Source organism: Elgaria multicarinata, chromosome 10, assembly GCF_023053635.1.
Source record: "Elgaria multicarinata webbii isolate HBS135686 ecotype San Diego chromosome 10, rElgMul1.1.pri, whole genome shotgun sequence".
Taxonomy (NCBI): Eukaryota; Metazoa; Chordata; class Lepidosauria; order Squamata; family Anguidae; genus Elgaria; species Elgaria multicarinata.
This window is the reverse complement of record NC_086180.1, coordinates 51,376,800-51,448,888: the sequence shown is the minus strand read 5'-3', so window position 1 is coordinate 51,448,888 and position 72,089 is coordinate 51,376,800. Positions and strand designations below refer to the sequence as shown.

The window sequence follows — 72,089 nt, the reverse complement described above, 5'->3', positions numbered from 1 at the left end:
AATCAATAGGTAGCATTTCAACACTGTAATAAAAGAGAATACACTTCTGTTAGATGAGGTTTTTTTCTACTTGTACATATATCTAGCAAATCCATTTTTTGTAAACTTTTTAAAGACACCTCTAATGAACTTATAGATAGAATCTGTCTGTATAAATCATAAACGTTTTTGTAACAATTTTCAGAGAGTCAGGCTTGTTAGTTTGTTGCAGCAAGAGTCTTGTGGCATCTTCAAGATTAACAAATGTGTTATGGCATAAGCAGTTTTCTCCAACCTTCTGATGTTTTGGACTACAACTCCCATCAGCCCCAGCCAGCATGTCCAATGGTCAGGAATGATGGGACTTATAGCCTAAAACATCTGGAGGGCAGCAGATTGAGGAATGCTAGCATAGGCTTTCATGGAGTAGAGTCCTCTTATCAAATGCATGAAGTGTTATCTGCAGGTATGGCTGTGGAGTAAACAGTGAGGGAAATGCAGAAAGTACAGATAGTGACAATTGTGTTGTTGTGGTGGTGGTGGTTAACAACAGTGGCCATTCACAAAACAACTTTTGCCAATAATCCAAACATTTTGTATTTGTGCTAATTAACACCAGTAGTGCGATGAAAAGAAATTAACCAGTTTCAAAGCACAGGAGATAGGATTGACTGACTGAACCTCTTTATTAATTGTAATGCAATGGTTTCACACTATAATCTCTTTTGAAGTTCCTTTGCTCAAGAATGAGCCATTTTAAGGTTGGTTACAGAACATTCTGCAAGTCTGAATTGTTCCTCTGTGTTTTTTTAATATTGCCATTTCTGATGTCAGATTTTTTACTATTTATTGTTTTGTGCAGAGACTGACCTGCATTCCTGCACAGAAGGCAGTATGACATTGCTGGGAAATTATGGCATATATCACATTGGAAGATGAGCAGCTGAATGAGCCCCTGATATTGTGGATGATATGAATAAGGTCCTGTAATAGTGTTGCCAGGGTTGATACGGGAGCTGAGTTGACATCTGGGGTTTTTGCAGGATCGGGACCTGCTTCTGTATCTTTGTTATGTGACCTGCTGTTGCACACCTGCATTTTGGTAAACAAGTGAGTTTTATCGATCGTATAAGGGTGAAATCCTATGTCTAAATAATTCAAAGTAAGGTCCATTGAACTCTGGACTTCTGAGTAGGCAAGTATAGGATTGTGCTGTAAGTATTTGTAATCTGGGGCTGCAATCTGTAGACATTTATTCAGCTGTTATGATGCACAGGGCTAGTAACCCCAAAGAGAAGATAGAGATGTGTATTTGCATCTGTACTGTAAGGTGGGTGGAAAGATATATTCCAATCTCCAGTCTCTCAGGCAAACAGGGTTAATGCTGGATGTTTTGCATCTGGATGTAAACCACAATGCATAAATCTGTGTGCATGATTCCCAATCCAAAATGGAAATTACCTTTTGATTATAGGTCTCCTTTCCTGGATTAGGTGTTGATTTTGAAACCTAACCATCTAATCATGTCACTGTTAATGTGTAAAAAACCTTTAGAATTATCAATCCATTGTCCCCCACCAATATTAATGTAATGAATTTATTTCTACACACACACCCCTCTCCTTCCCCCCCCCCCCACCACCACTGTACTAAAACTTTATGCATTTTAGATTTTTTCTTTATGGCAGTAAAACTTGCTGTCCTAATCTTAGATGTATATTTTAATATCCATAAAATGAAGATAAAATGAAATAGTGTTCAACGTTTTGAACAGAGTGTTAATGTTAATCAGTCTTTATTGTTGTTTGTTTATTTCGGTCATAGACCAGCACAGCAGAAAACATCATCACAATAATATTTAAAAAACCAAACATATAATAAAATACATACATAAAATACAAAAAACATGGCAGTCTCAGCCTAAGTCTAAGGCACAATAAAATTCTTCAACATTAATTTCCGTCAGCTTATGGCAGCCGCACAAAAACTGGCCGCTAGTCTTTACTGTACAGCAAATATATTTTCTTACAATGTGTGTCTGTTACACAATATGCATGCCAATCATGCCAGCTGGTCTTAAGCATAGCTGTCAAATCTGCACTGTCTCATATTGTAATCCCAAAAGGTTGAGTATATAACGTTGCCTGTCATTTTATTGATGACAGCTGAGTCTTTGATGAAGTAATTGCATGAGCCAGAACAGGATGAATGGACCAGAACCTTCCAAAAACCTTAATGAAAGGTGTTTTTTAAGGTGGTTTTTTTTTTTACAGAGATTGTCATTGGAAATCAAAGCACAGAATATTGCAATGAAAAGGAAACTGTCATGCTGTCAGATCTATTATGGGTTTTTTTTTCTTATTCATTATAGGCTGCGTTTCTGCATTTTAAATATTTGGGCATTTAATTTCTAGCTATAATAGTCTGACCTAGAAAACTGATGCAGTTAAACTGAGTAGTTAGGCAGCAGTTAACTCCAGTGGAGGCTGGTGGCTCCGATGCCAGTGGGGCAGTAAGTTCGCTCTGGATTTCAGTCAGAATCAGTGAGAACTCTAAAGGACCTATTCAGTGTTGGATAACTCCTTTACAGTTCTAACTGATTCTGATGGAAATCCGGAGTGGAGTCACTGCTCCACTGACATTGAAGTCACCAGCCTCCAGTGGTTAATTGTCTACACTTAAAGAAAAGGAAAAAAACCTGTAGGTGGGGGGAATGCAAGTGTAAAAAAACATGAGGAGGGTTATACTGAAGATACGACATTCTGACCCATGTCAATCACCTTTGGTGTTTGCACTCAACCAGGAGAGAGTTTTACCTGTATCACATTCATCTTCCCCCTGCCCCACACTAATTTATATGGCCATTTGATCCAATATAGTTTGAATAGAATCATAGAATCATAGAATCATAGAATAGCAGAGTTGGAAGGGGCCTACAAGGCCATCGAGTCCAACCCCCTGCTCAATGCTGGAATCCACCCTAAAGCATCCCCGACAGATGCTTGTCCAGCTGCCTCTTGAAGGCCTCTAGTGTGGGAGAGCCCACAACCTCCCTAGGTAACTGATTCCATTGTCGCACTGCTCTAACAGACAGGAAGTTTTTCCTGATGTCCAGCTGGAATCTGGCTTCCTTTAACTTGAGCCCGTTATTCCGTGTCCTGCACTCTGAGAGGATCGAGAAGAGATCCTGGCCCTCCTCTGTGTGACAACCTTTTAAGTATTTGAAGAGTGCTATCATGTCTCTAAACATGCCCAGTTCTTTCAGTCTCTCTTCATAGGGCTTTGTTTCCAGACCCCTGATCATCCTGGTTGCCCTCCTCTGAACACGCTCCAGCTTGTCTGCGTCCTTCTTGAATTGTGGAGCCCAGAACTGGACACAATACTCTAGATGAGGCCTAACCAGGGCCGAATAGAGAGGAACCAGTACCTCACGTGATTTGGAAGCTATACTTCTATTAATGCAGCCCAAAATAGCATTTGCCTTTCTTGCAGCCATATCGCACTGTTGGCTCATATTCAGCTTGCGATTTACAACAATTCCAAGATCTTTCTCGTTTGTAGTGTTGCTGAGCCAAGTATCCCCCATCTTGTAACTGTGCCTTTGGTTTCTATTTCCCAAATGTAGAACTTGGCATTTATCCCTATTAAATTTCATCCTGTTGTTTTCAGCCCAGCACTCCAGCCTATCAAGATCACTTTGAAGTTTGTTTCTGTCTTCCAGGGTATTAGCTATCCCACCCAATTTTGTGTCATCTGCAAATTTCATCAGCGTTCCCTGCACCTCCTCGTCCAAATCGTTAATAAAAATGTTGAAGAGCACTGGGCCCAGGACTTATCCCTGCGGTACCCCACTCTTTGCGTCTCCCCAGTTTGAGAAGGTTCCATTGATAAGTACTCTTTGAGTCCGATTCTGTAGCCAACTGTGAATCCACCTAATAGTTGTTCCATCTAGCCCACTTTTAGCTAGTTTGTTAATCAGAATGTCATGTGGTACTTTGTCAAAAGCTTTGCTGAAGTCAAGATATATGACATCCACAGCGTTCCCACGGTCCACAAGGGAGGTTACCTTATCAAAAAAATGAGATCAAATTTGTCTGACAGGACTTGTTCTTGACAAATCCATGTTGGCTTCTAGTGATCACCGCATTGATTTCAAGGTGTTTACAGATTGACTTCTTTATAGACAGTCAATACTTTTTTAAACACCAATATCACTATGTTAGGCAATGGAATGGAGAAGACCCAGATATTTCAGCTACTCCTGGAAGTTTTGAGAGATAAAGCAGCTTTCAAAGACATGCAGACACAGAGAGAGAGAGAGATAAAGAGCTCCTTCAGATGAGCATTTTATTGCATGTTCATTACTGGGTACTCACGGATTTTCACAGGTCCTATCATGACGTCATCTGCCTCCTGACTGCCCCAACTAGCCTTCTTTCTGCAACAACAACGAAAACCCCAGTAAGCCCAACTTACTTTTAAAGATGGATCTTGCTGCTCTCTCCTGCTCTGTGCAGAAGAAACAGCATGATCAAAACAGCCCACTGAATGGGTCACATGCTTTCAAAAGAGGAAGTAATGAGGAACAAGTTACGAGCGGAGAAGTGACGGTAAGCAAACACGATTTTCCTTCCTAAAGAGACACCTGTGATACATGCACATGGTCAGAGTCACACTACCTCCTTGTCCCATCCCTCCTACTATTTGTGTATTTGATCTAACATCTGCATATGGGCCAACACATATATACTTCCCTTGGATAATAAGCATAGTGAGAGCACCAAAAACCACATGGAATTTAAAATAAGGACATTTATTTAAGGTTAACAACCACATCATAATCTGTATCACACCCTGTCATATCTTCCTCAAACAAAATCAACACTGCAACAGAGCTAGGAAGGGATAGAAGAAGAGTCCTGATTCGTTAGATCATTTGGGGTGGGTGGGTGCTGCAGGCTACATGTGCCTTTGCTTTGAGCTGTTCCTTATATATTAAAGTTAAAAGAATTTATGGGAAAGGATTGTGTATGCATTTATGTGAAATATTATTGTGCAGTAAATTTTCAGACATTTTCAATCTGAGGAAGGTACAGACTTCTAGATTATGAATGAGCACTGGCTAGAAAGAACCACCACTCTCTCTTTATCACACTGCATTACCCGCGGTGTTTTCATGCATATGATTTCTTCATAATGAACCAGCTTACCAGAATAAAGTACAGTGTTTATACTGATCCGCTTTTAAAATGAAAATGCAGCTGACGGGGGGAGGGTGTGCTATGGGCTACACCAAGGACATGAAAGACTCTTTAATACAAGGCTGGGGGATTTGTGGCTCTCCAAATGTTGCTGGACAACAGTTGACTGGGGCTGATGGAAGCTGTAGTCCAATAACATCCAGAGGGCCACAGCTTCCCCAGCCCTGGTTTAACAGAAGGAAGGATGTCTTACATTAGGTCAAAGTATCTTCCAGACTGAATTATCCATTGCTCTTGAAATGTCCATCATGTTGTTGTTGTTCCTGGCTCTTTGAATTCCTAATTTATATCCTATCTAGTCCAAAATAGTTACATCCAAACAAATGTTCTTAAAGACTGGACTAAGAGCTCCATCAGACTAGTGTTTTATTGTACACTCGTTGCTGGGTACTCATGGATTTTTGCAGGTCCCTTTCACAACGTTGTCTGCCTCATGTGCGCCTCCTGCCCTTTCTGGCCTTCCTCGCACAACAACAAAACCCTTAGAAGGTACAATATATTTTTAAACACAGAAGTTGCCTCTACCTCCTGCTGTGTGTAGGAGAAGCAGTGCAATTAGAACGGCCAACTGAATGGGCCTTGTGCACGTTACTTCCTCTTTCAAAAGAGGAAGTAACGAGCAACGAAAAGAGGGGCGGAGAAGTGATGGTAGGGAAGCGTGATTTCCCCCGTCTGATGGAGCTCAAAGTGTATAATCATATTCCAGCCAGACTTCTCACTTGTTTACTTCCCTATAGCCCGTGTCCCACCTTACATTCATGAAGGAGCTGTTTTGCCAATGAGCAATGGTTCTTTTTAGGATGTTCAGAGCAATGAACACGCCAATGGGTGAAGGAAAGACGTTTATTTAGCTAAAATTGGCTAATAAAGCAGGAAAAAACCAAGAAAATACATTAAAAGCATAAAGCATAAGTTCCTTCAGTCACTGGGAACCCCGTACTCTTATCAGATCAGCAAATCAGAAAAGAGCAGTGACAAACAGGCCCCAATGGCCCCGTAGCACCTGTCCAGCTCGCCCTATGGTGAGGTTCTGCCTTCGGAGGGTCCCAGGAAAGCACACACTACCCCTTTCATCCCTCCCATGCTGGACATAGCCCTATGACTTCATCCATCCTGCAGTGGAAAAGGGCTAGCCCTAATAGTGGGCAGGCTGCCAGCCCAGAAGATAACGCTGTTATCAGCCATTCTAAGCAACAAGTAGCTAAGCTTGAACTCTTGCCAAAAACTTGATCTACAAGCATTTAGCTGTCAATAGAATCAACCAACAGTATAAGACATAGCTAAACAGTGCTCTAGATATCGACAAAAGAACTGGTGGACTATTTACTCCTCAGAATCCAATGGTCTTCTGCAATTCCAGGCGCAACACACAGTTAAAGGTCATATGGCTTCCCCTGCTCCTAAAGTCCATGCGTTAGACGTGGATGTCTTCAGGTGTGAAGCCAACTCACGTAGATCTTGATGCACATAGGCATCCCTCAGAGCTAGAACCCTGCATATGGAGTAGCCCACTGTTTTGAGTTATTCAATTAACAAACACTTGCTATTGGACCAGATATGATATTAAAACATGTATCAGATATAGAATTTTTTTCCATAGAGAAAGGAAGGTTATTTAATTCCAGATGTCTGATTTGGTCACAGACCTGTCTCATTCTTGCCATAAGCTGCATTTTTAAGAAACAGAACTTTAAGGCTGGGGGAACATTTCAGACTGCAAGCTGCATTCCGGCTACAGATGGGTGCAAAGGCGAAGTAGAAATGTAAGTCTTCCCTCTATTTGTAGAGGAACAGACACGCTGAGGAAACAGAAACAGCATCCCAAAATCACAGCAAGCCAAAAAAACAAAGGTACAGATCAAATTCAAAGTTTCACTTCTCGGCAGCTCTTCTCAAGTAAAAACTCAGCCAACCAAAGAATTGTTGAATGCAGAACCTTTGTAGCCCTAACTAATAACATTGAAAAATCCAAAGTAGCACCAATTCACAGATCCAGGCCAGATTCAGCTTAAAGTTCATGGGAGCTAAAATTCAATTTTCAGCTCCCTGCAGTCCATCAAAAAAACCCACATAAAACTCAGATTTTAGTTATGGAGTAATTAGGTTTAGCTGTGACAGAGGAGATTCTGAAACAAGAAGTTTAGCCGTGAGACCAAGTGAGGTCCTATGCTCTGCAGGACTAGGTTTACAGAGTTCCAAAGAAGAATGAAGGCTCCAAGGGAACACCAAAGAACACCAGAAATGCAGGAAAGGGTCACAAAAAAGGACAAGAAGATGCCAGAATACTTTTGCTGACTGTAGATCACATTCTGGACTATAATCAGGAGCTTGGAAAAAAGGAGTAGAGGAACCAAAAATGGCAAAATAAAAGCAAGGAGGATTGACTAGGGATGTCCGGATTTTATGAAATCTGTCTTGTGTGTGTTTCATGGATTGCACAGTGTCATTTGTTCCAGCGTCCATTTATGGACGGATTTGATTTTTTTCCCATTATGTGGAAAAATACGCAAATAATTCCGTAAGGAAGTTCACCGCAATTTACATAATTTATGTTAGTACGTAACATTTAGTGTATTGTCCCCCTTTCCATTTGACTTTCCCCCATGTATATTTTCCAGAATGGCATATGTCTCAACAGAACCTTGCATATTTTCATGCAAATGAATTTGTGTAAATTTCAGGAAAACTAATATATAGACTCCACATGGCCTGGGGAGGCTGATCCACAGTGGATTCCATGGATTGGATTCTTAGAAATCCAAACTCATTTTTCTCCATCTCAAATTTCCCAAGCATCCCTAGGTTTGACTGAGATCTTGGTGAGCTGAATGGGGGAGCCAGATCCAGCCTGGAGGCTCTAGGTTCCACATGCCATGGGCAGACTCCCATTTCTAACCTTTAGTAATTCTTTAAGGACACAATCTTTTTTTCTGGGTGGGGCATGCTGAGAGTTGTAGGACTTTTTTCTGTCTAAACATGCATAGAATTGCACCCTAAGTAAACCGTGGGCTTCAGTAATGCTACATTTTACTGTAAGTTTTCTAGCTGTTACCATCTAAGGTAGGGCCTAGATGTTGGCTTGAATATGTATTCTGTTTTCCCCAAATATTTCTTTCTTTTTTTACATTCTCCAATATTGCAGAGCTGGGTCTTTTTTTCTACTCATCACCCTTGAGTCAAAGAAAGGTAGAAAGATTACATGACAACGTAACCTCAGAGTAATTAGATGGAGCTATACTTCAGCACAGAGCATATCTTTGAAAAGATTTGGCTACGTCTGTTGACCATGTTCCTCAGCAACCTAATCATTCTGAAGATACTTATCTCCTGGTGAGATCAGTACTGGTAAGTATTTCTATAACAAATAATAGCAGAGAATTGTAGATGCTGATGATGATTTTGAAAATGTACTGATCTTAGAGGCACTTCAGGTCAACTTCTCAGCCATTAAAAATTTTTCAGACAATGCAGAAATGTTATACAGAACTCCTCCAAACAAACAAACAAAAACACTCAAAAACTAAAATGTAGTTTCTGCAGCTCATTATATTTTAACATCTCTGACATACGAGTACTGCATAACTTCTTAAAGATTTTGTGTCAAACATTTCTTCTTAATCTCACTCCCCTTCCAGGATTGCTACAATGTCAGTACCATTTGCTTTGCCTTTGGGAAAGCAATACTGTTGGGAAACCAAGGGCAAGTAATCAGTAGGAAAGACTCATTCCTCAAGGGAAATGGTTGTAGATACTTAGTGCTGAATTTTTATCACTTCCTTTCATTAGCTTTGCTTCTGTATTACAAAACAAGCCAACCAACAACATCCCCCATTCAACTAATTTGCTAGAAAAGTTGTATCTCTGCAAAAAGTTAACTAGAGAAGAGCATTTGTTTCTTTCATTAAGGAGTATTTGCTTCAGATGAAAATACTTAACTAGACTTAGGGCTCAATCCTATGGGGATGGCTTTATGCCTCTGAACTCAGAGGCTTATGGTCATCCAATGCAGAGCAGGCAGAGCAGCGGAGGCGATCTTAGCTGCTGCACTCCCCCCCCCCCACTCTGCATTTCAGCTAGATGGGCGCTTACGAAGAAGGGTGGCCTCCCCAAGCCTTCTCCTCTCCCCACCCACAGGAACACCCCCTTCTCTCCGAAGTCACTTCTGGGAACTCGGAGAGGCAGCCAGTGCAGTTCTCTCCAAGCCAGCTACAAAGGGAAAGGGAGTTCTGACTTCTGAGTCCGAGGTCAGAGCACTGTCTCTGACCTCACATCCAGGAATTCGACCTATCCTATGCCCTCCCAGATGCTGTCTAGAGGCCATAGGATTGCTATCATTTTGTAAACCGCCCAGAGAGCTTCGGCTATTGGGTGGTATAGAAATGAAATAAATAAATATCTTAATATATTGAAAGGATATATTATTTTCTCACTGATTTAAAAACAAGACAAATATTCACTTTCAAGCATATGTACGGATTAAACTAGGAAGGATTTTTATAGATTAAAACATTATGGGCATGGGTACAATCCAATGAAGGATAAGCACCTTGAAACACTCTTTATTTCACTGGAAGAATTTCCATCGTTGTCAATGGGACTTGTGCTTTACTTTAGCTAGTTAGTATCCTTTGAGTCTTGAATGGACTTTGCTTTTGTTAGCTATTTTCCACATTTCCATCTTTAAAGATGATAGCACAATATCTGTTCCTTCATACCTTTTAAGTTTAACACGTGTTGGAACACATGATTTGCATTCATATGGCCCCAGGTTCAGTCAGTGCACCCTCATTTTAACAGACCTCAAGTAGCAGAGCTCAGAAGACCTCTACTTGAGGGCTTCAAGGGAGAGAAGACAATGCTGGTCTAGATGAATCAACAAGAGTCTAATTCAGTAGGAGGTATATGCACATGTTTTCCCACTTCCCGTGTTTATACTTAATATATGAAGGGGGGATGGAATCACTCCACGGTTCCTGACTGAATGGAGGAGCTGTATATGTTTCGGCTCTTTGCACATGAACACAATGGACAGATGTCATGGCAAAGCCGGTGGGCCTGCAATCTTGGTGTGTCCCCCTCCACACAATCTGTAAATTCGAAGGAAAGTGCAGGCATCTGGTCCTTGTGTAAGGTAGCTTTGTGTGATCACCTGAGGCCCTGCTCCAAGGGCCCTGACATGCTGAGACTCCGTGGGCCACTACTTGTGAGCAAGCAGCTAGAATACACTCCCAAGAGGGGTCTGCCCAGCACCTACTTCGTTGACTTTTTGGTGCCAAACACTTTTTTTTAATTCTCCACAGCCTTTTAAAACCATTTTAACTGCTGCTTATTTGATTTGTAATGATATGTTTAATATTCCATTTTTAAAATGGCCTTTTCCCATTTTTTAGCTGCTTTTGGTATTTGTCCTTTAAAAAAAATTGTAGCTTTTTTTAAAAAAAGTTTTATCATTGCTTTTGTTATGTCTGTTTTTATTGAGGGTGACTCATACAATGAATGAATGAATAAAATAATAAAATCAACCACATTCAAATCACATATCCAGCATGGTGAGCTATAGGTGTTAAAGAAAAGCACAAAATAAATGTAAAAGAATATGACGACTGTAGAATCAGTGCTCTATGGATTTGACCATAACCAAAGGACTATGAAACCAGAACCTTTGGGCTGTGACGCAGATATGTAGGTGCCCAGTTCTATTCTAAGAGTCAGGAAATGTTCCTTATGGCCTTCCATGGAAGTAGTAGGATACACCACAGGTAAACACAAAGCACACTAAAGCAGTGGTGCACTTAGGAAATGTGAGAATCCAGACTGAATACCGTGTAGTACTCCTCTTACCACACAATTTGGTGAGCCAGCCCTGCTGCTCATTCTGCTGAGCGGGACCCTAGACTTCAGTCCCCAAGTCTTACCCTGAGTGCATCACTGTAGGACAGAACATTGCCCAGAGCTCCAGGAGAACATCAGGGCTCTGTGTTGGCGTTTGATGACAGAGGTTCCCCAACATATACAATATATACAGGACTTTGGTGAGCACAGTGTGTTACAATCAATACAATTGATTGCCTGACTACAATGAATGTCTTACTCTGAACAATCTTGTAGTTATGTGGAAGCGAAGCCAAGTAGCGATTTTATTCACAGCTACCTTGTCCGGCCAAGGTAGAATTAGAATTTAATGCTGTTCCAAGTTCAACCCTCTCCATATTGCACTATGCAACTAGTTCCAAAGAGTTAATGAATGATGGGTTGGATGTAGGGATGTTGGAGAAATCCGCAATGGAACCAGATGAGTTCCGATTTTTATGAATCTGACCCACAGATTCTGCAGTGGACCAGCTTCGCCCCTGTGAGGTGAATTATGCAGACTTGTGCAACATTTTTTTAATCTTCTGGAATTTTGCCCAAATTTCATTGTTGAAAGAAAATGGTCCAAGATGTGCATTTTCCCCCATAGGCTAAAGCATGAAAATGTGCATTTGATGGGAATTTGTGCATTTTTGCACATTTACATGTGCACATTTTTGCACAGGTGAATTTGTGCAAATTCTCCTGTATACATTTTCACATATGTGATTCACATTCATGTTAATATCAATTTGTGCAAATTCAGAAACATAAAAATCAGATTGTCGATGGTGGTATGATGGAACAAAAGGCACTATATCTACAAGCAATTTACACATTTGCTCAGCCAAAGTTCCGTCAAACATTCCTCCCAACAAAGGCACAAGATTTCTTTTTCCTGTGACTGGCATACAATTCAGAGAAGAATATGAGGCCTGCATATAATAAGATGTTGAAATCTGGGAACATTTACATACCTCCCATTCAAATATGAAGATGGCATAATCTGGGAGCGTAATTCCATAAATATCTTCCTTAGCTCAGAGTGAGTCAAGGAATTAAAATAATAAAAGAAACATTATTTGCCCTTATTTAATATCACCTACCAAATCCTGTTTGTTGGATGGTTTCCACATCTTTCTTAGACTAAGGCAGAATCACTATTGGTTACAACCCTCTGTGTTTAACATTGCATATCAGGTAAGGAAAATAGCAAAATAACCAAGGAACAACATCTTTTAAAGTATGTTGTCATTCATGAATGCCAATGCATCATTTCTCACCCTTTGTTTTAACTTATATTATTTATCAAAATGATGTACTTTTGGCAAAAGAATGTTAGTCTGCACCATCCTACGTTCAAACTGTTCTCATCATTTCTTATATGGCTTATGAGACAAAGCTGAAAAAAGGCCAAAAAATCAATATTTAACAGGCACAACAGGTTTCTGAGGAAGGCTTGACAAAGAAGTGACAAATATTTTATGTGATGTGAGAATGTTGTGTGATGTCTGTTTCAGAAAACCTCTAAACATCACATGGAGCTGAAATACTAGTAAAATATGTGTATAACTAATGTGATTTCTGAGGAAATCATTTCAGAGCAGGCATGATTCTTAACAAGCAATCCAAATGCCAGATCTGCTTGCTGGAGGGGGCTAGGATGGGTCGGACCTGTCCTTTTGCCAGTAGGCAGGGACATCTGCCCAAGAGACTCCCTGCCCAAGAGAAAGCTTATATATGCCACTGGCAGCAAGCCCCAGAAGCGGGTTCAAGGTACGCTTGGATACATTGGATGCACCCCATCAAGACACCGCAGGCTTGTTTCCCTCACCTATACCAGCTTCAAGCTGGTATAGGCATTTCCCTCCCACTGAAATCAATGGGAGGGGAAATGTTAATTAAAACAAGAACATCCAGAGAAGAAGAAAAAGGTAAGATTGCACCCCATACACCCCAGTGTGATCTGGTTGGGCTTTGGAAGTGGTAACCGATATCCCATTTCACTGTGTGCTCCTTAGGAAACCTCTGCCTGTTCTGTGTAAAACTTACGAAAGGACATTTAGTTCCATTTCCATTTTCTCAAACCAGACTGGTTATCCACGGAAAAGCCACTAACCAACTGGAATTTTGGGCAGTTCCAATTGTTCTTCAATTCCTTCAATATATTAAGAATTGTTTGTTTTCATTCAAGGATAAATAAATAGGTTACACTGTATCTTGGGTTTAAACTTAAGTGGCATATAAAAGTTTTGTCATGGATATTAATATTAAGGTGTATTAGATATCACCAGATACTATGAGATTATTTGATAAGAAAGGATTAAATTATCATGAGGTTACACATTGTAGTCTTAAAATATTACAAGAAGATAGACAGACAGACAGACAGACAGATAGATTGATAGATGAGAAAGAAATACAAAATGCTATATAAATATATTATAATAATATAATAATTACATAAAAACCCAAAGCTCCATGGTGAAAAAATGTCAAATTTGTCCAAAGTTCAAAGGTTATTGGCACAGCTGGCAGAATCTGAAGCAGGATTCTGAATATTTAGCCCAAGTTCTGTTCCCTCCCCACAAAAAATAATAATGGGGCTGTTGTTTTGTTTTTGACAGAAAATGCAATAAATACAAAAGTGACCAAAAACATCTGGAGGTCACTATTATTGTGTGAAAACTTACCATCTCCGGAGTGCAAATTCACAAGTTGTTTCCAGGCTTTTTATATAACATTGTTTACGAGGTGAAGCAGTGCCCAAAGCTGCTGGAACAAATTTTCCTGATATCTATATAAATTTTCAATCAGATTAACTATCCCCAGAATAACGTCTCTGCAGCACTATCAAATTGGAAGTGGCATGTAGCAAACAAAAGCTTCCTGCTCCATATATTTCGGAAGAGGCTTTCACTTTTCAAATCAATCAAAATCATTTCAGTTTTATAGCTTTATAAGTCGGCTTTGCTACGTGAACTCCAAAGACCTCCCACCAATCTTGATTATTTACAGTCTTGCTTATTGAGCTGCATGCATGCATACAGAACATAAACTGCAAGGCAAGACCAATATATTATTATGGAAGAGATGAGTTTTAAACAACCAAGAAAGGTTCAGCATTTCTTTTCCATGCATTTTTGATACATTGCTCGTGCCTTCTGTTAGACCATGCCCACTGTAAGGGTCACTTGAATAATCCTCTCATCTTTTCTAAAGTCACAGACTGAAAATAAAGTCAACCTTGTTTTGCAAGATCACTTATTTGCAGAAGGACAGGTTCTTCCTTGGCCTTATGTGATTGGCTAGCGATGCAGAATGCCAAATTGCTATACCTATTTATCAGCAGTGTGGCTTACAATTTTGCTCCAATTGTTGCATTCACTGACCTTTTGGAGGTGGGCAGGGAGAGTCAGGCAGGCATAAATTAAAACAATCATGTACTTTGTCCATGCCAAAAAAACTGCCTAGATTATGTTACATTTAATTATTGCTCTGCTCTCAGCTGAGTGTGTATCATCATGGCTGATTAGAAGACAAGAATGGTTTCTCATTTGTTTCCTGGTGGGTACTTGATACAGCTCACAGGTTGCCCTAGGCACAATGAAAATAAATGGTATTAAAATTCAAATACATAGTGTAGCTTTTCAAAAAAATTGGAAATTCTACATTTCAAAATCCAAAAGAGCTCAGCAGGCCGACTGCAGAAGCTAGGTTTTCTGTTTGGGTTTTTCAGCCGGCATGAGATGATTCTGAACAAAATTATTTGAGGCTTTATTTTGTTTTAAGAGCTGCATCCGATGAGCATTTTATTGCACACTCGTTACTGGGCACTCACGGAGTTTGCTCAGATCCCTCACATTACTTTGTCTGCCTCCCACGTGCCTTTCGTCCCTTCTGGCTTTCCTTGCACGACAAAAACCTCTCCACAAAGTCCAATGTATTTTTAAACATTGGAATTGCTGCTCTCTCTCCTGCTGTGTGCAGGAGAAGCAGTGCAATTAGAACAGCGGACTCAATGGGCCTCGTGCTCATTCTGTACTTCCTCTTTTGAAAACAGGAAGTAACTGAAGAATGAAAACACGGGCAGAAAAGTGACGGTAGGGAGCGTGCTTCCCCCCGGTGTGATGGAGCTCTCAATGTGGCTAAAACTAAATTTGCTCCGTTGAGTAATTATTCTTCTCCTTCTCTTTCTCCTTCTTCATTCTAAGCAGCCTTGGCGCAACTGAGAGAGAGAATACCCTCTCCCTTTGCACCATGACTTTTCCCCTGTGAAGAAAGCAGTTGGGGAAACAATGAGCAAACAATGGCAAAAATGGCAATGCACCCTTGCTGCTCTTCCCACTTTTCGATTGCAGCTTCTGAGGTTACCTTGAATTTTAACACAACCAGGGCAAAGAACCATGCAACTACGCATCAGCTGTAGTTTGACACTGAATTGGTTAGTTATGGAATCCCAACACTGGCAAAGGCAGTATGCCAATTCCCCGTGCTGATTGCTTCTACGCTGTCCCAAGGAGATGCAGGTTTCACTGCAAACCATGACAAAAATCAGCCATGGTAGCATCAACACATGCATAAACATCACATACTAGTAGTGAGTGTTTCTTCCATGGAATTCTTCCACTACTAGCCTCTTTCTGATCAGTGCTACCATTGCTATCTGAAGCACTGTTAGGGAGGAACCAAAGAAAACAGTGCAGGAACATCACTCTGTGTGAAGTCTTCTGCAGAAATAGATTCCAAAGAAAACTAAAAATGGTAAATACCCTTGTTTAAATTGTGTTTCGCACTGCCGAGGGGATTCCATTAAGTGGAAATTCACTTAGTATTCGGGAACCTGAGCTATTAAGAAGTTACTTATTAAGAAATGCCAGTAGGAAGGAAGATGACATTTGAACACTCTAGTAAAGGCTGCAGTGCTAGAAAAAAATACAGTCAGGGTAACATAAATTATATTTAATGATGTCCTCTTATACTGTTAAATTTTTAGAGTCCATTTTTATGGACTTTGTTTTCAACGCTGGGAAAATATCCAACTCTGTCATTCTGTAAATTCAAATAGCGCTAACTGAGCTCTGCTGAATCTTTCAGATGCGCACACATTTGCACATTGCACCAGCAGAGTGCATTATACTTCTGCAACTGCTTTCACAGTTGGCAGAATATCACTTTAGTTGGATTCTCCTGTCAAAATGTGATGTTTTTCAAAAAAAGTTAATACTATTAAGGCCTCAGCTAGACCTAAGGATTATCCCAGGCAAATGGATGGGTCATCCCTGCCTGCTCCCAGGCTCTCCTGTGTGTCATTTGGATGCACAGGAATGATCCCGGGATGATCCCAGGAAATAGGCCTGGTCTTGCCATGGCCTGAGGCTCTGCCTAGCCTGAAGGCTTGAGATCTACTCCATAGGTCCTGTCCAAACTACAGCAACAGCCAATTAATTCTCACAAATAGTCATAGTGAAGACAATGCTGTCATAGTGAAGAATTACCTAGATTAGCTGAGCATGTTTTTTAAAAATTAATTTTGTTTGTTGTAAATTTTAACAAAAGAAGAAAATATGAAAGAAAAGAAATTGAATGTATCAATTTCAAATGATGCATATGAAATGTGTATATGTGTGCATGTGTTTATGAAAATACATCTTTCTAGGGGAAAATAATTATACATAAACTTCAACAGATCAAATACCACATACGTATCCATTTGCAAGTGGTGCCTGCCTATATACCACCCATCCAAATGTTGAAAATGTTGCCAATCTGCTGTATTATATAAGGTAAGCATTTATTCTTCCATTGTTGTAATATCAGCTTTTAGCTGTCAAATGGGCATAGATAATCGATTCACGCTGAACATGAATTAATTTTCAAGAAGCTGATAGATGATTTAAGAGATATTTAGTAAATATTAAAGAATGTTCCAATACAAAGTTTATCCGTATAATAACCTCCTCCCAAAAAGAGGCAACTATTGGGCATTTATTTAGCTGAGCAAGTTAAAGAATTTGTCCTCAGGATTTGTATAGGTAATGTTTTCATATTATGGATATGGCAACACTATTGTGAGATATCAGCTTCAGCCACTGTTCTGCTGGTTTTCTGTGATTTTGTAGCACCTGAAGTTATCTCTTAAGAGGAAAAGCCAAACAAATCAGCCTACAGGAGGTACAACCACTGCTGCTGTAAAGGAATGGATTCCCCAAAATTTGAACATTCAAACCTTTGCTGAATGGGTAGAATTATAGGTAGAATTATGATAGTGGGTATATTTGGCCAAGCCACCAGTGCTTAGTTTTGAAAACATGAGGTACTCAAGATCTAAGGCAGAGGTGCACGACCCAAGCATGCAGGCCCCGGATGTATGTTATGCAGCCTCCATGTTCCCACCACCACCACTGCCAGATTCCCTCACACTGATTGGCATTGTTGCTTCCACGTTGCTAATGGTGGCACGAAAACAGCAATACCAGTCAGGGTCATGGGCTAAAGCTTCCTCCTCCCCGCAGCAGCTGGTGGCGTGAAAGTAATAATGGCAGCAGGGATCACCGGGAGATGAATGAGGCTAAACCTCATGCTCTCACCAACCCCAACCTCATCTAGCATTCTGTTTGTACAGTGGACTACAAGAGGTCCATGGGAAGTCCACAAGCTAGCCGTGTGTGCAATATCGCCCTCCCATTTATGTTCCCCAGCAACAGATATACAGAGACATACTGTGGAGGCTATCATGATGAGCATCTGGATATATGCCACTGGGTATAAATATGAAAACTAAAATGGCAACCTGATATGGCAACCTTCTTCCTACTGTAGACTGTAGTACTTGATCCAACAGAAAGACTGTCTGCAAACTCTCAGAAGTTCTCCTTCATAAATATGTTCCGAAGTAAAGAAATACAGAGCATGAGGGGATGTAGCTCAGTGGCAGAGTTCATGTTTTGCATGAAGAAGGTGCCAAGTTCAATCTTTGCTATGTCCATGTGGGGTTGGAAAACCCTAGAGAGTCAGTGTAGACAATATGGAGGTAGATGGACTAATAGCCTGACTTCATATGAGGCAGGTTCCTGCTAGGGGTGTGCACGGACCCCCCGCTCTGCCCCGCAGGCCGATCCGAAAATTTCGGATCGGCCCGTGCCGCTCTGCCCATACTCCGCTCCTCTTCGCCACGGAGCTCCGGCTCCGAATCGGAGCTCCGCAGTGGAGGGGAGTGGCGCCAGGTAAGGCTGGGAGAGGAGGGCAGGGGGTTTACCGGGCCCTGCCGCTGTCGCCGCCCGTGCGGCGATGGCAGCAGAGCCCGATAAGAGACCAAGGGGGAGGGGGGCCTTACCTGCCTCCGTCCGCGGTCCGTCGGCTTCTTCAATTGAGCCCACGGTTCAACCAGGAAGTCTGGGACGCAAGTGCGGCCTAGACTTCCTTGTTGAACTGCAGGCTCAATTGAAGAAGCCAACGGACCGCGGGCAGAGGCAGGTAAGGGAGAGGAGGGGGGGTTTACCGGGCCCTGCCACTGTCGCCGAATGGGCGACAGCGGCAGGGCCTGGCAAACCCCACTTACCTTTCCGGCGGAGCTCCGGATCGAGGCGAAGGATCCACCTTCACCTCGATCCTCTTCGCCACGCTCCGCCGGCCTTAAGGGGAGGCGAAGCACCCTGCTCCGCTTCTAATTCGCCGGTCCGATTAGAAGCGGAGCACATCCCTAGTTCCTACTCATTGTGGCTCAAATTAAACCCTTTGGGGCAATATGCTATCTCTCTGCCCAACTTAAGAGAGAGATGTTGCAAGGCCTGCAGCACAATCCTGTACATATACCTATTCAGAAGTAAGCCCGTTGAGTTCAATGGGACTTACCACCAGGTAACAGTATACAAGATTAGACCCTAAACCAATTCAGAATTGTAATGTATTTTTTACATTGGACATGATTAAAAGCAATTATAATTTACAGAGGGATTTATGTTTCAGTGCAATTATACTATCCCAATCTTCCCATGGATAAACAGCAATTATCCAGACATAAACTCTTATTTACAAGCTCTGTAATAGCCTGCAGACTTCGTATTGCTAGCAGATGGCAGATTCAACCACCTTCTGCTTTTGCTCACACATATCAGTGCTTAATAAGCAAGTCATTTAACAGGCTATTTTTCCTGGTCCATTTCACATTAGTGAGTAAGCTCCTTCTCATGAGAAGTGACAGTTTGATCCTGGCATTAGTCTTTATTAAGTAGAAACATATGGCTGAGGAGGTTAAGAAATTAGAAGGACAAGGAGAATTGCCAGCTGAGCTTAATTCTTCATCTAAAATTCCCTCCCCTTTTTCCCCATAGCAAGGCTTCTGCACTTTTAACAGCAGTGTGGCTTGCCCAGAGTACAGAAATGCAATCATGAGGGGTACTTTACATGTTGAATTTCTGCAGTTATTAAAGATATTGGAACCCTGAAGGCCTGGAGTTGCGGTGGGGAAGGATCTCAATTTCTCACAGTTCCTCTTATACGATGAAACAGTGGGGCTCCATCACACCAGCGTTATAGCCCACTATCACCATGTGTTGTTTGCAGAGGACTCACATGACATCATGTCCTGCCACGATCTCGCCTCCCCCCCCACCCCCGCCTTTGCAAGGTTTTTTGGTGCGGGGAAAGAACATTTTTTCTGGCAATGCGCTCAAACCTCAACAACATATATTTTTATATCGAACTCAATCCAATGTTCTGAGAGTGTGTATTAAAGGAGAAGTATTGCTGATGAAAGGGAGGGGCCGTGCCTTTTCTCCAGCGTGCCATGTCGACCACTGGGGAGAGGGAGGGGGAGGGGGAGGGGGAGGTGTCCAACTGTGAAAGAGTTTATCCTTCTTCCCCTAGCAGTGTCAAATACTGCCACCTTCCCTGCAATGCAACTGTTGCTGGCATACCATCCGCATACCAAAGCTGTTTGAACAGCAATTGGGGGGACACTTGTCCAGGAGGGGGGGATGAAGACGCTGGATGAGCTGTCCTAGCTTGCCTTGTCTTTCCCGGAAGCCGAAGGGTTAAGCTAAAGGGGGCGATCACTGGGGAGGGCGAGGTGTCCAACTGTGACCAACCAATAGACTGTAAGGGGAGGTACAAAGGAGATCTGCCGGGGGGGGGGGGGAACAGCAATTTGCTGATGCGCAGGAGGGGAGAGGTGTAAAGACGAACAAAACGTAAGGCTTTCACATGCTCCGGTAACGAAGGGGGATAAAACGAGGCAAACAAGGGCAAACGTTTAGGTGTGATGGAACTCCATGTGAGAGAGGGCTACCATATTGGAACAGCTCCCCCAATGGCACACTCTCTCTTCTCTCTCCTGGTCTACATAGGCAGAAGAATGAGGTGGGGGAAAGATGATGCAGTTTTGGCAGTGGTAATAGAGCTACAACTGGGCTATAGCTCTTCTGAAGTCTTCCCTACATAAATATATTATTTTATTACATTTTACATTTCTACACCACCCCATAGCTGAAGCTTTCTGGATGGTTTACAAAGACATACTCTATCCATTCGAACAGGGGTGAGGAAAGTGCGCCCCTCCAGATCTCATTGGACTACGACTCCCTTCATTGGCCATGCTAGCTGAGGGAGCTGGAGTCCAAAACCAGCTGGAAGGCAACAGATTCCCCTCTAGAGAATGAGCACAGCAAGGAGTTGACATGGGGAGAAATTCCTCCATGGTGTATTAGGGTTTTTGTTCTGGTTTTTTTTACCTCTAGGGAGCTTTACATAGGCGAGGATTCAAAAAGTGTCTGCACACACACACCTCATATACAATCAGAACTGATGCAGTTCATCAGACTACCTTACCACCTTAGACCTCTACCATCTTAGGATGCCATTTATTTATTTGTTTTATTACATTCACATGTTCCTTTCCTCCAAGGAACTCAAAATGTTTCTCCCCTACTCACCCCCATTTTAATTTATCAACCTTGCCATTTTGCTGCATATGTTGGGCAGGCATTCCACCCCACTTCCCTGTGATTTATCTTTACGGAAAAGCGGACAGATTTGTAAGCACTGCCTTGGTTTATCAAATGCATTTAGCTCTTACTTTTTATCCCCACCCCACCCCCTAGTTTGAGATCAAATTTAGATTTGGGCCCAAAATAAATTGATGCTGTTGCCTGAAGTGCTACATCTTAAGAAAAAGATGTGAAACAATTAAATTTGTCTCTTAGAAGTCTAATTTAGCAACATGTTTGAATTATCTAGCTGGTTAACAAGAAAGGGGTATCAAGAAATGGCAAAACAAAACAATAGAACTTTCTAGCAGTCAAAAAAGCAAATAAAGAGAATAATACTATCTAAATAAACAAAGACAAATTAGCTCATTTATTTAATGAACAGCTTCGATTTAGGTCTGCATTAATCATAAGGTTTAGGGATACTGTAACTGCATTTACTATTTTTTGTCCATCTGAGTTCACCTATTTGTCATGACTTCATTAATATAAACTTAATATTGGATTTATACATGTCTACTATAGACGTGGGCGTTTTGAGTTATACTGAACTGCAAAATATTTTAAAACATACATTTATTTATTTATTTGCTGCTGTTCTGTGTCAGATCAATGATCCTTTCAATACGTGGACTCCCAGCAATGGCTGACTATATGCACCTGATAATCAGAGGGATGCTATCCCTGAATATTGAGGCACAGTCAAGTGTATGATCAGTTTTGGAGGTCATGCTCATGAGACCTAAGGAAGATCAATTATGTTGGTGGGTATAAGAGACAGGGCATTCTTGGTAGTGGTCACAGTTTTGTGGAACTCCTTTGCAACTCCTTTGTGCACGGCAAAACCCTTAAAGTCATTTCATCACATGATCATCCTAGCAATGGTTATGATTATCATGTGATTAGTGTGCCTTCTCATAATGATCATGGCAACATTTTCAAAGCGTGTGAATACTAATTTAAATGTATGAAATTAGTTAACTTGCTCAGCCTGATAACAACACTATGAAATAAGCGGTTACAATTCACATTGCTCAGATGAGGGAACTGAACTGATGTGACAGGGACTTAAACCAGCTAGCAGGTTCATAGCTGAGTAGATATTTGAATCCAGGTCTTTCAGCACTATTATTAGGACAACAGCTGCTGAGTTCTAACATAGAATGAGGGAGTCTTGCTTAACTGCGAGCTCCATCACACCACGATTTTTCCCCGGGTTGTCCCCGCACTATCCGCCTCCATCAAGCACTGATCACTTTCACGTGTGTACATTGTTGCGCTATTTCAGCACGTCCATACTTTCATCTGTGCAGGCTTTCAGTGCTAACATACTGCCCTGTCTCCTCCCTTATCTTTCCCCTTGCAGTTGATTAGTTGTTGTGGCTGGGAGGGACTTTGAGATGGAGATGGGTTCCTTCCCCCACCCTAATTCTTATGTGTTTTTATTATTTCTGCGCAAATGCAATTGAATGCAATTCTGTAAGCTGAAATGGTGGAATGATGCAATGGTGTACTTAAGGGATTAGGGAAAATCAACCCCTTGCATGTCCACAGACTGGTCTAGGAAGTATTGTTGCACTGTAAAACTTAGGAGAAAGGGGAGAGAGAAAAAGAACACACAATGCTTTCCCTTAGAGCCTTATAAACCAGTTGGAAGACTGAAAGTACGATGGATCGATTCAGTGAACTCCGTACCAACAATCTAGCAGGCGTTCCCAAGGCGAATGGTGAGGAAAGGAAATTGAAATGGCACGCTGGAGAACCACACCACCCTCTGCTTTCACCAGCGACACCGCCCTACACACACACCCTTCCACAGACACACCCCCAGCAGAAAAATTGGGAAGATCCGAAATAGCATCAAAAAGGAAATTACATGAGAACTGAACAGCAATGTCATCAGGCATGGTGAAAAGAACCAGACCTTCCCCATACAAAAATAAAACGGAAGAGGATTAAATGGCGAGATCACAGCAGGATGGGTTCGACGTCAAGTGAGTGCTGTGCTGCAAAACTGGACACCAGGCATGTCGAGTGTGCATTAAAATGCTGGTGAGATGGAGCTCTGCAATAGATATGCAAAAAAGGAAGGCAGTTGTCTCAGCATAAGAAATAAAATAATTGCTATTGCAGTTATTTCAATTTATACTGTGCTTTCCTGTACACAAGTATACTCAAAAGCAGCTTACAAAAAATACATTGACAATTATCACATAAATTAATCTAAAGCTGGGAGTTTTCAACGTAGTGCCCATGGGCACCAGTGTTCTCCATGAACACCTCTATTGGCATCCACCAGACTCCCTGTCCAATTTTTATTTTATATCTTTAAAATTCTTATGGTAATAATTATGCTGCCCTCATGATTTGGGTTCAAAAGAGTGATTTTGTGTTTTGGAGCTCAGACTCTGCCTTGTACTTTTGCCCTTGAGCAAGTTTCTTTTTTTTAAGTTTGCCTTCTGGGAAATGAGTGTTTTGTAACCTGCCATGCCCACCATGGCAGCCATTTTGTGAGAGTGCCAATGACTCTCCAAATTTAAAAATGTTTCAGGATGGTATGCTTGTGTTCAGAATTCCAGCCAGCCATGCCCTTTTGCAGGTTATGTTTCTTTTAAAATGTATTTTAATGTATTTTTATTCTGCTTTTATTCTATTTTATTTTGTCCAACGATCCGAAATTCTGAATGGGGAGTACATATTGTAAATAAATAAATATGCCACCCCACCCCCTCTCCCTCAGTCAGCATTCCTACCACTAAGCATACATAGGGCTCATCTACACCTAAGGGTGTAGCAGGAGGGAGTGGGGAGGGAAGGACCTGCTTCCATGATCCTCCCCCAGAGCCTATATGGCTGTGTGACATCCTGGAAGGGAAGAGGGAAGTCGCAGGCAGGTTTTTTTTTTTTTTTTTGGAATAGCCGCATGCGGCAAAAAAGTAACCCCCCCACCAAACTCCGCGCCCAAAATTGCTGCCCCCCAACCCTATGGGCATGGAGCCACTCTGCGCAGCTCCATGCCTGTTTGAGGATCCGGGAGGCCGCACCACACCAACCGCAGTCCTTGGGGTTGTCCCGGGACCACAGAAAAACCAGGACATCCCGTTTCAGTTATCCTGAGGAAAGTCTGTGGTCATCCCTGGTTGACCGCAGGATCCGCAACCTAGAAACAACCCCGAGATATATGCATTGTGTAGACATACCCATACTAATGTGCTGTTTCCTAGAGGTTCCACCTCCCTTGGTAAGCTTTTTGTTGAGGTTTTTTGGTAGTTCTACACCTTGAGATTCTTCCAAATCTGTTGCTACCTCATTCTTGTATGTGGATGGTGCTGTTTTGGCTAAATAAGGATCCACACTCAGGGAATGACTTTACTGTTAGTACATAAGGCCATATATTTATAGTATATAAGACTGGATTGAACCATGTTCCTTCTAATTCAGAATTCTATTTCTACCAATAGTTATCTACTTGTCTCTGAATGGTCAAATAATTTTGCAACTCTTTTTCATTTTAATCTCATCAAGAATGCATAGATCTTCTCAATCTTCTTCCTCTGAAGCTTGCCATGAAGTACAAGGCAATTGAGGTGCTGAATCAGTGTCTAGAATCAATAATGGTCTGAATGTGTGCCAATACACTATCTAACCCAGTTTGGGTGTTTTAACCATATTAGAATCACAAAAAAGGAAGAACATTCACTGGTCTGACCCCTCCATCACACCCACATAACCTGGTCCCAACACACTGAAGGGCAAAATTTATCAACAAGCTCTCCGTGCATGATCAGGATTCTAAATTGTGCAGGGAGCCTACATGAGTAGAGCAAGCTCCCTAGTGCAGACCTTCATCCGCCAAAGCTTAGAGGGCAATGGGCTCATCAATGGGGATGTGACAGCTAGAACAACTGAACAGGGCTTTTATTGATAGATCTTTTCCCCCAAATTGGGCAGGTACGGTTCAACATGTACTAGACAATATTGTACTCCTACTGAAGAATCAGGTTCAGTCTGTGGGTACTGAGTTCTAAGGGAATCCATGCATGGGTACTGGATCATATCCTTGTTCTTACACTGACATATTTGCTCAATTTTAAGAGTTATTTTAATGCCATTTAACATAATGGTAGTGCGCCTAAATAGTATATATTTACATGTGACCTACAAATGCAGGAGACAGGCAGTCTAGATGAATACCTCTTTGGGAAATTAAAATACCTATATAGGCACTTTTTAAGATTACTGAGTGGGAAGACAGTCATCATTTGTGTGCATGTAAGTATTTTTTATAATGCTACCATTTGCTATTTGGATTGAGTGTAATTATAGGAGAAATTGCTGTGTTATAAATATTCTACAGAGAATCCTTTGCCAACATTTGAGTCTAATCTGTTCCGTGATCCTAATATCTTGTGTGAATATATGCAATATTAGAATGAGATAAAAGGATTAAAAGATGGGGGAATAATGAAAAGCAATAGGTGTGAAATTAGGAGAACGTCAAATGCTGTGCACAATTATTTAAGAAATGGGAGCTTTGTATAGGCTTTGCTTGAAAATTCTCTTCTGCTATGTCTATCTTGTTCTTAACACTAAGAATAGTTAATGGATTATCACTACTTTAACTAGATAAAATAGGCTATCATCAACCTGGTACGCTCCCAGATGTATTGGATTATGACTCCCATGCTGGCTGGAGATGTTGTACTCTAATACATCTGGAAGGCACCAGGTCGGATTAAATACTACAAAATTAGTGTTACAAAATCATAAGTGAGTAATCATCACTACTTTCTCTGTGGCCAAACGAAGCTCTCCAGATTGCCAGGGAGCAAACAAAAAGCTGTTATAATTCACTGAACTACCTTCCTTCATGCTGCAATTGACAATTAATCTTCCGTTTCAGAAGGTGCTGGACTTCCAAGTAGCCATGCATAGGATTGCATTGTCTATTAAATTATTGCTTGATTCAATTTCAAAACTCCATCAGTTAGCTAAGACAGAGTTAACAAACTTTCCATCAGCCTTAGACCCATTTTTTGTTCCCTTTCTTAGGCACTCGGAGCTTTTCTGTTAAAAAAGAAAGGTGGGATATAAATGTAAAATTTCTAAAAACCATTAATGAAGCATGTTGCTGCCACCTAAAGTCCAAATTAAGTATGGTGTCCCAGTGAAAAGCAACTACATTATATTGTTCAACGTGTTTGTAGCTATTTAGGGCTTAACTAAACATTACATTAAGATACTATTGAAAAGAAAATGCAGTTTCACAGCAGAGGAGAGATTTGAAGTAAAGGAACAATGGTGGAGTGTGTGCTTAGCCATTCTGGTAGCTGCATATGAAACCCCACAAGAGACAGAAATCAGATTGGGAAAACAGGAGGAATCATGCAAGCCAGCCCAATAATATGATTCCTTCCCACACAAATGTTGTTTAGCTCCCAGGGAGGACAATGATGGGATTCTTCCTGGGATACAATATGCAATTGACAGACCACAAGGAATCAATTCCAGTCACTAATTAATTGGATATTATTTGCTTACAGTTTCATACAGAGTTTTGCACTTTCCACATTTTAATCAGCTAATTATTTAATAGGTTCAATGCCACACTAAAAAACGATAATAAATGTTGATCTTACTGTAATAAACCCTCCTTTAAGTATTAAAGACAAATACCACTAATATTTTATACAGCAAGAATTTAATGCCAAAATGTCTGCATTCAAGTATGGAATTAAACACATGATATGAACATTAAAAACATGGCAACATGTAAATATAACAGTACATTTAACAAATAAATCTTAACAATGTAAACAGTGGATAAATTAACACAAAATAATAAGTTAGATTAATAAAACAAATATTTATGCAACTAAATATGCAAAGTGATTTGCAAGGATCACAATAGTATTTAAGTTATTCATTTGGAGTTAAATTTGGAGTTAATGTTGGTTCTTTTTTAAAAAAAAATCAGACAAGCAGTCATAAAATACTATGCCACATTCTTGCCATGTGAAAAAACACTTGGAGCTTTATCTTTACACAAATTCAGTAAATGTATGAGCAATTTGTAAAATGCATATAGTTAACTCACCAAAACCAATTGTGTGGACCCGATTAAAACTAAAACTACAATATAATGTTAAAATAAATGCATACTATTTTCATCCAGCTTTTTCTTTTCCTCAAAAGAATGAGGCCTGATTGGGGATATACAGACGCTGTCCAACATGGTTGCTATTAGCAAGTGGAATTGTTGGTGACAAGGGATAGCTTGGGTAAGAATATGGTCTTGATGCATATGGTAGCACACTGGTCGTTCCAGAAGAAAGAGTAGCACTAACAGGGGAAATGTTATTTACTGAACTTCGGCGGAAATTGTAGTCTGTAAAAAAATTACATGAACTTTAGTTTGCATGTGTACATAGAGAATACATTTCATTTTATTAACAAAAATTAAGAAGTCATACAATTGCTACCACACTGCTCTCTGCAAATGGAGACTAGGTAACTAGGCGTTTACCATGCACAAATGAATCCAGCCTACTCACCCCTCATTCCAAACCTTTGCTATGCAGCAACAATGGAATTAAAGTGCAGGCCACTTAATACACATAAATGCTTTGTTCTCTAATCTTGCTATGAAAAGCACTAAGTACAAGAGGGCCACACACATGCAGAGCCTATTCATGCTCCTTGCACAACAAATAGGCTGCCAGGTAGAAATCTGGCTGGATCCCTGAATGCCCCAAAGGCTACAGCTGATGACTTACTGCTGCCATCCAACAGACTGGCACAGCATTGCAGCTTGCCTAGCACATGCATAGCTTGGCAGGGGGAGAAGCAACGTACACGGCTGCTACATGGAGCTTTTGTACTTTGACTGTCACTTAGATAATGACCTATACATTTCAAAAGGATTGAGAGCAATCCTTGAAAGAATGAAGAGACTGATTAACTGATGCCACAGGAATGCTTTGCTTCTACTAGCTACAGAAATTGGACACTAATTGCACATTATATGCATGGCCTGACAGCCTTTTCCCCCCTTTTTAAGCAAAAGCGACCAGGGTTCAAAGGTGGGGGTGGATATGAAGTGAAGAAGATGGGATGACCTTTCCTCTGTCCTCCATTCCCAAATATAACACTAATTTTCCTCCTGAAGGTTTCCAGGAGGCAATAAACACCTGTCTGGAATGGAGAGTGAGGAGGAGAAATGTGGAACGAAGATGCAGGGAAAACATTAAGCACCACCATCTATGCTACTTTTCTGCTCCAACTTGCCTTATTTTAAAACAACTTTTTCCTATAAACTTAGCTATTGGTGTTTCATTACACATAGTTGGTGTAATATTTAATTAGTCTCTGCTTAATTAATTTAATAAGGTAAGGGATTTCTTTTCATTTAAAGATCTCAGATGCATCTTTACATTTGCAGAAACTAATCAGATTGACCTTGCTGCCTCAATGAAGCTTTTTAAATAAATGGTTTCCAAAAAACAAGGCTTTAACATTTTTTTTAATCTTTGCCTTTAAGACTCAATGTGCAAATTAGAGACAAATCAGTCTCACGGAAAAAGAAAGTGGCAGTATTTATTAACCATATCACTTAGCTAATATTTAAAGAGCACACTCCTGTGTACAATCCCATCACTCCTAGCAACGTAGGCATTATGGCTTCTGTGCAAATATTTTAATAACTACTTTTAGAACTAAAATGAGGTTTTAAAGGTAGAAAAGTTTAAAAAATCATTTATATATAGTTTAACATTTGGATCTTGATTTTCTTACTGCTTAATACAACATTAAACTTTTTACAACTGACCAACATAATTTTATAATCTGCACAACTCTCAGGCTTACTTCCCAAGGTAATGCAGTATGAATAAAACACATTATTTTCTAAAAGGTTATAAAAGGAACATGATGAGGCCTCCTTCTAGCTGCAACCATCGTCCCACATTATGTGACACATATTGGTGCAGAATAAAAATAAGCACATAACTGTTATTAGGGCACTCTATATGGTATACTTCAGCTTAGCGACTATGAACATATTTATATGTACATAAATATCCAGCCAAAAGGCAGATAAACGAAAGATAAACTCCAGGCAACATCAGAATACCTAGTTCATGAACCTTGGATGTCATAACAAAAGTTTTAGTATTTTAAAGTGCTATAAAGATTTTGGTATTTTTCTACAGTAGACTTTCTGAAACTAGGCAAGAAAGGATTTTGAAAAAACATTTTTTTAGAAATGATTAATTTGCATTTCTATCCACAGCCCAGGTAATACATACATTCAAACCAGCTAAATTCCCTGAAATTAATTTTTCAACAGATATTTTCCAGTTGAATTAACCAGAACACAGGAATTCTGTCATGATAATCATAATTTACTTATAGAAGCACCAGTAAAATACCAGTTGTCTATATATTACTATGTATAGATTTCCACTCATAATCTAGAAAAGAACATGAAACAAAAATAGAGACTTGGAGGGAATGTAAAAATTAAATTTACTGAGCACAAGAAGAAGCAAAAAGAGATACAATAAAGCCTACAATAATTAAACTAAGGAAGGCACCAAGGAATAAAAGAAAACCTGATCAAGAAGAAATCACCGATAAAAGAGATGACTAATAATTTCTCAGAACACAAGGGCTGCCAGACATTTAATGGGGAAATTCCATGCATAACAAACAGAAGGAATGCACACAGATTAGAAACAGTACTAAGATCAGTATTTTAACAAGATAATTATTTTATGAATTGAGAAACCAAGGCTGGATCTACACCAAGCAGGATATAACACTTTGAAAGTGTTTTGAAAACTGTACATGGAGTATGTCCTGGGCCCCAAGAGTTGTCACTACTGTTATAAACCATTTTAAAGCAGTAGATTGTAAGCCTATGCGGCAGGGCCTTGCTATTTACTGTTTTACTCTGTACAGCACCATGTACATTGATGGTGCTATATAAATAAATAAATAATAATAATAATAATTAGTGTAGATCCTGCCCAAGAAGAGGAGAAAGCAATGTGTAAAAAAACCCAGAATGTGACGCATAACTAAAGCATAAAGAAAAAATATTGAGCACAAGAACTGAGAATAGAGATCAGCTGACAGACAGAAGGACAGTGAGCAAAATTAAGTATACTCATCTACAAAAGAGTTTCTGATGCTTAAGTTATAATCTAAGTTACATAGCCAATTTAAAAAATGTTCAACCTTAATGGCAAAGGGAATATACAAGACATTTAAAACAAGTGGGTGGATGGGGGTGACACATGAAAGGAAACAGTAGGCAGCGTCTTATACTGCTGCACCTCCACTAGTTCTGTTCCAGCAGAATGGGCCAGTTGTGCAACAGGAAATAACAGTTCTTGAAATAAAACCCAAAATGAGTGAAAATGCTCATCTCAAGAATGGTACAGGTCAGCAGAGTCCTCTTCCATGAGCTCTGCTGACCTGGCCAATTTCAGAAACTAGCACTGCTGCTCAATGCCAGTTGTTTCAGTTGCACTAGTGGTCTGTTCTGTTAGTGTAGTGGCAATATAAGATACTTCTCAATATTTCCAAGGGTTTATATTCAATTAATGGAGATCTTAGCTGCCAAAGTAAAGGTAAAGGGGAACTGATGTAAGAAACATACACATTTCTTCTTATATAAAATCCTTTACAAAAGCCCATTTTCCAACCATAATTTGAAAAGCAGAACACAGTATAATTCTATATTTTCACATTTTTTTTTGTCAATAGTTAAATATCCTTATCACTCTTAGTACGGACTGTTAAGGTTTAAATATTTTGTGATCAAACCCTGAAATTACATGCAATGTTCAAAGTAAAAGTGGCATGTTCTCAGCAAAGGTTACTAATTCTCTGCAAATGTCAATTTCATTCCTAAGGAAATTCCAGGAGTTTAACCAAGCATGAATTTGACCCATTTTTACTTCAAATTACTTACCTGTTTACTTTCTCCAAATTTTTCTACACGGGTCCAGGCTGGGGAGGTTATGTACCCTTTCTGCAAGCAGTGGAGACAGAATGTAACAATCTTCAAGGTGATGTTATGTATAGAATTCTGGGACTGATTTGGTTGCAGCATCCCATATGCATTTCAGTTTCTTATGTACATGTAACTGCTTGGTTCTCTTGTACACATCCAAATTATTATTAACAATACCAAACCATGCTGTGCCAGCACACAACTTAGGAAAAAGGGTACTAACAGCTTTATCTCCAACCACCTCAAAACTCATTATACAATAATGCTATGTTGTGCTGGCATTGTGAAATACACCAGCACAAATATTCACGCTTAGAATGTAAAGATGTAGTACTATTATAATACTATCTCAGAATAATATGTACAAAGCAGAAACAAAAACACAATTAACAGAAGTACTGGACATAAATACACCTTTAACTAGAATCACGGCAAACCAGGATCACAGAATAAAACTGCTTTTTAAATATGAACTATTAACCCTCTTTTATTCAGTATATAGTTCAGCTTTTTATTCAGAAAACAATGATGAAGTACTCAAATTGCCATAAAGACAATTTAAATTAAATACCAAATTATTTACCCAAATGCTTTTTCCGCATGCCAGTTCCACAGTCCGGACATAAACATAGAAACAAAAATGTGCAAGAAAAAAGTATATATGAAACTATGTGGAAGAACATAAAAATTAAGTGGATTCTTATACTACCGCTGCATCTTCATTAGTTCTGTTGTGCTAGTGAAACAGACCACTAGGACATCAAGCACAGTTCCAAAAATAAGCACAGTAACAAACAGAAATATTTCTTTTCAGAGAACAGAGAGCAGGACAGCAGAACTCTCAGGTTTTTTCAGCATACTGGCCCAAGGTGCACTAAAATAGGCATATCAACTTATATCCAGCGTCAGGCAAGAAAACTTCCACTCACGCAATAGGACTTCATGTCCTCTCTTTGCTTCCATATGTGACCACAAAATCTGCTCTGGAGTGTCCCCCAATCCTCCAGAGAAGATTTGGGGGGAGGGGCACAGGGACTTCAGGGTGGAGGAGAAATCTCTTCCACCGGCAAATTCCATTCCACCAATGGAAGGATACCACTGGACTCAAGCCACTGAGGGGGGAAAATAGCAGTGTAACGTGAAGTGGAATGGGGGAAAGGTGTAATTTCTCATGTTATTGCAACAGGATTTTGTATTTGCATATCCTAAGTGACTGTGAATTTCAGAACCATGAGAAATGAGTTCATAATTGTCAGAGCACACTAGTGCATCTGAAATGCTTCTTAGTATAAGCAGAAACACAACTGCTACCTAGTCGTCAAAACAATGTGTGTCAAACTTGTATATAATAAATATTTATAAAGGGCAGGGTGATTTACTTGAGATTATTCATCTTTGAAGAAAAGTTGATGGTAAAGACATAAAAAGCAAAAGCCATCTTTTATAGAATCAAAGCAACCAATTGTTACAGTTGTTGAAGCACAGCATAATAGTCCAGTTAGTCAGAATGAAATTAGCAGTCACTTCAGGACAACGGAACAAAACAAAACAAGACTTCATACATTGACTAATTAAGGTTATAAAATTAATTAATGCAGCAGGAAATAACAGCCATTAGTTCAGATATCTTTAGAAGAGAATTTGGACAAACTCACACAGAATATCAACAGCTATTTACCTACATGTGAAGTCAATGCTAAAGAAAGTATGAATAGCAGGAACTTCGGAGAAACTGGGGAAGGATGTTTTGCGTAAGAAATTTCCAGGTGCAACTGACTGGCCACTGTTTGACGAAAATGCTGAACTAACTGGACTTTGGTCTGATCCAACAAGACAATTCTTATGTTCACCATTTGTATTTTGGTGTATGAGACAGGTTTCATATGTGCCACTTAAAGCACTTCTGAACACTTTCTTGCTTTGGTGTGCATTTGCGAAGGACAGTTTTAAATCCACTTGTACTAGAGTTTTAGATTGATTATAAATGCTCCTTCCTGTATCACATTTCAACCTTCCTATGTCGTCTGTCTGCCTGTCTATCTATCTATATCTTACCCGCCTCTCCCTCTGGATTGAGGCAGGGAACAACATCCTATGAATGTTTACATTGAAAGAAGTCCTACAAATCCCAGCATTGCCCAGCCAGCATGATTGCCTGGGAAATGCTGGGAGTTGTAGAATGTTTTTTCTGTCTAAACATGCATAGGACTGCACCCTAAAGGACTTTAACATACATATGGTTTTGGCTAGAGTTTTGCACATGTACCAAAACAGCAAGTTCTAGAGACAAAGAAGTCTCAATAATTGTGAACATGATCTAACTACAATTTGTTTTAGTACAGGACACAAATGTCACGAAGAAAAAAATACTCTCATACATGAAATGAAGACCTGTTTCAGTTTTCAGGGAATAATACAGTTATTACTGCATATTCATTTTCAATACACAGGCAGATGGAGGCTATTAACATTTTCTGAGGCAGGATTAACTCAGGATCCACTCCCATTTTATTATAGCTATCATTATTCTTCATATCCACCAATAACTGTGTGCATAAACATGGCCCCTGGCTGCATGGCCAATACCACATGCAACCCACAGAACAGGTTGTGTGGGGATGACTCTCCCCATAGTAACAGAAGTAGCACAGAAGGAACTTTGGGTTGGGTGGGGATTAGGGAAATAGGGGCCTGCACAGGTAGCCTCTGAGGGTCATATGCAGCCCATGGACTGTCCATCCATTTTAGTCTCTGAAGTTGTGTACAAAATTATGCATGGTATGGAGAATGTGGATAGGGAGACATTTTTCTCCCTCTCTCATAATACTAGAAACCAGGGTCATTCCATGAAGCTGATTGGTGGGAGAACCAGGACCAATAAAAGGAAGTACTTCTTCACACAGCCTATAGTTAAATTATGGAACTCACTACCACAGGATGTAGTGATGGCCACCAATTTGGATGGCTTTGAAAGGGGGTTGGATAAATTCCTGGAGGCGAAGGCTATCCATGGCTACTAGCCCTGATGGTTGTGTGCTATCTCCAGTATTCGAGGCAGTAAACTTGTGTGCACCAGTTGCTGGGGAATATGGGTGGGAGAGTGCTGTTGCACCATGTCCTGCTTGTTCATTCCTGGCTGATGGCTGGTTGGCCACTGTGTGAACAGAGTGCTGGACTAGATGGACCCTTGGTCTGATCCAGCATAGCACTTATGTTCTTAACTATTAACTAGCTCTTGTCACCAGAGAAATAACCCCCTTTTATCAAAAGTGACTATTTCCCTGTAATAAAGTGGGACTCAAGTGTCTAAAGTTGTCCAATTTTCCCTCTCTCTACATATTGATCAGTGTTGGATGATCGTGGGGGAGAAAGAACCCATTGTGGGTTCTTCGCCCGCCTGCAACCACAATTTGCATAATTACACATTATGCAGCAAGGGTTGCTATATCATCTAAACCTGGCGTTGTGGTGGCTTCTTACCCACCTCACAACCCATGTTTGGCAGTAGGGACTGAGAGGTAGATAAGCCACCCCCACCATGCGCTGGGTTTGGATGACATGGCAACACACGCTGTATCGTGGGTGACTACGCAAATCACAAGCTCGCACAGCATTATTATTATTATTATTATTATTATTATTTATATAGCACCATCAGTGTACATGGTGCTGTACAGAGTAAAGCAGTAAGTGGGAGAAAGAACCCACACTGGGTTCTTTTGCCTACGACTGTCTGAACATGGCCAATGAGTCTCTCACCATAATGTTAAATCAAGTACGTTTGCTTGGAACTACCAGAGTCCAAGTAACATATCACTTACTCCAATTTAAAACTCTTGCAAGAGATTCTTGGAACTGTGTGACTTTGGTAGGCCCTGTTTGGTTTTTTAATACATATTTGCCAGAAGCATAAAAAAACATTCACCTGAGGAACCTTACATTTTTTTCTTTTCTTGCTGCTTAGTCGGCTCTGAAGTATTTCCTTCCTTTCATGTTTCAATGCTATGTGAAATCTAGCTTACTTTAGAAAACACACACAGGTGTACACAATGCTATGCCTGGGTGTTAAGCAACATACTCATATCTAACAGCTGCAATTACGCTATCCAATACTCACTAAGAGACAATATATGTTTTATTTGGGTTGTGTTTTTAAATGAGAAAATTAAGGAAAATACAGGGTCCTGCAGGAACACAGGTAAAGCTTTCCTGAGATTTTGGACCAAAGAAAAGTAGCTGTGGCAAGGTGAATTGGTCGGAAAAGAAATTGTATCATCCTCCTGCCCTTACCAATTCTAACACAATTCCATAAAGTTCATGCAAAGATGTCACTAGGAAGAAAACAGGAAAAATATCTGTGTCATCTATGCATACAAAACCTAGTTCTGTTACAAAGGCTGCTTAATTCTTCATTCCAGCAGTGCTGGAATGTTATGTTATATATGTTATGTTATTTTGCCATGGTGTTGTTCTAGAATATTATTTTATTTCAGCTTTTAAGTAGGTTGCACACCCCTGCATAAAATTTTCTAAATAAATCCATCAATACAGAATGGATTCTGGATTCTCCAGTATGGGGTTCCATGGGGGTCAGTCTTGTTCCCCATGCTGTTTAACATTTACATGAAACCGTTGGGTGAGGTCATACAGAATTCTGAAGTGCATTGCCATCAGTATGCTGACGACACGTAGCTCTATTTCTCTTTTTCATCTTCATCTGGTGAAGCTGTGGATGTGCTGAACCAGTGCTGGTTTTAACCTATAAAGCCTTACACAGCTTGGGACCACGCCTTTCCCGACATGAACCTACCCATACACTACGCTCAACATCTAAGGCCTCCCTCTGGGTGCCTACTCCGAGGGAAGCTCGGAGGATGGCAACAAGGGCCTTCCCTGTGGTGGCCCCCCCCCAATTGTGGAACTATCTCCCTAATGAAGCCCGCCTGGCACCGACATTGTTATCTTTTCAGTGCCAGGTCAAGACTTTTCTCTTCTCCCAGGCATTTAGCAATATGAAATGAGCCTGGGTCTGCTTCTTTAGGCTTATACCGTATTTCTTCGATTGCAGGACGCCATCGATGGTAAGACACACACTAATTCAGTACCACCAACAGGAAAAAATAACCAAAGACACACCCGCGATTCTAAGACGCACCCCCCATTTTTAGAGATGTTTATATGGAGAAAAATGTGCATCTTAGAATCGAAGAAATAGGGTAGTTTTAAAGTTGTTATAGTGATTTTAAATGTATGTGTATATTTTATGTTTTTGTGGTTTTTAATTTTTATATATTGTTTTTAAGTGTCTAAATATTTTGTAAACAGCCCAGAGAGCTTCGGCTATGGGGCGGTATACAAATGCAATAAATAAATAAAATGAAATTATTTGAAACATCATTGTATTTAAGCACATCTGGCAGCCATAGGTAACAAGAAATTGATTGCAGGTGAACGCATGGAATTCAATCATGTGAGTGAGTGAGCTGCCAGAGCAATCCAACCCTCCTCTGTGCCCATAGAAATCTAGTGGGCTGCCAGAGCAGGTACACCCCCTCTCCAGATTCAGCAAAGATACGCAGTGGGCTTCTGAAAGAGGGGGACAGCTCTCCACACTCCTCTACTAACCCCAGCAGGCAAGTAAACATTGTTGCAAGCTAGTAATTAGGTGGGGTTATTTACAAGACTTATTTAAAAGTTGTTCCAAGTTTTATCCCTTAAGCAGAGTGCACTCTTTGGGGGAAAAAAATAAACGTCTACATATATCAATTCCCAGGCATCTTTACAGTAGCATTCTTTCTAAAAACATTTTTGTTCCCTTACACGTTCTTTTTCAAGGAAACAAAAGTTCCCCTACACAGGGAAAGGTTCTATTTAAATGCAAATTAACTGCCACTGCCTTTTCAATAAAATTAAGAGTCTCGATCTTTAAATGTTAAAGGACTTAAAGGCAAAGAACCCATGGATGGACATGGGCAACAAAACAATCTTTCCAAAGCAAATTAAAAAATAAGGTCATTTCCCCAACCAATATTTGCACTGGAGATTAAATATATTCCTGTACTCTAGCACGCTGTGGCTTGATACGACAGGCACATTCTGAGATGACCAGGGCAGTCTCTATCCCTTACTGTACGGAGAAACAGTAAAGTGTAGTAAAGTGACTCTGAAGTATAAAACAGATGTTTCTACAAAATCTGCCTACACATTAGGGCCAATAATGTAGATTTTTTCAGTTTAGATGGATTGTGATAAAATAATGAAAAGAACCAAAATGACATTAAATGCATTCAATATTTTAACAACTTACCCAAGTGTAGCAGTGCAAACTGTGCTGCTAATTCTTTTGCGTCTTCTACTGTTGTGCAGAGTTTGTCTGGCATAAAATAACTCTGAGATCCATTTACAACAGAAGGAATAACAATTTTATATACTAGCAATACTTTTCCATCTTGACTTGTAGTTGAATACAAGTAATATTCTGGTGGTGCCCAGTTATTTTTGTTGCAATAATAATCTAACTGCATTGCTGCAGAGCTAAAATGACTAGATTTTAATGAGTACATACTAATTGGAGTAAGCTTTGTTCCTGGGAAAAATGGGTAAGTACACCTTTCAATTTCAGGAGGACTTGGACTGTGCTGTCCGTTAAGACGAATTGGAAGACCTGTTGGCTTTGCTAGTGATTTCTGCTGACCATCTTCTTTGTTTGTGAAGACTAGAAGGTTTTCAGAACTGGGACTAATTTGACCATTAAGATGTTGTCTCCAAGTGCTTTCTTTGTTTACTGGCTTAGCCAATGTTACCTCAATGCTAGCTCCATCAATACATTTCCCATTCATAACTGACATAGCAGCAACTGCATCATCTCGGTTGAAAAAATGAACAAAAGCATAGTCACGAAGTTTCTTTACACGCTCAACAGCTCCAGGCTTAAATTTGTTGAATTCAGCCTTAATTGTTTCTTCTGTAGTTGAGATCATCAAGTTTCTAACATATAACACTTTGACTCTCTGCATTGTTTCTTCATCAACTTCTTTTTCTGGGTCTGCCCAATCTACCTGAATAGTATGGCCCCATAACTGGAATGTTCCTATAAAATAAAATGTAACAATGTTCCTCAGTTTCCATAGCTATTTTATTTATTTATTTCCAAACATACACCCAAGATTGAAATTAAAAACAATCCAAAAAGACTTTAAAAGTAACTAATAAAACAGTTTTAAAACTGAACAGGGCAGAAGATATAACCAACATCCATCCAGCCTCCCAAAATAAGACTGGCTTGTATCCTAAGGTAACAAGTAATTCATGGAAGGAAAGATTCCTATCCCCTCCTCCCTACTGGAGTACCGCTAAAGACCTTGTCAAAGTGTCAGGGAGTTCTTCTGAACATGGCAGGTGGTGTGGGTAGCTGCTGGAAGAAGGCAAAATCTGATGGACCTCTGCCCAATTTGGGGCAATTCTCTCTTACCCAAGGAAAAAAAAAACTTTTGGGAGGGAGCCTAAGAGATCTTCTGCAGCAGAAAGTTACGAAATTTGTACACTGCAACTGAAAATGTTTTATAATATATTTGATTAAAAAATGAATACTTGTGGACTTACTGGCTGATTATAAAGTTTTAATAATGTTGTAGGATTGAGGTTTGGATAGGAATGGTTTAATAGACCCCTGCATGAATGTGAGTGAACAAGCATACTGCCTCCTTCCTGTCATCACTTCCACTTTAAATCAACAATCTACAATTGGCCAGGTCATAGGTTGTTAGTGTGACATGTGAACCTGGAGCATTGGGTTCTTTAGGAGCTAAAAAAGCCAGCAGTTAACAACAAAGCATGAGTTTACTGCTGGCTTGTTTAGTGCACCAGGTCACTCCAGCTCATGCACAGAAAATCATGGATTAATCAACACACAATTTGTCACTATGTGCAGTATGATTTAGGGGATTCCCCCTAGAGATGTAAAATTCCCAGAAATTTTGAAGCTGTGGAAAAAACCTGAAATTTTGGAAAAATGGAAAAATAAGCAATACTTAATTTTTAGCACTCTTTACAGATCTAAAATTACTTTGTTCCTGAAGACAGTTTTCCACAACCTGGTGCCCTCCAGATATTTTGGACTTCAGCTCCGATCAGCCTCAGGCAGCATGGGCACTGCAGTCCAAAACATCCAGAGGACACCAAGTTTCTGTTCCTAAAGTTATTTTGTGTAAAACTTAGTTTGCTCATAAAATTATCATTATATTCGCAAACTTTAAAAAGTAAACTTAGTAAATTTGTAATTATTGGCTGAATAGATTAGAACTACATTAAATGACTGCTACAGCATCAGAAACGCAGGACTCTATAGAACAAAACCCAAACTGTCAAGAATGCACATTTACTGCCAAGAATTGCAATGGTTTGTCGACTAACACGTTGGGAAGCTGAGAATAAATGTCTTAGCAGTAAAATATACCTTAGATCAATCATTTTAATAGAGAATGAAAGAAATAACTGCTGGGAATCCAACAAAAAGAAATAAAAAACTCCCCCCCCCAATGACTTCATTTCCAGACATTTTACATCTCTAGTCTTTCTTTCTATAAGTGTTATTACATAGTTTTTAGCAAACATTTTGGAGGAAGTAAAGGCTGGGTAACAATATATAACTACTTTATCTTAAAGTCTAAAAGAAAATATTTCATAATCCAAAGCGGTTCAATTTTTTGAACAAAAAGAAAGATATTCATTTTTTTAACAATTTTTTTTCTGAATTTGGGGGTGGAGCTTTCACGTCTTTAGTAACGTACGGACTTTTCTTCATTTATCTGCCTACTCCAAACCTAAACTGCATCTAGCATTACTCTTAAGTTTTGTCTTCCAAACTTTCATTCGTACCTGAGTATGTTAGGACAGTACTAGACATAATTGCAGAATATCAACATATTTAAACTCAGATCTGATTCAATCAGGTAGAAAATTGGGGAGGAGGTATTTTAAGAGCAAACAGGTGGGAGAAAAGCACTTGGGGAGAGGGGATGCAGTGTCAGCAATAGCAAGGTATGGTTTAGCATTTCAGTCGTTTGCCCATTTTGTTTTTTAAATTCATACCCACCACTCCCTGCTTTCTACATAATTGGAGCACAAGTATCTGCCATATCTAGTCTGACCCTTAACAAAGCGCAAATCTAGGACTGAGGTGCTCAACAAGAATGTGATTAAACTTTATATGGGGGAAAAAAAAGATTTACCAGGAATTAATTTTCTCCTTGCCATAGCTGCAGCTCTGTGGGATTCATATTCTACAAAAGCAAAACCACGATTCTTTGTCTTGTCAGTTGCACTTGGATACACAATAACGTCTACTACGCCTTCAGTGACTTTTTTCATTTCATCTAAGATCTCCTCTTTCTTCTTTTCTTTTGGAATAGCTCCAATAAATAGTCTGCAGTTATCCAAACTTACACAAACACCTATAAATTTTCCAGGACGAATCTCATAATTATTAAGGATCCTAATGGCAAGTTGAGCTTCTTCTTTGGTTGTATACATAACAAAAGCATATCCACGATTCTCACCACTAAATTCCATCATCAGTCTGAATTCATAGATCTTCCCAGCTCTTTCAAAAACCGGAACTAATTCATCCTCATACATATCCCGGGGAATTTTTCCTACAAAAACTTCACAGCCTCGGGGGGGTGGCGGACTGTCCCAACCTTAAAAAAATTGTTCAGCACTACATTATTACAAATGCTATCACAAGGTATTTTGGCAGTAGGAATTATAGTATACATCATATCACTGCCACTACAATCTTGTTTTAACACAAATCAGGAATTGCCCAACAAATTGCATAGACTGGGTAAAATAGTCCAGTTTGCCAGTGGTATTTACATATTTAGATAGAGCTGTTAAACTATCCCCTTTAGACCCTAGCCTATATTTTTTAAAATCAAAATAAATTAGCATGATGTACATGCTGTACACGCTGTTTTCAACTGAACTTATTTCTAATGATCACAGATTAAGTCCAATTGGCTTCAAATGGAATAAATCAGTTTAAATCTTAAACTTAAACAGGGATAGGGCAGATTGTCAAGACACATAAAGTTTAGTACAAACAAACCTAACCTTTTACTCTGCAATACTAACTACAGAATCCCCCGTTAATGTTAGATGTATCTATATTGCATGCATTAAGTTTTTTTTTTAAAGTGCCTCCACCCCAAGAAGCAGAAGTCAGACTGTTATTTTACTCTTTTACTTTCTTACCTGGTGGAGGTCCACCAAATTTTCGTTGTCCATTTTCTTGAACCATGTTGTAGCCAGTCTTTTCCATAAGAGCCAATAAGGCAGCTTCATTCTGTGTACCAGTTCTAACTTTGCTGCAACCATTCATTACATCTGTGTGTTCTTCATTCATTGCTGTAGTGTCTTCAGAAAACTAATATACATTAATAATGTTACTTAAACAGAAAGCACGTTTATTTTCTAGAAACTGCACCCTGCAATTCCTTATATAAAGATCTATTGTTGAAAATCACATATTTACATGTAGAAACAACCTTATTTAATATTGAAGAAAATTCATGCTATATATGTATACTAGCAATAGTTTCACAGACCACATTTTAGGTTAAATATTGATGTATTTAATATGTCTTCATACATAAATGGTACAGCTTATTCCAACTCCGGGAAGAACTGGATTGCCAGTTTTTATTGTATTCAATCCAACTAAAAATTGAAATTATTTAAACTGTTCGCATTAGATTTAATAGTGCACATTCAAGATTACTTTACATAAATGCCCATGTGCAATGAAGTCCATGCTTTTACAAATGCTTAAAGAAACTGCTAAACAGCTTCAGTAATTCTCATTTTATTTCACATCTGGTGGATATTATCTGCATAGAAAATAGAATAATGTAACAGAAATAAAATATAATACTGTCAAAAGTTTCTTGGATATGAATAATTAGATTAGAAATCTATTTCTATTCATTGAAATGTAATGCATTTCCCAGTACGTTAAAGAGATTCCTATGATTCTGCGCTCATATTGAAATCATTGATAGTTGAAATATGAAACAAATGTAAACAACACTTACGTTAGGCCTATATGCTATATAAATACCTCTCCCCATTCCCACCCAAAAAAATTCAGTGGCTTGGATCCAGACTTGGATCCAAATGGCAAAGGTACTCCACCAGAAGGGGGAGACACCATTTTTGCCAGCTGCCGCTTCCCTCTCTGAAAATCTGCTCCAGAGGGTTCAGGGACCCTCTGGACAATCAGAGGACTGCATGGGGGAATCAAAGAAAATAGCCTCATCCCTACTTCCATCAAATGGGATTCCTTTCTACACTGGATCAAAAGGCTTCCATAGAGACAAGGAGCCCTTTTGTTTATGGACTGCTAACTCTGGATTCAACACATTAGCCAAATATATTTGGAGTTAAATAACCCAAAAAAATTCAATAAAGTGCATTTAATGTGGTTTAAAATGTCATATTGAAATAATCTCAATGCTTAACTTGGAAATTACTCATTTTGAAATTAATTTTTTTTTTTAAAAAAAAAAAGTTGACTTAATTTGGGGGATACCTTTCGATATGTTTCATTTTACAGCCACTAAATGGCTGTGTGGTTATAGCACAACTCCAGAATTTCATGAGATTTCCCCAATCTTTTTAAAAGTGAGGTAAAGCTCAAAAAGGGTGGGAGACAACCTAGAGATTGACAACGATGTGTAAAGGAACCACAAACCTCTGCAAGGGACCAATCACGAGCATGAAATAAAAGTCTGATTTAATTAAGCCCTACATTTTCCATGACCAGCAGCAAAAGGTTATCTCTGCCAGAGAGGCAGTTCAAAAGCCCTCCATTGTTATGGGTACATTACACAGGCAGAGAGGGGCGACCAAGTGCTTTTAATTGAATACTTCCCCTTCCTTCACTTCTATTGACACAGTGCCATCTAGTGGTGGAAGATCTCGCTTTTCCCCGGATATTACCACATTAAAAGTAGTTCTCTTCATATCGGGATTTCCAGGGAATACCATGGGAGAAATCCTGGTTGTTGACAGACCCGAGCACTTCCGTAAGTGGCCAATCATGAGCGTGCAATAAATCCCTCGTTTAGAGGAGCCCATGGTGGAAATGATTCTGAATACCACGGAAAGGAAAATGGAGTAATGATGCATTACTCACTACATTTTAGAAGGAATCATGATGGAAACTTACAACAGAGGAGTCTACTTTTCAGTAACTTACACGCTGTGCTCTGTAGCCTTCAGAAATAAAGATCAAACAGTTTTCAAATAAAAAACTCAATGCAAAGGGTGCACACGTTCTGCTCTGCCTCAGTCATCCAGTCCAACAAACCTGACACAGTGAATACCTGCGGGTGAGAATGTGGGGGGGGGAATCAAATAAATACTGGGTGCTAATTTATTAACTTTATATTTAGCACAACTTTGTAGAACACAGCACAGCAGTTAAACATATTGCTCAAATTTCAGTGTGCCTAGGTTTCTCTAGGATTGCACTAGACATAATGGCAGTAGCCATGTTTTTAATCCACTTATTCACATATAAAATGGTTAGGTAGACTCTGGTTTTTATATCAAAAAGAGCATCAGGTGAGGGGCAGCTAACCCATGTCTTCACCTTACACCCTCACCTTACACCCTCACATCTTGTCAGACGAGACACCTCTCCCCCAGTTATAAGCTTACACAGACCACTTTTAATGTTCAAATTTGCCACACTGAACAGAACAGACATGTGAACTAACATGGCATTTGCAGGAATGTGCAAAAGCTTTAAGATACACAAACCACCTTACCAGAATCTTACAATTCTGACCATAATTGGGGAAATTGCAAAAAGGAAAAAAAAATAGCAAAGTCATTCTTATTGTTACTGCACATTGGGGTGTTCATGCTCACAGTGCACACATACATCAACACAACATCACAGTGGCAAAGACTGCATTTGTAGTGTGTTGCATATATTTACTCAGTGTTTTCATATAGAGACCCAGCCTTTAATATGTAGATCCAGATGTGGTTGCGTCATTTTGCAGGGTGCTTTCTGTGAAACTGCATATATGTGTGCTGCTCTTCCAATGACTAAACAAGTGAACAGAAAACAAGTAGAGCGCCAGCCTCTCAACACAAAGTGCTTCTAGACAGACTTCCCCTAGCATTACCAATCAGCAGCTATTCTGTCATTCCCCCCTTAATGGATTATGAGAAAAAAATATGGAAGTAGCATAACAAATTGAAGCCAATATATGAATTCCCATAAAATTTCATGAACAAGGCAGAGTAATTGCACGATAAGAGCCTCATGTGGAAACACCCTCAGTCAAATGTCTGTTTGCCATCTCATCCCAAGCAGCACAGGACTTGTTGGAGCACTACCAATTTCCACAGTACACCCAGATAGTCTCCAGACAAGCAAAGTAGCACTCCTTTTCTAAAAGAAACATACTCTGCACCTGCTCAAAGAACTCAGGTCAAGATAGCAACAATTGAAATGGCAATTAAAGTTCATAGAAAATGAAGAGCATATGCGTTTGAAGTAATAATCCCATAGCCTGAGTGCCCAAGATGGCAGATTTTAAAAAATGTGAGTTCAATGAACTTCCACATCCCATTTCTACCTACTACTCCACGTGGGTATATTAGGAAGAGCACTGGGGGTCGGGGGTCTACTTTGAACCAGAATTCTCTGAGCCTTAGTCCCAAAATAGTATTTTAAAAAGCCAAGTTTTGTCACTGGACATGAGAAACACTTTACACCAGTTCTTCCACATTTCGTACCCTTCCCTACCCCAGAGAATGAGAATTTATTTTTAAGGGTGAGAATTAAACACTGGGCCTTGCTCCCCCTTTGCCTGGAATACTCCCTAGAAGTCTGAAGACAACGGAAACACCAGGCCAACCCGAGGTCCCCTCCGAATCTATTTACACCTGGCTCACGCCGCCACCTTTTCTAGTCTTGTTTTTTAAGAATCGCCATAAGGCTGTCGCCACTTCTTCCTTCTCCACCCAACGCTAAACGCCTTTCTCACCACTGCCGGGCCCTCAGTCAACCTTTTCGGCTTCTCTAAGCACGCTTCCTCCGTCTTCGCGGTAGGCTTTCCCCCCTCTTCCGTTACGCCCAGCGGGGAGCGTTTTAAATCCGGGCGTTGCTCGGTATTAAGTTTGTCGGTTCCCACAACAGCCTCTCCCACCGCCACCCACCCCCCGGGTATGGCGCTTCACGGCCTACTTTTGAAAGAGTTCGAATTTGGCACCGCCGCTTTGAACAGCTCAGGCGAATTGGGAGAAGGGTCCCGCAACAGAACGTTATTCCGAGGTGACCCATGAAGGGTCCTTTCTTTTTCTTGCCTCCCTCAGCGCCCCCATTTTGGGGGTCCGAGCCACGCTTCCCACCTCTCGTTTGGGTTTCTGACTTTAGTGGAGAGAGGGAGGGAGGGAATACGCGGAGAGTATGAGATGTTTCGTTTACCACAACGTGTGTGTGAATCTATCCAAGAGTCACCGGGACGGCTCTTACCACCGGGAAAGGAAAAAAGCTCCCTCCCAGTAGAGAAAACGGTACGAAGTATCGACGCGAGGCGGCTGCTGCTGCTTGCGGCCACCGCCCACGCCCTCTCACCGCTGCGGGATGGTGGGCGGAGGAGGGCGGGTGGCGCTCGCGCCACTTTCAATCAGACGCTTCCGAGTCTGCGCCGGCTGTTTGGTTCTCCCAGATTGACGGCCGCCGTTGGCCAATCGGAACCCAACCGGCGGCGCAGCACGAGGTGAGAAGGTTCCTTTCTCCTCCCACCCCTCGTGCCACCACCGCCTTTCTGCCCCGCCGACCCCCCCCCTCTCCGCGCCGTTTTAAAGTGTGGGCGGGGGGGGGGAGAGTTGGAGATTCGTTAGTTGTGAGGGAGGGGGACAAAAAGGAAGGGGAAAGAACGCGGGCGGCGGCGGCGGCGGAGACGTTTGCCCCTAACGGACGCCAAGGCGGCCTGATTGTTACCGTCAGTGACAGAAGGAGCCAATGGGGAAGGGCGCTACTAAGTAGCTGGCTTTGGCTGAGGAGGGTTGAGGAATAGCCGCAGTCTCATGCAGGCGGACTCAGAAGTCAGGCCTGTTGGGGTCAATGGTCTTACTCCTAGGGAGCGTGCACAGGATTGCAGGCCCGCAACACAGTCTTAAAGCGCAATCCTCTGCGTGTTCAGAGAGGGGGGAAAGGCCTATAGCACCCAGCATTCCCCGGCCAGCAAGGGCTGCTGGCTGAAGAATGATGGGTGTTGTAGGGCTTTTTTCCCCCTGTCTAAACATGCATAGGATTGCGCCTTGTACTCTTGAGAATGAAGTAAGCCGTATTGCCTGTAACTAGGCTCACTCCCAAGTAACTGTGCACAGCATTGCAGCCTTGTCGCTCAGCATGTCTACACTGTCGTATGTTTAGATGGGTATAGGATTGCAGCCTCGGAGGAAATCATTGGGAAACAATTCACTATGGGTGCTGAAATGTGCTTTTATGGTCAGCACTCTTTCCACACACAAATGATTTCTTACATAAATTAAATATTTTAAGAGGTACATTCAAACGTTAAACACAACTTGAGGTCCTCCTCTGGGTTCCTGAGTGACTGAAATAGTGTTCAAGCAGTTGTATACCAAACAGGAATTCAGCTTTCACATCAGCTAGCATGTTAGCAGCCAAATCTTATGCACACTTAACATGGGAATGAGCCCCCTTGAACTCAAATGAAAGTTAAAAGACAGTGCTGCTTGATAAGCTATGTACGTGAACAGAGATGGTGCCTATACCTATTACAAGGTCCTAAGAAACTTTCAGAAAATTCCTCTAACCTCCAATTTAAAGGATGTAAGTATGGTGGAAACTGCATTCCCAGTTACCCCAGTGTAAGCAGCTTCCAGTAGGTTTGACTTTTGGCTATCCAAGCTTCTAAGGCAGGAGTGGGTAACCTGTGGCCCTCCAGATGTAGTTGGATTGCAACTCCAAGTCCCATCATCCCTCACCGTTGGCCATGTTGGGTAGGACTGCTAGGAGTTGCAGTCCAACAGCTGGAGGGCTACAAGTTACCTACCACTGTTCTAAGGTGTAAGATACCATCTTGAGGTCCATTGAGCCATAGCAAAAGTTCTGGTTGGTCAAGACGCCCCTTCAGGAGCTTTTGTAGCCCTTTGGCCAACTAAACTAATTTATTAATTAATTATCTCACATTCCACTTGCAGCAAGTAATTGCAGGTAATCTGGAATTGCTAGAGCCTTGGGGCAGCATTGGATGATTGAGCATATTGTGTTTGTACTTAGAAAAGTACAAAGAAGTACAAATAAAACACCTTGGGGGTTGGTCAGCTCCATAGACCAGGGGATAAAGCTACACAGTTAGTTCACTAGACAATAGTGACAGAAACTTAAGATCACTCCAGTGGCATGATGTAACTCTTTTGTGACTATCCAATCAGATAATGACCTCAACCTACTTCCTTTCAGAAAGCAAAGCATGAACCTGTCATGGTAACCTCAGCCAGATTCATGTTTACCTTTTTGGCAGTAACATCCCCATGGGCATGCACATTTCCATGGAGGTATTCCAGCAATCCAGCAGAGTGGTGGTAATCTGGAAGACATTTTTCTCTAGCAACTTCTTTGCACTGTCATCCAAGATTGAAGTGAGTGACCAAAATCAGAGAAGGCGGCAGAGGTGGGGTCAGATAAAACTGGAGAATGTCTAAAAACCTGATGGGAAAAAAGATGAAGTCTCAAGATGTGAAAAAAACATATATAATTTTATTCCTCAAACTAGCCCAATGCATTTCAGCTTTATACCATATCTTTCGAACCTTCAGGAGTTTTTTTTTTTTAAAAAAAAATGCCCGCAGAGATCTCTGAAAAGATATATCCCCAAGATTAATCCTTTGTCTCTCTTTTTCATTGTGCAAAATCAGGGAAGACTAGGAAATCTGCAGAAGATTAGTTACTACCATGGAGGACAAAACCAATACATTTGGAGCTGAGGATGCTCATCTTTCTTCCACCTCTCCATGTTAGCTTCCTTTTCAGCTTTTGTGCAAGAAGTTCTATTCATTGAAGTGCCTTCCGTTGTGACATCAAATCTGAGGGAGCAGCTCCGCATTTGAAAGCAAATCTGAGGGTGCACATTCTTTCTTTGTCAGGTAAGTGTATTACTTTACTTTCCCCATGGAACTCACATTTTTATTTATTTAAAGTATTTCTATGCCGCCTGTTAGGGCATAGCCCTCACAAGGTGGCACAAAATTAAACGAGATCCAGTTGAGAAATCTTAGAATGGCCAAAAGCATATTCATACTGTTTATCCAAGCTGCTCTTCCTCAGTTGTTTCCTTTGTGTTGTTTCTAGCATGTATGAGTGATTTCAGAGCATGTTCACATGTCATAATATGGTTGATTTATGCTAGTTTTCTTTTGAGAATTCACCTCTTGAGAACAATTCTGGGACAAGTTAGGAAGGTACAGTTTTACAGACTTAAAGATCAGGGTGGGCAACCTTTTGGGATTCATGGGCACTTTTGGCCATTTGAGAAACTACCCTGGGCATCACCACAAAATGGCTGCCATGAGAAATGTGGCTAGTCACAAAAACAAGTAACCTGCCCAGAACACTGAGTACAAGGCAAAGGTGGAATCTAAACCCCAACACACAAAGCAACTCCCTTGAATCTACAGTTTTCTGTGCCAACAGAAACCTATTTTACAAAAGGCACACTCATATCCTCTCTCCCCCACCCCCTGCTCTGTCTGCCAACCATCTCATTCCCTCCATTTCTCTCACCCCGATCACTACCCTTACATACTCTGTCACCCTGGGTCATCACTCATACATGCATGCTCGCATACACTCCACACCTACACATCCATTCACTGCAAGCATATGAAAAACAACACTCACTTTCAAGATCATTCCAAAATCCCCCACTCTCTCAATCATCATCAGTAAGCCTTTTCTCTCCCTCTCTGGTTGCTGTTCAATTAATTTCCACTACGTTTTATATTAGGAGATTTCAGGGCCAGCCCTCCAATGAAGCTGGATGAGGCACCCGCGTCAAGTGGTGGAGTGGGAGGAGCAGAGGATTGTGCTGCTCCCTCCTGCCCCCCACCAGGAGGGTCGACCCCCATTGCCCTGCTTCCTGCCAGCCACTCTCCAAGCATGGCATGTGACACAGCAAGGAAGCGGCTGGCAGGGCTCTTTCCTTGTTACATGCCCCCCTTAATTTTGCTGCCTCATCGGCTCTATGGAGAACCAAGCAGCCAGAAGAAGTGGCTGCGGGGCTGTCATGAGAGCCCCACAGTTACTTGTTCCGGCCCTGTGGCTCTTCATAGAGCTGATGCAGCGACAGCAAAGGTAAGAGGGACATGATGGGGGAAGGGGAATGGGGGCGCAGTGTGGTAGAAAATGGCACAACACAGTGGTGTGTGTGTTTTCTCTTGCCTCAGGCTGCAAGAGAGCTGGGGCTGGGAGGTTTTCAGTGCCATTTATCATGAAACCAGGAAACTATTTTGGAGTTGATTGACAGTGGAAGAATCTGCCTCCTGCCATTTAGAGAAATGTGGTTGTTGTTTTTAATTTTTGCCTATATAGATATATATAAGGGTTTTCTAATACCAGTTAATACAAATATTTAAGAGCATGTGTTATTATTATAAAGTTCCCTCAAAAGTCCCAAGCATTTGGAAATATTTTTAAAAAAACACCCCAAACTTTAATTCTATGTTGCTAAAGCTCTTATAAACAAAAATTGTGATTAAAGGCAATGTTGATACTCCTTGATTTCTCCAAATAAATCCTAAGTAGCAGATTAGTGTAATACATATTATTAGGACCAAGCAATTTTCTAAATGCTGTTACGTAACTGTTGAGATGCACAGAACTATAATAGGGGCTTCCTGATTAGCCAGTAGGTGGCAATATTATATAGTGTAAAATAATTTGGCTGAGCAAGATTTTATTTCCCTTTGCATGGACTACTGGCAGATTGTTTATTTTGTGCACAATCTGGTGATCAGTATGTGGTCTGTGGGGTCCCAGTTATTCAGACTCCTAGAAATGTATTAGTTATGTCCATCTACCATATCCAAAGGCAGATCATTTGGGATGTAAATTTACTTGCCAGAGAAATCTACTTGGCAATATTGGATAACAAAGTGAAATGGGCTATGGCCCTCCAATGTTGATGGCATGGACTCTTATATGGATCCTACTATGGGCACAATTTATGCATGTTTAGACAGAAAAAAAGTCCTACAACTCCCAGCATTCTCCAGCCTCTCCACGCTGAGAGTCGTAGGACTTTTTCAGCTGAATGCTGGGAGTTGTAGGACTTTTTTCTGCCTAAACAGGCATAGGATGCCCTAAATATATTTATTTATTTATTACATTTTTATACCGCCCAATAGCCGAAGCTCTCTGGGCGGTTCACAAAAATTAAAACCATAATAAAACAACCAACAGTTTAAAAATACAAAATTCAGTATAAAAAGCACAACCAGGATAAAACCACGCAGCAAAAATTGATATAAAATTAAAATACAGAGTTAGAACAGTAAAATTTAAATTTGTTAAATATCACAAATATAATATTTGTGATTTGATATACTGCTATCCATATCCAAAAATATCTTAAAGCAGTTATACATTGTGTTTCCTTTGAAGATGGTTTGGAAACTGCAGCTAGTGCAGAATTCAGCAGCCAGGTTGTTGACTGGGACTAGGAAATATGAACATATAAGCCCAGTTCTGGTTCGCCTGCACTGGTTACCAGTTTGTTTCCAGGCAAAATTCAAAATACTGGACAATACACTGAACAAGGCTGGCACACAGTTCACCTGGTCACAGGCTCCCATACTATGGTGAGATGTGCTATATTTTAATTATGATATTATTTCTAAATTTGTGTCTATACATATCAATTAGCATATGCAAATGTTACGCAAATCACTTTATGTTTCATAAGTGGCCTATCTCCTCCTGATCTTCCTCCATGTTGTCCAATCAAAGCCCTCATCAGTCAGTCACCAGGCAAACAAATTCCAACCAAGTCACTTGGTTCTTGGATTGGGATGGATCTTTTTCTCATCATGAGAGAGTGCCTTGCTCTACTCATTGCTGAAAATCTTGAAGTGCAAATTCATGTTGCCCTCTCTCTCTCTCTCTCTCTCCTGTGCATTCAAATTCACCGCCACCTCCAGTGCATGCATAGTCCATTACTGCAGCTATCAAATTACATTACTCTTTGCCTCTTGGGTTCTTTTCTCCCTTCCACAGCTAACTGGCTGATTATTCCTGTGTTCTCCTCACCCATCCACCCTATAACTGACGAGGGGCAAATCTCCTGCCTCCCCACTCTCAAAACTTCCTCTGGTAGCCCAGATAACAGGAAACCTCTTGGCAAAACTAGAGATGCCCCTGCTGAGAGTGAGCTGGAGAGTATTTTTCTTTCTGTTCACCTCTGGTTGATCTTTGGATTTTTGACCAACATTGTTAGATTCAGCAGGTTGCTACACTTTATGTAGAAATCTGTTTTGGGAATATCTGATTCTGCTTTTTACAGGGTTTGTGGAGTAGATAAAACTATAACTTTATCTTCTCTGGGACTGTCTGATACATAGTGCAGAATGGGGCTTTCTTATTAATGAGCTCCATAGCTTGGGTTTTTTTGTGTGTGGGAGAGGCTTTTCTCCAACTTAGTCTTCAAAAAGCTATAAAAATTGTTTTAAGTTACAGCTATTTATGCTTGCTTCTAGGTATTTGTTGTGGATTTTTCAGTAGGTGGCGGTCATGGGGCTGTTTGGGACTTGACCAGCCATTAAATTCCAGAAGATGAGTGTGAGCAGCTACTGCAAAGACAGAGAGAGAGGCAGAGAGGTTAGTGGGAGTGCCTGTGGCCCTCAGGCCATGCCATAAAGAACACTAGCCTGTGGCTACCAGGCTAGTGCTTAAATACAAGGTCATATAAGAGTTCAAATTATTGATTACCAGCCCAGTCTGCCTACTCTAGTGCTGCATGAGAGCAGATGGGGAAATAGGAGAATGGGCTTGATTCTCCTTGGGTTTTTTCTATGAAATATAGCAGAATGGATGTCCAGAGGAATACAAGGCCTATACTCAGGGCTCTTGTACTATTTTTTTGTGAACCAGGGTAAGGATCTGGTTCAATGTGGCCTCCATCTCTAATTGAGTGCTTACCCCATATTTATTCTGATGCAGGGAGAAACAGCCCCACGGCTTTGCAAGCATGCCATTGGAAAACGCCAGCATGGATCAGAAGACAATAGAGACTGCGTCAATGATTAAGGGGGCGTGCATGCCACACGTCCAGAGACGTGTAGCTTCTAGACATTCCTACGCTCAGTGGAGTAGTTCAGAAATGAATTCTACAGTGTAGCATGACTTCCTATATTACAGGGGAAAAGACATAACATAATATCTGATTCTTTGAAGTAACAAACTGTTACTACAAAGAGGAACACTTTGAATGCTAACGTTAAAATAGCGGCCCTGATCCAGGGAGAGTTAATGCTTAAGCACAATTCCATTGAAATACATTTCAATTAGTAGCCTGTAGCCAACATGTTGGCTGGAAAAGTCCACTGCAAACAAACATAATGGTAGACTGTATCAGTAGGCTGAGGGAGAGTCAGTCCTCAGGGCTGGGCTGGGCCGAAGGCAAGGAGGTAGGGCAGCTCTTCAGCACACCTCCCAGGCAGGCAGTAGCCACTTAACTTCCACTGTGTAACATGTTAGGTTAGAAAAACAGTGGTGGTGCGGTAAATTCTGAAGTGTGGGAGCCCCCATAGACATGCTGTGAAGGACATTCCCAAAATTCAGGTAGCTACATGGATCCATTAGCAGCAGAGGCAACATATAGCATAATAGCCACTGAAAAAAGTCCCTGCATGCTGGCTGGGATTGATGGGAGCTGCAGTCCAACACATCAGGCTGGGCACCTGGTCAGAGTAGGCTGCATGGAAGACAAGTAGTATAAAATACACGGGGAAACATGCAGAAAACCCTGAGGCTATTAGCGGCATATTTGCTTTCGTATCCGTCAAGCTTCACTTGTACTGGCCATACAAGATGTGAACATCTCAGCCATGCTTGAAAGGCACAAAAGCAAATACCATTCTGTCAGCCCTAGGCTATGATAAATACCCCTGTCACTTGAAGCAGGTAGATCATTTTACCTTATTAAGGTCCGATCATTGTCAGTCTCCTAGACTGAAATTCCAGACTGTTTAAGAAGATGACGTTCCTTTTGTTAGTCTAACAATTGAGAGATCATAATGTTGAATCAGATAGTCTTCAGATCAAAAGGAGAATGCTGCTAAGCAATGGATAAAGTGTGGCACAAGCCGACAGGTCTTTGAACATATCCCTTCCCTTAAACATTACAATTACCATCTTGGGCAAGGCTTCTCATTACAGCAACTATCCCTTTAGTCAATATAAATGTTTAAAACCACTGGAATCTTGTTTCCCATGAACAGGAAAAAGCAAGAGAAATTACTTTCCCTTCCCCATTAATCTTGTCTTTGGAAAACCTATGACAGGTTTTGTACTTTGACAGCTGTAGTACAAACTATGGTTTGCACCATCCTCTACACAGCCATTGGAGACCCAAATACAGCACCACAGAAGTGTAGCATTTTTCTTGCTTCCATGCACAACTCATTTGGCCTCTTTGGATGATTGCGATGGGAAAAGAAGTCATCGTGGCTTCTCCCCCCACGCCCGTGCATGCCACATGCACAGCCGCCATTGGCATAAGCTCCAGCAATGCAGCGCAAGTTGGCTTGTTATCTGAACCTGGTGCACAGCATGGTGGAAGTGCCTTTGCACCCACCCTACAAGTGCTACTGCATGTCATGGGTTGTAGCGTAGTAGGGTGCCCACATGAAAAGGAGGACAGGGCTCCTGTATCTTTAACAGTTGTATTGAAAGGGGAATTTCAGCAGGTGTGGTTTGTATGCATGCAGCACCTGGTGAAATTCCCTCTTCATCACAACATTTAAAGCTGCGGGACCTATACTAGAGTGACCAGTACAAAAGAGGGCAGAGCTCCTGCAGCTTTAACTTATGATGAAGAGGGAATTTCACCGGGTGCTGCATGCATACAAATGGCCCCCACTGAAATTCCTCTTTCAATAAAATTGTTAAAGATACAGGAGCCCTGTCCTTCTTTTCATACGGTCACCCTGTAGGGTAGGTATGTTCCCACCCTCACTGTGCAGCGGGCCAGGTTTGCAGGGGATTATGCAAATAGAGGGGGTGGGGGTAGAAACCATGATGGCTTCTTTTCTTGTTGCGATCATCTGAACCCAGCTATAGACTGAATTCATACAACTTGATAACCCACACTCAGGGTAGTATATGAGTTGAGTATGGGTTGTCAAACTGTGGGTTGTTGTGTTGTCTGAACCCAGCCAAGATAACAAACCATGATTTGTTAACAATGAACAAACCATGTGGTTTGTTGTTGGGTTGTCAACCAGGGGTTGTTAATCATGGCTTGGTTCAGACAACACAACAGCCAGTGGTTCAACAACAACCCACACTCAACCCATACTCTACCTGCAGTGTGAGTTATCATGTTGTGTGAACCCAGCTATAGAGTGTTAACAAAGAGGCCCAGGTGAGTGGTGATTCTTTGCTGAAGCTAGACAGGTATGACCCAATGCTACCTTCACCAACCTGGTGCCCTCCAGATGTTTTGGAGTACAACTCCCAGCATTTCTGACCATTGGCCATTCTGGCTAGGGCTCACGGGAGTTGAAGTCCAAAACATCTAGAAGGTACAAGGTTGGGGAAAGCTTACCTAATCAGTCCTCTCAGTGGAAGACTATTTGGAGCCCCATGTACAATAAATATTTTTTTAAAAGAATGTAATGAGGAGTCTTACTCTTTTCCCTTACCCTGCTTCCCTATGGAAATCCACACTGCAGAGGGAAAACATCAATGCCTTCTGTTGCACAGCAGTTGGGTTAAGATTGGGTTATCAGTTTATTGGCAATTGATAACCAGAGCACTTCTGAAGAACCACAGGCTAGCCACTGAAAAACACCATCACAAAATTATTCAAGTGGATAGAAAATTTGTGCAGATAAGTATAACTGCGGACAAGAATTCCCTTCCTGTTTTGACAAAACTAAAAGTGCTCCCAATTTTTAAATACCTGCAAGTCATGGATATACACAAACCACGTATATATCTTTTATTTCATCCAAATGAAGGTCAAAGTTTTAACTTCTACACCTGCAGCTTTATGACTTTCCATCGACTGCCAGGGAAGTTGTTGATATTCTGAATTGGTTTCTGGCAGTGGTAATGGGCTAGATGAGGCCTAATAAATTGAGATGTAATCCAGACAAGACAGATGCTTCTGTTCAAGAGACAGATGGACTTCAGCCTGTTTTGGATAGGCTAGTACTCTTCTTGAAAAACCATGTATGCAGTTTAGGGGTGCTTCCAGAGTCAGCTTTGTGGAGATGTTCTAAATGTGTCCATCCTTGCCAAGGTACATAAGTACCAGAGGGGCAGAATATGCATTTTTGTATGTATGTATAAGCAAAGAAATGTACAAAGCAGTGTGCTTTGATTGTACTGCATGCTGAAGTGAAAGAGCAGACCATGGTGGCTGGGCACTGTCCTCCTTTCCTTTACAGATTTGTTTCCATTTCCCTTTGCTGACAATGGCCTGCCTATGCCAAATGAGGGGTCTCTTAATTCCGTCATCAGGGAAAGTGAAGGAAGCATGGCTGAGTTGTGTGAAGATAATAAGCCATTATGCAAATGATTAAATCCTAGCAACTCCTTTCACAAAAGAGCACCTCTGTCAGGTCAACAATGTCCCCCAGTTGGAGGCTAATATGTTTTTAGGAGCCAAACAGATCCCCAGCTTCTCCAATGGATGCCGGGGATGATTGATGGAGGCCATTTATCTTATCTGGAAGATGACAAGACTATAGAGCCTGGAAAAGAAGGGAGAGCCAGTCTCCCCTTTATTCTCAGGCTAGCAGTCCTTTCCCCTGTATCACTTGTCTATACCCCATGCTCCCGTCAGCAACTTCTGTTCATTTTGCAAACCCTTCTGAATAAGAATCTGGTGGTGGGGGGGAAATCTTGTTTTGCTGGGGGGAAAGCTTTGTATCCTTGCAAGAGCATGTCAGTACCTCCCATTGCTACCGCTTTGGGCTTGTGCAAACTGAAGTCTCTCCCACGGCTGTTTTGGTGCCATAATCCTAAAAAAGAATGGAGGGAGGGGGGCGGGCAGGAAGAGTAGCACATGCAAAAGAGAGATACCATCTAACACAGTGTTTTTGTGCCACTCTCAGCAGTTTTAAGAATACTCCCCAACCACACCACCAAACCTACAACTCCTTGCTCTAACTTTTGGATTCCCAGAAATCAGAACAGCTCCTTTGGGTCTTGTGGGCATCAGGTGTGCTGAATCAGTGCTCCAGACCCCGCCTCCCGCCTTGGAAGGAAAAGCTTCCATGCCAAAAAGAGTTGAAACATAGCAGGAAATAGTCAGAATTTGCATCTGGAAAAGTGGGAATGGCATGGTTAGGAAACCCCACTCCCACAGCTGACATTGTTCAGGCACCTGTGCAGGCAGCAGAGTTGCATCACACCAGCAATTCCTGTCTGATTGCGCTAATCCAGTTTAATGGAGCCAGGAACTAGATTGCAGAACCCTTGCTTGCTCCCGACTTCTTCACATAGTTGTCTATTTATCAGCTCCCATCATTAAGTCATCTCACTTTTTAAAGGTGCTTAATACTTGGGCACAGATACCATACTATATCATGGCCACAGTGCACCTACCATGGCTTAGTTTACATCAGAAGGAAAGGTTGTACATTGCTTGCTTCCCCCCCCCCCCCCACGCAAAAAATATATTAGTCCCTTGGGAACAATCACTCAAATCAAGGTAATCTAAATTTAAGGTGCATTACACCAGGGGTAGGCAATCCAGTACCCTCCAGATGTTTTGGATTATAACTCATATTCCCTGACCATTGGCCATGCTGGCTGGGGCTGATGGGAGTTGTAGTACAAATGGGTGTACACCTGCATTACCCTGACACTTTCAACACAAACAAATGGGTAACACTCTAGGCAAGCCTTGTCCAATCTGGTTCCGTCCAGCTGTATTGGATTACAATTCCCATAGTCTTATTGGCAGGATATGACAGGAGTTGTCATTTCACACATCTGGAGGGAGCCGGGTTCAGAGGAAGCCGGTCTGGGCCATTAGTTGCTTGTATGAATAGGTTCCACACCCCTGCATTTTGAGCCAATTACATCCATGCTCAGGAAACATTTCATTTTGGAGGGGTTCCCAGGAGTGGATCTAATCCACTTCAGCTATGAGAGTGCCTGAGCAACTAACCATGCAGAGAGTTCACCCATTCTGTTAGCATCAATTGTAAGTTGGGTTTGAGGGAAAGGATAAGGCAGGGGAAAGGATAAGGTTCAAACTGTCTCCTCTTTTTAAAAAGGGAATTGTTGGGCAAAGAAATGCTTATCATTTAACTTCCTGCCATTCCATTCCCTTGAACAACTGCAAAGCGGGTGATTTATAGTTATTTGGGCAATTACACACACCTGCTGAGATGATACAAAAAAACAAAAGAAAAACCCACCAAACCAGATGGGTTTTAAAGTAAGAAATATGTGTATATGATCTCATTATTTTTATCAGAGCTCAGACCGAACCCAAGTAAATCATGCTCTTTTTCCCCACGCTGCAGAAGAAAGCACACCATGTAAGTGTGCAAGTAATGCATAAAGAGGCACATGGAGGTGGTGAGGAGATAGTCTAGAAATTCATACGTGGCTGTTTAAGAGATGGAAGTATTGAATTTTGACTCTTTCTACTGTCCCACATTACATAACCAGAAGTGACCTATGGCAGGTTGGCACCTGAGGTCAAAATAAACATGCAGCCAAGCCATATCGACGTTCAATCAGGTATAAATCTGCAGCTACTAGTCATGATGGCAATCCAGTTTCAGAGGCAGCACACCTTTGAATACCAGTCACTAGGGAGCAAAGGGAGGGGAGGGTGCTACTGCACTCAAGTCCTGCTTGTGGGCTTCCAAGAAGCGTTGGCCATGGTGGGAAGCAGAATGCTGGACTAGAAAGACCTTTGGTCTGATCCAGCAGGGTGTTCTTATCCACTGTATTCACTCCTGCATGAGTGTGTATAGGACTTCAGCCAAAGCCATTAACAATTAACCACCCTTTGAACAAGACCCTGAAATCTGTTGTCTGGGGCAGGTTATTTCATCTCGTCTAATGGCAGTCTGGACCTGGACGCTATGACAACAAATGTATCCCACTCTAAGGTCAACTAGCAGAGCCATTAGCTGTCATAAAGTGATTTTAAAAAAAGAAAACTATGCTGATTGGTCTCATTGTGAAGAAAGATCAAAGAGCTAGGGAACTTCCTTTCATCTTCCCTCAAGCACTAAGGGTTCAACCCTATGCATGTTTAGAAAGAAAAAAGTCCTACAACTCCCAGCATTCCCCAGACTGGCTGGGGAATGCTGGGAGTTGTAAGACTTTTTCTGTCTAAACACGTATAGGATTGCATCCTAAATGCTTATTTGTTTGTTAGACACTTGAGCCAGCCTTCAAAAGTCCCCTAGCATGATTTATATATGTGCCATCGACATTTTATAGCAAGGACAACTCTGGGGAGGTGCAGATTTTTTCCTGCACCCAAATCAAAGCAGGATGGGAGGCGCTTGTATAATTTACGTCAAAAGGCATTTGGTTCAACTTCTTTCTTTACGGAAATCCAAAAAAGGAGGCGTGAACCAGTTAGAAGTTGTTTAACGTGTAACAATATACACACACATCTGGATTTTTGTTTATCCTCATTAGAAACAGTGCATTGTATTTGGGTTACAAACAACAGCTTTCACAGTAGATCTGGAAGGGATAAGGAATAGTAGCTTGTTTTCATTGCCTGTTAGTTGCCTCTCCTCTAATATTCTCTTTCACAGACATCCAAATGAATGCCTCTTCTCTTAGATCACCCATGCTCCAAACTTATGTCTATTTACTTATGAGTTAGTACCTTTAATCTTAGCAGAAGGTATTTCTGGGTTTAGGATTGCCACCCACGCACACTTGCTTGGGAGTAAACCCCATGAATCCATCGCTGAAGTTGCCTTCTGGAATCCAGTGGCTTACACAGTAAGCTCTCTTGTTCACCATATTCTGGCCAAAGATACATTGAAATCATTACACAATTGCAAGTCCCATTTTCCTCTATACACAATATTGGGAAGGAGTTTGAGCTTTCATAAATACATTATACATTTTATTTACAACGGCCACCAAACTCTGGGGGCAACATTAACCAGCCATCCACAGCATGAATGGAATAATGATGGTAGGGAGAGTGGTGGAAGGTGCCAGGCCCAGGCAGAGTATAGAAACCAGTCCCAGCAGTGCTGAAGCAAGAACGCTCCTCTGGTCCCGGATGATCATCTTCACGGTTTCACAGAACTGCAAAAAACAGAATAGAAAAATTAGACATGCAAAGTAAGAGATGCTTCCAGTTGAAAAGTACATACATAGAAGGAGGATCTATAACATATTGTTATAGGTTTTTCTAAATGGACATGAGAGGCTTTGTCAAGACATGCTGTCTTTACAGATTCAGGAAATTTCTGACAATTGAGCATGTTTTAAGTATGACTGCTTTCTGGATGTTGGTGTGGATGCATTTCGGTAGGCCCAGTTTCTGAAGGTTTTCTGTATAGTTTTTTGAAGATGCTGGTGACTGATGTGGTGGTGGTGATTACATATCTCACCACTTTTTCCTCTTGCAAGGAACCCAAGGTGGCTTTACACAGTCCTCGTTCTCTCTATTTTATCCTTAAACAACCCTGCGAGGTAAATTAGGAAGAGAGTCAGTGATTGGCCCGAGGTCACCCAGTGAGCGTCATGGCTGAGTGGGGACTAGAACTTGGAACTCCAAAGTCCCAGTCCAACACTCTAACCACTATACCACACTGACTCTCCAGATTATCTAATGCTAAATTTAGGTCATTTTTTAACATTGTAAAATGGATATTTGTAGGGTATTTATATTTGCTCTTGTAAGCAGCTGTGTCATATGTTCCAAGAGGTGCACCCCAGCATTGCTCTGTGCCATTGCAAATAATCTTGGAGTGCACTTCTTTGGTTGGGAATGACCCATAGCTGAATGATAGAGCACATGATTTGCGCCATTCAGACAACATGCTAAACCATGCCGCTTAACCACAAAATGGCTGATAGAATGCATTAAGGTTAGTGTATTCCGTTAACCATTTTGTGGTTAAGCAGCATGGTTTAGTATGTTGTCTGAATGGGACCAGAGTTAAGAAAAATGTACTCTGAGCATGTTCCGAAGCATTTGTATCTTCAGTAATGCTTCAACCAAGTCTGGTCCCTGGTATTTAACACCAGTTCAGTGGCTGAAGAACTCTGGGTCAGGTGAACCAATGCTTTCATCCTTTACAGAAGTTTGTCTCTAATGTCAAAGTGTGCCATTTAACTTTGAGCAAGCCCAGCCCTTGAGTTGAGTAGGCTCTGGGGTCCATTGTTTGAGACAGAGAAATGTATCAGTCCTATACAAGCACTGAGCCTGCACATAGTTAGAAGTGTCGGGGCGGGGTGGCTCACCACACGAGCTGGCTCTCTGATGTGCATTGACCACGGAGATCTGCAGTGGCATGTAAGCAGATTCAGCTGAATGCGATTACACACACACACACACACACACCTGCAGAATTTAACACTAAACACAAGCAAAGGATTTTAGAAGTGGCCCAGTGCTAAGGAATTCTGGGAGGTAGGGCTTGTATCCGCGCCCTCACATGCTTGGGTTGAATGCCTGCCTAGGGTGATAGAATGTATAAGAAGCAACATCACGCATACTGTAGACCTGTCTCCATGTTTGGTTCTACTCTTACCTCTGATCCATGTTACCATCAGTAGTCAAGGCCACTTTCTCACCATTTACCTGAACTTCTAATCTTCTGGGTGATTTACATGTTTATAGAACCATTCAGATCACAGATGCCATACTACAATTGTCCCGAACCTGGTGCCCCAGGTTGAACTACAATTCCCAGGCACAGGAGGACACCAGATCAGGAAAGACCATTGTACTAAAATGCCAAGGAGACTAGAATGTGGCTGTGCATTGTGTTATTTCAGCGATTTTGAGTGGGTGTTTTTCAAGTCTGTGTTGATTGACTGGAAGTCCAAAATGCCTTGACTGTTACTCTCCCCCCAATCATTCTTGTGGCTTCAGGACAAAAGGTCATCAAAACTGTGCTATTTGCAACCTATTTGCCAAGATATTTCTTTAGGATGTGAAGCTGGGAGTGAAATGGACAGAAACAGGAAAATAGCAGCCTTGGCCTAAGATGCCAATCCAATGTGAGACACAGAGTAGAGAACAGTGTGGCGGTGTTATTTTTTGTGAGGTGTGTTTAAAGTGAACGAATGAAGACTTCAGAATGAACTGCCCTATTTCTTAAGGAAACATGTGGATTAAAAAAGACAACAACAGCAAACCAGGGGGCCTAAAGGGTTTAAAAGTTGTGGGTTCTCTCCAACCAAGCTGTTTATTAGACTATTGAAGCTGTATACAAAACCTCTGTTATTTGAGCAGTGCTAAACAGTGACGCCAATTAAAATCTCTTTGTCTCTCTGAAACCTGGCAAACGTTAATGACTTCATTGGCATTTTACAAAGATTCGATATTTTTTAAGAGAGAGAGAAATTAAAGCAGAATAGTCCCAGCTCTGTTCCCTGCCCACATTGAGCACAGAGAGCTAATATGTGCTCCATTCCAATTAACCAACCAGAAACACTGCCTCCACTACAAGAAATTATTTGCTTGGTACCTAAATAAATTTGACGTATTTCCTTTGGAAGACTTCCTCAAGCTCCACTTGTAAAGCATGCCTCTGAGCTAACCCGGGGCTGCAGCTTGTGCTGCTCTCAATTCCTGCACAAATGGACCTTTATTTCACTTGAATGGTGGGAAAAGAAATCAGCTCTGCTCTTAGTACCTCCACCTCCAGTTAAAAAGTATTTCTTCTAAGGGGGAGAATCTTATCCAGCATCTTGTATTTAGCACCATCAGATTTAGATGGTTGCAACACCATGCCAAAAATACCATAAGTCTGTCCTTTTGGGAAAGGTGGGTTTGAAATAAACACACCCTTTTATCATGCCTGCTTAGAACACTTAAAAGTGTGCAAACTATCAACGTGCCTTTTTACTCCCTGTTCCCAGCTCTCCCATTTGAAAAGAGAGCCCCATTTCCTTAACACTGTTAATTTGGGGAAACAGGGTTTAGTATTGCCAATCCTCAGCAATACTAAATAAATAAATCCCAGTCAAAATATGGATTTAAACGAAATCAAGCTGGACTCAAGCTCTGGAGGCAGGGTGGGGGTTGCAATGCTTCAAATGACTGTTTACAAGTTCTTCTTTCAGAATGTTGCTAATTAGAAGAATGAAAGGTTTTCACATACTTAAAGAGGAGTTTGGAAACATAAGGAGGGGGAAAGACACTTACAATTTCTGCGTCAGTATTAAAAAGCCAGAAAACATCAGCAGAAAACATTAAGCTTTTGAGAGCATCACTCAAGGGAACATTCTATACAGTACACACCACTTCCTATATCAACACACATCTGTCCTCACTAGGTGGAAAGGTACTTGGAAAATCCCAAATTTGGCATGGCCATTTGCCTTCCGTCCTGAGAGGAAAAGGCCATTCAGACTTAATGGCCCCCTTGCAGGATGTCGGGTCATTGATCAGAGAGAGTGGAGTGGAGTGCTAAAACAATGATTTGCCAACTTCTGAGGGTCTCAAGGAACACCGCACAATATTTAAAGAAGGGGCTGCCAACATTGTTCAACTCTGAGCAGAGAATGTTCTTCTTCCTTAGAAGCACTTTTGGGCTATCGTGTTCACTCCCCTAAGCAAAAAAGGAAGAAGAAGAAGAAAAAGAGCATGTTCTTGTTAAACTGCCTGGGTTCACGTTCAGACAGGAGAACTGAATGGCTAGAGTTACAGCAGCAGCACTGGGCTTCCTTGGCAGCATCAGCTCGCTCTGCCCAGTTCCCAGACGATCTGTTGGCTGGACAAGTTTTTGCTTATTAAATGTCTGGATAACAGTCTTGTTGGGACAAGCACGGAAAGGCGCAACTCAAATCTTACAAAGTAATACAAAAGGCGTTATGGACTCATACGGTTAATAACTAGATAGATATTTTTTGACTAACACATTTGGCTACTAGGGGTTTAAGGCGAAAGAAAGATGACCAGTCCCTCCACCCAACAAAAAGCAAGATAGCTTTCCCCAACCTGGCACCCTCCAGATGTGCTGGACTACAATTCCCAATGCCCATGCTGGCTGGGGTTGATAGCAGTTGTAGTCCAGCACATCTGAAGGGTGCCAGTTTGGGGAAGAATGCCCTAAGTATTCATGTAACTCACTTTCTGTTTTCGGAAGGAAAGTGTAGGAGGAAAAAAAGAAATGCTTATACAAATGTATTAGAAATGATTCATGTTGAACCCCATAGAGACTTCACTGTGCATTTCTCCTTCCCTCTTCCAGCACATCATGGTCCTCAAAGGAAGTGGCAGTTTACCTTGTCAGTCTGGAAGCTGACTGAAGAGCCATATCTGCAGAAGGTCACAAAATGTTCACAGTTGTTCCAAAGCAAGCTGTATTCAGTGGCACCCACCAGCTTTTCCGCTCTGCTGACCACCTCCTCGTTACGCAGGACATTGTTCTTGAAGAGTTTGTCCATGTGGTTCACCAGAATCAAGCCTCCGTAAGCAAAGTCCTCCACTGTATCCACACGGATCCTGGCCATTTTCGTGATGACGCCCAAGATGAGTCTCTTATTGGTCACCACCTTCTGGATCTGTTTCTGGTCATTAGTGACAGCTGGTAATATGTCTGGCATAAGGTGGGCCACTCGGTTGTCCCCCAGGTAGATGCCAAAGTGAATGAAGAGGGTGCGGGGCACCTCCAGCAAATCCCCTGGCTTGAAATAGGTTGTGTCATAATAACAGGCATGTTTTTTCTTTTCTTCCTCCTCTGCACTGGACCCCATACCAAGAAGTTTGAAGTTGGCAAGCAGGAGAAACTTTTCCAGTAGCAGGGATGCTATTTCATACATTGGATTTTTCATGGTCTTATTCTTCTGTGGCTGCAGCTGCTGCTCCTACTGATTTATTCTGCTTCAACATCCTGCCTTTTTATCATGGCAAGACGGGCGATCCCACAAACACCATCAGCTTTGATTGGCAGAAAGGAAAGTGGGTGGAGTGAAATATGTCTGTGGAGTGAAATAAACCTTTACTCAGAAAGTGGCTCTTTCAGAAAACATTTTGTAAGAGTGCTAATTCTCCATTCATCACAGAAAGCACAACAGCCAAGTACTAAACCAAGTACTGCATTATCAAGATGCAAGTGCTTAGCACTTTTGACAGTATATGATACGGACATAAGTAAATGCCAACATATCACTAGGCTTCTGATTATATTGTTCTGATAACATTATACTGTTGTATAATGGCTTATAACCCTGTGATGGGAGCTGATTTGAGAAAACATTTACAGACTAGGGCTGTAATCAATACATACCTTTAGGGGAGTAAGTACCACTGAACTCTGTGAGATTTATTTCCAAGTAAATACATAGATGGCTGGTTTAGAAGGCTGCAGTCCTAAGTGTATAACATCCTGAAATGAATTTCAATGGAATTTACATAAATATGCTTTAAGATTGCAAACTTACAGCGCAATCTTTTTGCGCATTTATCTGAAGCAAGTCCCACTCTGTTCAATGGGGCTTACTCCCTAGGAAGATTGTTTGGGATTGCAGCCTTATTTAGAAGTCATTCCTGTCACCCATGTAGTAATTGTTAAGAAAGTGTTGACAGACAGTACCAAGTACAAAGTGCATCGTTTTGTGACATATAAGTTGGGCCTGTCTCTCTTTGCAAGGTGTCCTTCAAGATAGCATGCCCTGATTGCAATATATAGAGATAGACTTGCTGACTGAAAATGTATCACCACAGGCATCAATGACTTGAAAGACACATGAACTTTACCTTGGCCCTTAACAGTAAAAGGTCTCTGCATTTGCCAGATTTGGAAGGAGCATTTGGGTCCTTCCATTGCATTTGTAACTTCAAATTCATGTGTAATTCCTACCTGAGCATTCATAGCGGAAGTTACTACACAGTTTCCATGTAAGGTAGCATCGATATCAGATGCAATACTAGTATATAGGGCTTTTGTTGAAAACCAGTGGTAGAAATCTTGGAAGTGGTTCAGGTTTCTCCAGAATTGAAATACATCTCCACCCTTTAAAAAACTAGTTTTAGAGAAGCAACATATGCATACAGACCTGGAAAAGCTATATATTTCTCTTATGACCAAAAAGAGGTAAAAAAAGTCATTAACACATTTGGTGCCCTGCCAAACTGGCCTCTTTATTGTGGAAGACACTTGCAGGTTCAATAAAATGAAGATGCTAACGAATGTAGGAGGTCAAGAAGCAGAGGAAAGGAAGAGAAACCATTCAGGGAGCCTTGCCCTTCCATCCTTCCAAAAGCTCCCATTTCCATTAAAAATAAAAAAGGCTGATCTGATTTGCTGCTTGATCTAAACAGCGAAGCGTTGGGAGGTGGGGAGAGAGCGCCTGTCACCTTTTAACGTGCCAGCGAGGCAAGCTAAGGAAACGTGGCAAAGAGAAGCCCAATGGCTCGGTGTAGATTGATTTCGTGCTGAGCCATTGTGATGCAAAGGGCTCCGTCTCCAGCCGCGAAGCCGCACAAAGGAGCACCTCCGCCGTGTCAATCAAACTTCTCTCTCCCCACCTCGTCGGAGGCGAATCTGTTTCGGCAGCCAAGCGGACCCCCCCCTTCCCCTCCTCTGCTTCCCCGGGGGCTGCCAAGGATGATCGATGGGAGGGGGCATTCATCTTACCTGGAAAACGACAGGGCTTGAGAGCCTGGAAGAGAGGGGGCTACTCCGCAGCGCAACCCTCCATTCACAGGCTCAACAGGCTCCAGCTTTTCCTCCGGCCCCTGCCCGCCTGCCTGCCAGACTGACTTTTGTTTAGTGCACCAGCTCTCCCGATCCGGCCCTTTAGTCGAGGGAGAAAGCGAAAAAGTTTCTCCCAGCCGACCTGAAAGGGGGAGGGGCGGGGCCCAGGCAAAAGGGGCGGGGTTCTTCCTCGCCCTCCTGGCGCTATGGGCAAGGAGAGAGGCGCTCAGAGCTGATTTTCAAAGGTAGCTCTTGTATAGCTCGATGGCGGTTATTTCTATAGGCGCCCAAGAACGCAAATTCTCTGGGCGGTTCACAAAGCCCCACTAACAGTTAAAAAAAAAAAAAAAACCAGCATATTCGCACTTTGAAAATCTTGCATCTTCCCTTGATTGAATTTCTATGCACGAGATCGTCTGGCTGCTCCAGGAGAAGGAACGCCTCAAAGAAGCACCGCTGGAAGGAACTGAACTGGAAGACAAAAAAATGTACACACACGCACCTCTTGCGGTCGTTTGGCCAAACCTGCGCAAGCAGATCGTGGACCTAATCGATTTGATTCCAAGCCAGCCAGGGCATGCAGCCAACTTTCTCAGCAACCGAAAGCAGCCATCCCAAGCTTCTGGGTGTGTTGGACAACAGCTCCCATAATGGCTGGAGATTATGGAAGGTGTAGTCTAACACAGTGGTCTTCAACTAGTTCAAACCCGAGACACACACACACCCTCGGACTCCCAACCTGCAACATGGGACCCACTTTCATAATTTTCTCCATCCCCAACGTGGCTGCAACAGCAACAACTTTGCCTCGAGCCATCTGGACTGACCTCACAACCCACTTTTGGGTTGCGACCCACCAGTTGACTACTGGTAACACATCTAGAGAGCACCGAGTTTTGAAAGGAAGATGTAAGGGCTTGCTGTGTTGGGTGGGGGTAGATGCAGGGAAGACATGTGCCTCAGGATCTCTTGACATGTTGCCAATGTTGTCAGGACACAACTCGCAGTTCGAGTATACAGGATCCAAGAGTTGCCAACCGCCCTCCCACAGCATCCTTTATCATGCTGCTGCCAGAGAGAGATGCTGGAGGGCCTCCGTCTGCCACCCTGGACGGCCTCTGACTACACCTCCAGGTGCACATTTGAGAAGTTTGATAGCATCTCTTAGCAAAACTTGGCTGGCACTGTTTGTCTTCCCACTGATGAATCATGTTAAGCTTCCCCAGTAAACCCTCATTACTTCTCTCTCTCTCCTTCCTTCCTCCGGAAGCACAGAATATTGTGAGCATCATTTGTAAGGGGAAAACAGGGCAGAGGAAAAATGGCCTGATACAGCCAACTAGTGACAGTAAATAGTGTCAAAGACAGTCGCATGCATAACACATTGTACTAGTTTGCATTCTTGCAATACTTTATATGTGGGGTTGCCTTTGAATATGGTCCAGAAACTTCAGAAAGTTCAAAACAGGGTGGATAGTTTGTGAGTGGGGCTGGTTGATACGATCGCATGTCAGATCTGCACAGACTGCCAGTCTATTTCTGGGCCCAACGCAAAGGGCTGGTTTTAACCGTTAAAATCTTATGGTGTGTTTCTTCCCATATTTACCTACCCAGCCCCTAAATCTGAGTCCCTACTCCAGGTGCCCCTGCGAAATGAGGGCCTTTTCAGTGGTGGTATTTGTGGAATATTTGTGGAATATTCTCCCTAGAGGCTCACCTGGCACCTACATTATTCTCTTCTCAGCACCAGGTAAAGAAAGTCCTTTTTGTTTTCTCAGGCATTGTAGGAACAGTTTTTTAGTGCTTTTAGATCTTTCACTGTTTTATCCCTACTGCTGGCCTTTCTTTAGGTTTTATTATTTGCTGCTGGTGGCTTAATCTTGTTTTAATCTGATTTGTTTTTACTATTGCTTTATTGTTACTTTGTGTTTTATGTTTTTAATGTGTATACTTGCCCAGAGAATTTCTGTTCCTGGTGGGTTTTTTTTAACTGTTACGAATGGATGAATGAATGTTTTCACTGAATATTTGACATCAAAGCTGGCAAATTATAGTTTTCCGGAACAAATGTGTTTTAGCTAGTCTAGATTAACAGATTCTAGAGACAAACCTTAGAATGATAGCTTTCACATTCCTGTCCTGCTTATGAGCTTTTACCTGTTCCAGCTGCCTAAGCTCTTACAGTGCAATTCTATTCATGCCTGCTCCAAAGTAAGCCCCACTGAGATCAACAGCATTTACTCACAGGTAAATTTGTAACAGAGTGCAGTCTTAAAGATAGAATGCTGGACTGATCAGTGGTGAGCGCTTCAGAACCTCCTATACTATTGGTGGACTTAACTGGCTTTTTACAGAAAGTTAAGCCTTCAATAGTTGTTTATAAATGTATTTTGGAATGTCATAAAGTGGTTGCTCACTATGTTAGAAAGGAATGGATTAGGCTCTACAGCCTGATGAATGGAAAGTGGCCTTAGCTTCCCTATGTACTATTTCTGCATATTTAAAACTGAGGCTGATTCAACAACAACAGATGTTGCATGCATATTGGACACCACAGACTCTGGTTAAGGAAAAGCGCTAACTAGCTCTGCTAGATGCTGGCAATGTAATGTGTCACTGAGGCATATGTCGTTGAGGTGGCTTCGTTTTGGTTGAAGTTACTTCCCGGATAAATTTCATTCTTGAAAACTCTGTGATGATTGTGGATGCTTATGCACTTCTAAATTATATTCCTGTGATGTGGGGATTAACAGTGGACTCTGAGAGCCTTAACAGTTACAAAGAAATTTATACTCCAAGCCTGGAAGGATGAACACTGACCACATATTAGTCAGTGGACCTTACTCCTCTTGCTGCATTAGAACACATAGCTTACAGTGGTCAATTTTGTCTGGATGCTTTGACATATGGTTTACTTATATTAATATATATTCGAAACAGAAGTGTCAAAAGTCTTTTTTTTAAAAAAATCAATGGTGTTGTGAACAATTATTGCAATTGGATATGCTTTTATTCTTGTTTTTCTCATTTTACTCTTTGCAGGTTTTCTCCTGTTTTGTTAGAATTGCAAATAAAAGTTTAGAAAATAAAATAATATTTATTTATTTATTTATTTATTTATTTATTTATTACATTTTTATACCGCCCAATAGCCGAAGCTCTCTGGGCGGTTCACAAAAATTGAAATCATCATAAAACAACCAACAAGTTAAAAATACAAATACAAAATACAATATAAAAAGCACAACCAGGATAAAACCACGCAGCAAAATTGATATAAGGTTAAAATACAGACTTAAAACAGTATAATTTAAATTTAAGTTAAAATTAAGTGTTAAAATACTGAGTGAATAAAAAGGTCTTCAGCTGGCGACGAAAGGAGTACAGTGTAGGCGCCAGGCGGACCTCTCTGGGGAGCTCATTCCACAACCGGGGTGCCACAGCGGAGAAAGCCCTCCTCCTAGTAGCCACCTGCCTCACTTCCTTTGGCAGGGGCTCACGGAGAAGGGCCCCTGTAGATGATCTTAAGGTCCGGGTAGGTACATATGGGAGGAGGCGTTCCTTCAAATAACCTGGCCCCAAACCGTTTAGGGCTTTAAATGTCAATACCAGCACTTTGAATCGGGCCCGGACCTGGACTGGCAGCCAATGAAGTTGTAAAAGGACTGGCGTAATGTGATCTCGCCAGCCAGTCCCTGTTAGTAAACGGGCTGCCCTGTTTTGTACCAGCTGAAGCTTCCGGACCGTTTTCAAAGGCAGCCCCACGTATAACGCATTGCAGTAATCCAAACGAGAGGTTATCAGAGCATGGATAACTGTAGCTAGGCTATCACTGTCCAGATAAGGGCAGTGTCCAGACAATACTTGACACCAAGGCTTGTAAATTATAATTTTCTGAAACAAGTGTGTTTCAAGTTTAGATTAACAAATACCAGACAAATCGTGTCCTGCTTATGAGCTTTTCACTGGCCTGGTTCACATGTAAGGAGAAGCCACTGTGGGTGATTTTCCCTGCAGGGTTTTTTGTGTTGGTAGCAGCTGCCAATTTGAGTATTTTGGACATGGTGGGGGCACATCATAGCTTCTGGTTATGTGCAAACCTGGCAAGGGTGGGTTGTGGAAGAGTCAGAACAGATAAAAGGAATTACTTGAATTATTTCTTCACACTGTGCATAGTTAAAGTATGGAATTCATTTCCACAAGATGTAGTGATGGCTATCAATTTGGATGGCTTTAAAAGGGGGATTGGACAAATTCATGCAGGATAAGGCTATCGATGGTTACTAGTCCTGATGGCTATATTCTACTTCCAGTACCAGAACCGGTATGCCTATGTACAGTAGTTGCTTGGGAACATGGGTGGAAGGGTGCTGTTGCATTCATATCCTGCTTGTGCATCTCCTGTGGGCATCTGGTTGTTCACTTTGTGAACAGAAGGCTGGACTAAATGGACCCTAGATTGGCATGGCTCTTCTTATGTAAGTACTCTTACAGTGCAATCCTATACACGTCTGCTCAGAAGTAAGCCCCACTGAGTTCAATGGCGGTTATGCACAGGTAAATTTGTATCAGATTGAAACCTTAAAGACAGAATGCTGGACTGACTGAGCAAGGCAATGCTTCTGTCCTTACAATAAATTCCCATGTTATATTTTGGGATTGCTAATGCAGTTTTTAAAGATTCGGCTTATTTTAACAAACAGGATAACATAACCCCGAGGCCCTAAAGGGCTGCTGCAGATATCTCTTCCAGAAGAGAGTAAAGACGCTAGTGGCCCAGTTTTCCACTCTGTTCAAGAATTGGGGGTTCTTACATTAACTTAAATCTTTTGCTTGTTTCTTTCAGACATAAAACTGCTGAGATGCTGCAGCATCTTCTGTTTCCCCTTTAGTTTTAGCTGTAGTCAGGGTTCTTCTAGGCAACCCTTTTATTGCACCTTCTCCCTGCTTCATTTTTTTAATTTATTTTTTACAGGGGGAGAGCAGACTTACAGGGAAATCTACAGGGGGTCCAGACTGTTATCTTCCGCTCATAACCCTCCCGTTTTCCCACCACTTTACTTTTGCCTTTTTTCCTTACCACAGAAAATCTGTTAGGGGGGGGGGAAACAGAATAGCTGCACAATGCCTTCCAGTTGGTAGAGCTAGAAGCCCTCCATCTGAAAGCACTACTAGTGAAAAACCAACAGGTAGGACTTACTGCAGCATTCTCAGTGGGGTCTTCAGCTGGAGGCCGGGTAGAGAGAAAGCGAAGTATAGATTCTTAGGAGGTGCAAAAAGACATTTCCAAACTGTTTCTCATTGTTGAGACAGAGGTGGCCTTTGTTTTCTTCTCAAATGGCATTTAAACCTTAATCCCTCCAAATGCCAGGGTTACATTACAAATCAATCCAGAGAGGAAATACACTATGAAACCAGAGAAGATATTTTGAGGTTCTGCCCAAAAGCTTTGATTGCTTGGGTGAATCTCAAAAGGAATGGAAGAAAAACCAAGTTTTCTCTTCTTACTTCCACTAATAAGCTAGTGAAACAACTGATAGTTTCACCTTTCCTAACAGCTCATTAGCAGGGTTGGCTGAAACATCAGGAGGGGACTGGGTGGGGGAAGCGTGAAACGACTGGAAGGCAGTCTTTAAAGAAAATACAGACAGCTCCTGACAATTAAACGATATAGTCAACTCTTTGAAATTAAGAGTTTCATTGACTATGTGCTGTTGGTAATAGAAATTAGTCTAAATACAGGTGCTGTGACATATAAATTTCTTTTTAATGTTCTTCAAGCATTTTATTCTTCATATTACTTCTGTCCCTACTTTCATAAAAGACAAAGACATATAA

The 72,089-nt window shown here is 41.3% G+C and overlaps 2 protein-coding genes across 3 annotated transcripts; both read right to left on the bottom strand.

Moving 5' to 3' along the window:
- Nucleotides 1-27,264: 27,264 nt before the first annotated feature.
- On the bottom strand, nucleotides 27,265-41,502 carry RBM46 (RNA binding motif protein 46). Of its 2 annotated transcripts, none has more exons than XM_063135407.1 (4): nucleotides 41,352-41,502; nucleotides 40,328-40,795; nucleotides 37,405-38,187; nucleotides 27,265-27,464 (listed from the first exon to the last, which is right to left on the bottom strand). In XM_063135407.1, the coding sequence occupies exons 1-4, from the start codon at nucleotides 41,500-41,502 to the stop codon at nucleotides 27,265-27,267; spliced, it is 1,602 nt and encodes a 533-aa protein (XP_062991477.1). The 2 variants fall into 2 exon arrangements, with proteins under 2 accessions (XP_062991477.1, XP_062991478.1); XM_063135408.1 differs by lacking the exon at nucleotides 27,265-27,464 and adding an exon at nucleotides 31,060-31,115.
- Nucleotides 41,503-59,029: 17,527 nt separating this feature from the next.
- On the bottom strand, nucleotides 59,030-66,382 carry LRAT (lecithin retinol acyltransferase). The gene is made up of 3 exons (XM_063135241.1): nucleotides 66,192-66,382; nucleotides 63,838-64,533; nucleotides 59,030-59,679 (listed from the first exon to the last, which is right to left on the bottom strand). Exons 2-3 carry the CDS (start codon nucleotides 64,384-64,386, stop codon nucleotides 59,527-59,529), a joined length of 702 nt encoding a protein of 233 aa, XP_062991311.1. The 5' UTR covers nucleotides 64,387-64,533; nucleotides 66,192-66,382; the 3' UTR covers nucleotides 59,030-59,526.
- Nucleotides 66,383-72,089: the final 5,707 nt, after the last annotated feature.

Excerpts from the sequence above, each read along its gene's own strand:
- RBM46 (XM_063135407.1), bottom strand. The coding sequence starts at position 41,502 with ATGAATGAAGAACACACAGATGTAATGAATGGTTGCAGCAAAGTTAGA. Across the intron at positions 38,188-40,327 it reads AAGGAGAAAATTAATTCCTG|GAACATTCCAGTTATGGGGC; the intron begins GTAAATCTTTTT and ends TTTATTTTATAG. Across the intron at positions 27,465-37,404 it reads GTTTGCACTGCTACACTTGG|ACTACAATTTCCGCCGAAGT; the intron begins GTAAGTTGTTAA and ends ATTTTTTTACAG.
- LRAT (XM_063135241.1), bottom strand. The coding sequence starts at position 64,386 with ATGAAAAATCCAATGTATGAAATAGCATCCCTGCTACTGGAAAAGTTT. Across the intron at positions 59,680-63,837 it reads TCAGCTTCCAGACTGACAAG|TTCTGTGAAACCGTGAAGAT; the intron begins GTAAACTGCCAC and ends TGTTTTTTGCAG.